The sequence below is a fragment of the Staurois parvus genome, unplaced genomic scaffold, assembly GCF_062004578.1.
Source record: "Staurois parvus isolate SC_StPar_1 unplaced genomic scaffold, SC_StPar_1.0 ptg000052l, whole genome shotgun sequence".
Lineage (NCBI taxonomy): Eukaryota > Metazoa > Chordata > Amphibia > Anura > Ranidae > Staurois > Staurois parvus.
Genome location: NW_028317848.1, coordinates 6367451 through 6439539, shown reverse-complemented (window position 1 = coordinate 6439539; position 72089 = coordinate 6367451). Strand labels below are relative to the sequence as shown.

Genomic DNA, 72089 nt, shown 5'->3' with positions numbered 1-72089 from the left:
TGTAAGATATAAAATGCCCATGCATTCTAAAAAACAAATTTCTAGGGCTCCCAGGGTACTCTTAAAAACATAGAGGAACAACAGTATAAAAGACCAAATGGCTCATCAAGGTTATTTATTGTTTTAAATCTTTGTATGATGAAAGTATCTACATATATACAGTCATGGCCGAAATTGTTGGCACCCTTGATATTTCTCCAGGAAATCATGTATTTCTCACGAAACGTATTGCATTAACACATGTTTTGCTATACACATGTTTATTCCCTTTGTGTGTATTGGGACAAAACAAAAAAAGGGAGGAAAGAAAGCAAATTCGACATAATGTCACACAAACCTCCAAAAATGGGCTGGACAAAAGTATTGGCACCCTTTCACAACTGCGGATAAATAAGAATGTTACAAGCATGTGATGCTCCTGTAAACTCACCTGGGGCAAGTAACAGGTGTGGGCAATATAGAAATCACACCTGAAAGCAGATAAAAAGGAGAGACGTTCACTTAACCTTTGCATTGTGTGTCTGTCTGTGCCACACTAAGCATGGACAACAGAAAGAGGAGACGAGAACTGTCTGAGGACCTGAGAACCAAAATTGTGGCAAAATATCAACAATCTCAAGGTTACAAGTCCATCTCCAGAGAACTAGATTTGCCTTTGTCCACAGTGCGCAACATTATCAAGAAGTTTGCAACCCATGGCACTGTAGCTAATCTCCCTGGTCGTGGACGGATGAGGAAAATTGATGAAAGATTGCAACGCAGAATAGTCCGGATGGTGGATAAGCAGCCCCAAACATGTTCCAAAGACATTCAAGCTGTCCTGCAGGCTCAGGGAGCATCAGTGTCAGCGCGAACTATCCGTCGACATTTAAATGAAATGAAACGCTATGGCAGGAGACCCAGGAGGACCCCACTGCTGACACAGAGACATAAAAAAGCAAGACTACAGTTTGCCAAAATGTACTTGAGTAAGCCAAAAGCCTTCTGGGAAAACGTCTTGTGGACAGATGAGACCAAGATAGAGCTTTTCGGTAAAGCACATCATTCTACTGTTTACCGAAAACGGAATGAGGCCTACAAAGAACAAAACACAGTACCTACGGTAAAATATGGTGGAGGTTCAATGATGTTTTGGGGTTGTTTTGCTGCCTCTGGCACTGGGTGCCTTGACTGTGTGCAAAGCATCATGAAATCTGAGGATTACCAAAGGATTTTGGGTCGCACTGTAGGGCCCAGTGTCAGAAAGCTGGGTTTGCGTCCAAGATCCTGGGTCTTCCAGCAGGACAATGACCCCAAACATACGTCAAAAAGCACTCAGAAATGGATGGCAAAGAAGCGCTGGAGAGTTCTGAAGTGGCCAGCAATGAGCCCAGATCTAAATCCCATTGAACACCTGTGGAGAGATCTTAAAATTGCTGTTGGGAAAAGGTGTCCTTCCAATAAGAGAGACCTGGAGCTGTTTGCAAAGGAAGAGTGGTCCAAAATTCCGGGTGAGAGGTGTCAGAAGCTTATTGATGGTTATAGGAAGCGACTGATTTCAGTTATGTTTTCCAAAGGGTGTGCAACCAAATATTAAGTTAAGGGTGCCAATACTTTTGTCCAGCCCATTTTTGGGGTTTTGTGTGACATTATGTCATATTTGCTTTTCTGCCTCTGTTTTATATTTGTTCCAATACATACAAAGGGAATAAACATGTGTATAGCAAAACATGTGTTAATGCAATACCTTTTTTGTGTGAAATACTTGATTTTCAGGAAAAATATCAAGGGTGCCAACAATTTCGGCCATGACTGTATATATATATATATATATGTAAATTAACTGATGCATAATTTGGTGGTGCTATATAAATATCCGTAATAAAAAATAAGCAATACACAGTCAATATTTGTAAGCCCTGACATGATTCATGTTTGTTTTGGCACTTTATTGTGTTGTTTTTGTCACTTTTGAAATCGTATGAATTTATTATTATTGGCATTATTTATATAAGCACTTTATTTGATTCTGGGGTATTATATATATGATTTTTCAACAGTGCAACACATTTAAGAGATTTATTTAGTTTGTGTTGTGCAGCAGTGCAGCTGTTGGATTTTTTGCACACATCTTCATCTTTTTACATTTTTTATGATTTTCACTTGATTTTAACTGTTGATTTTTCATACACAGAGCGCAGAGTAGTAATCTTAGAGTTCAGCTATACTTTAACCATTGGGGTAGCCTGATGAAATATAGCTTTCCCCCAAAAAAGGATTAAAGCTTAAATAAACCCAGACACATTTTTGTTTAACTATATTCCTCAATAGCCACAAAAGGTTTAAAACCACTTTGTGTGCACCAAATGCCTTTGCTAACCCAGGTATTACCTTGGAAATGTAGCCATGACATCATCACTGTGTTGTACATAGCCAGTGCAGAGAGCAGAGCTGTGGAAGGAACCTATCAGGGCCCACCCACTACAGGCTTCCTCTAGAAAACTACAGGAGGGGGTGGAGACAAGACCAGTCACCCTGCACAAGGAGAGAGAGCAGAAGTGATCGGTCTTTATTACAGGAAGCTGCCACACAGAGGAATGTTTCACACTGGATTACTGCACAAATCTGGAAGAATGATTCAAGGAAGAATACATAGAACTCTTGTATTTAATGTTTGCTTAACCTTTTGCTTTAACTTTCTATACATTTAAAGCAGAGCTCCACCCAAAAGGGGAAGTTCCACTTTAAGCCTCGCGAATGCGCAGTGGATACCAGGCTGTGAGACCGCAAGCTGTCACAGCCGTGTGCCAACACTGAAGATGCCGGCACCAGGGAGAGAAGACGGAGAGTGAAACCAACAGTGGTGAGGACACCGCTGGACCAAGGAACAGGTAAGTGGCTGTATTTTAAAAGTCAGCAGCTACAGTTTTTGTTTTGTTTTTTTCAGGTGGAAGTCCACTTTAATACCATCTCCATAAGCCAAGCAGTATCTTACGGTCTAAAAATTAGGCAGCTTTATCGGCATGTTCTATCCTGAAGTGAGTGACACCAGGTTGGGCATAATGAATGTGACTCCTTTTCCTTGACATAAATACAATTTGCATTTATATTGCATTTGCTATCTAACTGGGATCTCATAGCACTTAATATTCTCCCTGCAATGAATCATATGATTTCACCTAGGAGCTCAAAAGTCAAGCTGTTCTGTGCTCACGATATGATGCTAATGATGACAGATACCAGAAAAAGGGGGATGATGACATTCATAGAGCTGAAAACAGATATTGCAGTATCAGTTCACCCAGTGTGCTCAAAAATATTCAACAAAAAAAAAAGTTTTTTCCATAAAATGGCCTTGTAGATGCATCTTGTCCTCCCTTGATCTACATATCTAAAAGTTTATAGCATATAGGTTTTAATGCCCCCATGTTTCCTACATGGTGGCGGGTAGGCAGTTTAACGCCAATCTGTATTTTCCCATGCATGGCAAAGAAACAGGTTTGCTGTAAGGTGATATTAAATGTACTGTATATGGCTTACATTGCTGCTGTAATATTTCTAGATTTTTGATCCTCCCTTTTCATTTGCTCCCCAAGTTGCTGGCCTCAGTTTCCAACTACAGGAAAAAATGACACTGCCTGCGCCATGAGGTACAGGCAGCCTGAGATCAATGGACACACCTCTGGCTAACGACTGAAAGTGGCTTGCAAGGGCCATACATGTGCAGTAGCACTATGAATTATAAGACATGTAGTCCTGAGGAAGGAGGATCAGAATGTTGTGAATGCAGCTTTGAGCACACACTTTTGACAGTCAGTTTGGAGAAGTAGCATATAGGGACCTAGAGGATACAGCTGTAACAACATTAAGGAGTCTATGTATAAAACATTTGTCATGGGAATGCCCCAGGATTTGCACAAAATCTCTGTAATGTGTCTAATATGTGTATTTCCTATGATCTTCAGCTCCATCTAGTGGCCATAATTCAGTATTTTCCTGAAATATCACAACCAGGAAAATACTGCATTATGATCACTAGATGGAGCTGAAGATCATAGGAAATACACATATTAGACACATTACTAATATTATTCACAGTTGCTGTGCAAATGCTGAGGCATTCGCGCAGCAAATTCTTTATGAATAGACACCTATGTGTTTCTGGACAATTTTTGCAGCATTTAAAGTGTTGTGTTGAATTTGTTAATAAAGCTTTATTTTGAACAAAAACAAAGCCTTTAGTACCACACATACCATTTTATGGTCAAAGGCCATTGATGCCCAGGTGAACAGGCTAAATATATCAGTATCACCATACATTGGTTATCTTAGCAATAAATCAATGAATAATTTATAACTCCAAAAAGAAAACAATGACGTCATATTGCTACATTTCAGGACATTTGAGAATGTTTATTGGACTTGGTTTTGGTAAATATCTATTTTTATCAGATAGATACTAATTTACTTCAGCTGCATTCTCTGGAATAAAAATGAATGGCCCCTTCACACCTGTCTTCTCTGGTGTGTTGTATTAACAAATGATATGTCACGTTCTAATGTACAGTTGTGGCCAAAATTATTCAACCCCCAATGCTGTAAAGGGGTTTAGGGACTATAGTGTACATTTGGAATTGTATTCAGAATCAAATCCTACAAGGACGTTGTAACTACCCAAATGCAACTAAAATGACATCAATTGTTTATGTAATACAGTAGTAAATGGTTCTTATGTGGTTTCTTCATTGCCACAATTATTCAACCCCTTAAAGACTACCACTCTGAAGAACAGAGGTTCATACAGGTGCTTTCCATCAGGTATTGAAAACACCTGTGGATGTCACCGAGCAGCAATCAAGCATAATAAGCACCAATTAGGCAGCTTTAAAATGACTGTGATACTCAGCTCCTTCTAGACATTTACTGGTGTGGTTACAAACATGGTGAAGGCAAGAGAATGGTCCAGGAAGACAAGAGAAGAGGTGATTTCTCTTCACAGGAAGGGCAATGGCTATAAGAAGATTGCAAAGATGTTAAACATACCAAGAGACACCTTAGGAAGCATCATTCGCAAATTCAAGGCAAAGGGCACTGTTGAAACGCTACCTGGTCGTGGCAGAAAGAAGATGCTGACTTCGACTGCTGTGCGCTACCTGAAGCGTAGAGTGGAGAGAAGTCCCCGTGTGACTGCTGAGGAACTGAGAAAAGATTTGTCAGATGTGGGTACAGAAGTTTCAGCCCAGACAATAAGACGCACACTGCGTAATGAAGGCCTCCGTGCCAGAACTCCCAGGCGTACCCCCTTGCTGTCTCCAAAGAATAAGAAGAGTCGACTGCAGTATGCCAAAAGCCATGTGGACAAACCACAAAAGTTGTGGGATAGTGTTCTGTGGACTGATGAAACAAAATTAGAACTGTTTGGGCCCATGGATCAACGCTATGTTTGGAGGAGGAAGAACAAGGCCTATGATGAAAAGAACACCTTGCCTACTGTGAAGCATGGTGGAGGGTCAATCATGCTTTGGGGCTGTTTTGCTTCTGCAGGTACAGGGAAGCTTCAGCGTGTGCAAGGTACCATGAATTCTCTTCAGTACCAGGAGATATTGGATGGAAACGTGATGCAGTCCGTCACACACCTGAGGCTTGGGAGACGTTGGACCTTTCAACAGGACAATGATCCCAAGCATACCTCCAAGTCCACTAGAGCATGGTTGCAGAGGAAAGGCTGGAACATTTTGGAGTGGCCATCGCAGTCACCAGACTTAAATCCGATTGAGAACCTCTGGTGGGACTTAAAGAAAGCAGTTGCAGTGCGCAAGCCTAAGAATGTGACTGAACTGGAGGCCTTTGCCCATGAAGAATGGGCGAAGATACCCGTAGATCGCTGCAAGACACTTGTGTCAAGCTATGCTTCACGTTTAAAAGCTGTTATAACTGTAAAAGGATGCTGTACTAAGTACTAAGATTGAATGTCACTTGGGGGTTGAATAAAACTGATAATGCTGTGAGCACAGAAAAGACATTTGTGGTTATTTCATTATAACTGTTATGTTATATTTGTCTGACCTACAAGTGCCTCTTTAATGTAAATGTAAGCAAGATGACTGAATGATCAAAAGCAATGTCAAACTGGCCAAAACACTCAATTTCAGTGGGGGTTGAATAATTTTGGCCACAACTGTACATTGCATCAAGACACTCCATTGGTTTAAATGGGCCTCCAGAGGATCAGAGTGGAGGAAAAAAGCTTAGCTGTGACTTTTTGTGCTTCTTGGTGCGCCTCAACACAAGTGCCTGTGAAGGTACCTTGGGAAATCATTAAAAATAAATAGCACTGCAACATATCACTACACAGTAACATACACATTATCACAGCAAAACGGTGTGAAGCCAGGCAGGGTAAATGAGCATAGTTTTTTTTTCAATGAGCTAGCGCAGTGCTGGGCAACCTTTTTTTCAACTGAGCCAAATCTCGCCAAAACCACGATTGAAATTTATTTTGAGAGCCACATTTTTAAAACTGAAAATACATCCCCCATATAGTAATTCATCCCCCATAGTAATTCATCCCCCATAGTAATTCATCCCCCATATAGTAATTCATCTCCCATAGTAATTCATCCCCCATAGTAATTCATCCCCCATATAGTAATTCATCCCCCATATAGTAATTCATCCCCCATATAGTAATTCATCCCCCATAGTAATCCATCCCCCATTTAGTAATTCATCCCCCATATAGTAATTCATCCCCCATAGTAATTAATCCCCCATATAGTAATTCATCCCCCGTATAGTAATTCACCCCCCCATATAGTAATTCATCCCCCCTATAGTAATTCATCCCCCCTATAGTAATTCATTCCCCATATTGTGTCAATTCACTTACCTTTGCTCCACGCGTTCCTCTCGCCGTGTTCCCGCGCCGTTCCGGTCTTCAGGGCGGACTGTGAGAGGAGAGGAGTTCGTCACGCTGCCCCGCCTACATCCTGACAGCCAATGTTTGCCACGCTCCGCGGGCCGGATTAAAAGGTCCGCCGGGCCGTAGTTTGCCCATTGCTGGGCTAGCTGCAGAGTCCTGACTTTTGGGGCGGCCGCCCGAGAGGAGGGAGGGGAGCGGGCGCCCGGCACACAGAAGAGCCGCATTAAAGTGAGTAAAGAGCCGCATGTGGCTCGCGAGCCGCGGCTTGCCGACCACTGAGCTAGCGGGTTGAATGAAAAAAATCTTACAGATCCCACATCAACACAAGCAATCTGAATGCTTCAATGTCCCCTCGGAGCTATGGTATTCTGATAAAAAGCTTCCCCCCGCATCAGAATACACTGATCAGTGCTGCAGCCATTGGCTGATTGAATTCTGGTTTTCCAGCAGGATTACTGACAGAAGCTGATTGTCAGTCCCGTCTGTTGAACAGACAGCAAAACACAAATACTGAAACTTGTCTGGTTCATGCCAAATTTCGGTACATGGTACACCCAGCTATGGTGATGAGTTTTTTTCAATAACCTTTTAAAAACAGGTTTAAAAACTCAGCCTTTTATTAGATACTAATATGACCCTCCATATCTTTCATATAGATCCATGTGCCAAGGACCATTCATTTTATCTTTAGTAAAGTGTGTGAAAATCAGATCTCGATCACCAACAGGTAATAAATTCCACGTATGAGATGTTTCCACATTAATATATGTGACTCACCGTTGGACTCATTATGTAATATAACCTGTGTGTCCCTTGGAGCTATCGCCTAAAATAGTGCTGCTGCAATCTCCTTGCCAAAGACCATTTTCTCAGTGCCGGTTCACATATATGCAGATTATATATGGATCTGCATGACATGTGAAATAACATTGCTTCCTATGGTGCCTGTTCCCATATGTCCCTGCACTGGTGGTGTGGATTCAGTGCAGATTTATAAGAGTCCTGTCCAATTTCTGAGCAGTGCGGTCCAATTCAGGTGCAGATTACAGGCTATTGACTTCTTTGGGAACCGTTTCAAAACCGCATATGTGTGAACAGAATAAAATCCTGACCTGAACCTGTCCTGAACCTGATTTAAACCTGACCTGAACTGCTGAACAACTACTGTATCAATTAGCTGTAAAACCTGAACTTCAATCTGCACCGCACATGTGTGAACCAGCTTTCAGTGTTCTGTATCTGCCATGTGCATTGGCGGCCCAGCTCCTTGGGCAAGTCTGTGCACACTGTGTCTTTCTCTATCTAATGCTGGCCCCACACTGCTCACATTTTGGCCTATTCTGGATGAATTGAATGAAATGTGAGCCATGGTTGGCCCTGTAGGCTCCACCAAACTCAACGATTGAATGCTCATTTGAAAATGAAAGGAGAAGGGTGGAATAGTGACTGCAGATGAAGTCACTGTTCAGGTATTTAGGTAGCCACAACTGAAGACCTATGTACTTACCTATTTTTAATCTGCTCCGGCCCAGCTCCGGGAGCTCTCGAAAATGGCTGGGAATTCCTGGAGCCGTGACAATACCCACAGGCTCCCTTGATCCAACTGTTGTTGACACTCCCTCCTCTCCCCTGCAGCAGAAGCTCACTGGCACAGGGGAGTCAGAGCTGTGGAATCATGCGACCACAACAGAGCTGAACAGGGGTGGACTGACCATTTGGAAACTCGGGCACTGCCCGAGGGCCCGTGGTCAGTAGGGGGCCCCATGAGATGCCCCTGGTACCTTTTTCATAGGCTTTTTTGAGTTTGGGCAAGGACACAGGGGCCCCATGATCCCCTATTGCCCGGGGGCCCCATGAGTTGTCAGTCCGCCCCTGGCTGAATAAAAATAGGTTATATAGTTAGGAGGAGGAGGGAGGGATGGAAAACTTTAGGAATAGATAGTGTAAAGCTTTTCTTCCACTTTGATTCTTAGTCTAGCCATTCATGTAAAGATATCTTTCATTCAGCCCCATTAAACGGCATGGATGGAGGAATATTCCCTGCTGACTATTGTATTATGACAGCCACTGTGGCTTTTTGTGCAAGTGTGTGTACGAAACAGTACGCCCATCTGAATGAGGCCAAAGTCATCATAGCTTAGGGTTTCTCAACCAGGGTTCCAAGGAACCCTAGGATTCCTCCAGATGTTCCTAGGGGTTCCTTGAGCAATGAATAATTTCTGCCCCTCAGATAAGTTCCCACTGACACCATTGATCTTTTTAGCTATCTATAAGGGGGTAATTCTTCCTAAAGACCACAAATGTAAGGAGCATTCTTCCCTCTGACCATCACACTAATTTATCATGAGCTGTAGATATAGTCATTTTCAGCAGGATTCCCTGAGACCTGAAAGTTATTATAAGGGCTGTATATTTGTGTTGAAACAGTTGAGAAAGGCTGCCCTAGTATATTTCCTGTCTGTCTTTTTCAAGAGAATTTGATAATAAGTTTATTCTTGAGTACTTGGCTGAAGTAAATGTGTAACTCATTGATAAAAATAAGTGGAGTATGAAGAATTTGAAACGCCCTGATATGTAGCAACATGAAGTGGTTGTATTCTTTTTGTAAATATATTTTACATTTTTCAATCAAAGTGCACTCTCAAGACTTTTAAATCATTCCTTTTGGGCACCATGGTGTGGATGAAAAGTAAAGTTTCTCAGTTGTAGGATTAACCACAGCTCTAGAAGATTAACCCCCTTCATGATCAGGCCGTTTTTGCTATATGGCACTGTGTTATTTTAACCACTTGAGCTCCTGAGGATTTTCCCCTCTTAATGACCAGGCCTCTTTTTGCTACTTGGCGCTGCACTAATTCAACTGATAATTGCGCGGTCATGCAATGCTGTACCCAAACAAAATTTACGTCCTTTTTTTCACACAAATAGAGCTTTCTTTCGGTGTAATTTTATCACCTGTGCGCTTTTTATTTTTTAGTCTATAAACAGAAAAACGCCAAAAATTTTGAAGAAAAACAATATTTTTTATTTTCAGCTATAAAAAAATATATAGTAAACTCAAAGTTGGTTATAAATTTAGGCCAAAATGTATTCTGCTACATGTTTTTGGTAAAAAAATCCCAATAAGTGTATATTGATTGCTTTGTGTGGAAGTTATAGCGTCTACAAACTATGGTATAAATACTGCAATTTACGCCATTTTTCTGCTATACAGCGCTGCGCTAGTTTAACGGACAATTGCGCGGTCATGCAATATGGTACATAAATGAAATTTACATCCTTTTTTTCCCCACAAATTGAGCTTTCTTTCGGTGGTATTTGATCGCATGTGTGGTTTTTATTTTTTGCGCTATAAAAAAAAAGGCTGACAATTTTGAGGAAAAAAAAACAATATTTTGGACTTTTTGCTATAAAACATGTCCAGTAAAAAAAAATGCAAAAATCAAATTTAGTCATAAATTTCTGCCAAAATGCATTCTGCGGCATGTCTTTGCTAAAAAAAACCCCAATACGTGTAAATTAATTGGTTTACATGAAAGTTATAGCGTTTACAAATGGCGGGAAAGATACTGGGATTTTTAGGGTTTTTTTTATACTAATAATGGTGGTGATCAGCGAAATATGGCGGGGATCAGGGACTTATGGCAGCGACCAGCGACTTATGGCGGGACTGCGGCGGACATTCTGACATTGGGGGGTACTGACTTGGGCTCACTGACATCCCCAAAAACACTAATACAGTGATCAGTGCAAAAAAAAAAAAACTGACACTGTACTAATGGCAATGGGGAGGAAAGGGTTAACTTTATTTAGCAGGGAAGGGTTATAGCAGTGAGGGGAGTGTTTTACTAGGGGGTGGGGGTGTGTACTGGGAGGGACAAGGCTGATCGAGAAAGTGAAACTATTCTTTCTCGATCAGCTCATCCTGTCACCGTTTACCGCCGATCCCCGGGACATGGCCGCTAACGAGCAGCTGTGACCCGGCAACTGTCATCTGCGGCGGTGATCCACAGGACAAATAGGGCGGCAGCGCCCCCTATTTGTTTACAAAACGTACGTTTTAAAATGCCGTTTTGCCTGTGAGTGCCGCCCTGCCACCGTATATGTACAGTGGCTGGGCGGCATGCGGTTAACTGACAATTGCATGGTCATGCAATGCTCTACAACTTTTTCCCACAAATAGTGCTTTCTTTTGGTGGTATTTGTTCATCACTAGCTTTTTTTTTTTTTTTTGTGCTATAAACGAAAAAAGACCCAAAAAACAAAAAAACAATATTTTTTACTTTCTGCTATAAAACATATTCAATAAAAAAAACCCTCTAATTTCTTCATAAATTTAGGACAAAATGTATTCTGCTACATATTTTTGGTAAAGAAAATCCCAACACGTTTATATTGATTGCTTTGTGCAAAAGTTATAGCGCCTACAAACTATGGTAAATATACTGGAATTTTTTTTAAATAGTAGTAATGGCTGCGATCAGCGACTTCTAGTGGGACTGTGATATTGCGGCGGACAGTCTGACACTAACTGAAACTTTGTGGCAACCAGTAACATTAATACAGTGATCAGTGCTAAAATTATACCCTATCACTGTATTAATGATATTGGCTGGGAAGGGGTTAAACATCTAGGGCGATCAAATGATTAACTGTGTGCCTAGCTGTGTGTTTTGTGTATGCAGTGTGCTGTTTTTACTATGCAATCTGCTAGATTTTATTCCCTGCTTAGCAGGGAAAGAAAATCTAGTAGATCGCTGCTGACAGGACATAGCTCTCCTAGACCAGTGGTCGGCAAGCCGCGGCTCGCGAGCCACATGCGGCTGTTTGCACACTTTAATGCGGCTCTTCTGTCTGCCGGGCGCCCGCTCCCCTCCCTCCTCTCGGGCGGCCGCCCCAAAAGTCAGGACTCTGGCAATGGGCAAACTACGGCTCGGCGGACCTTTTAATCTGGCCCGCGGAGCGTGGCAAACATTGGTTGTCAGGATGTAGGCGGGGCAGCGTGACGAACTCCTCTCCTCTCACAGTCCGCCCTGAAGACCGGAACGGCGCGGGAACACGACGAGAGGAACGCGCGGAGCAAAGGTAAGTGAATTGACACAATATGGGGAATGAATTACTATAGGGGGGATGAATTACTATATGGGGGATGAATTACTATGGGGGATGAATTACTATACGGGGGATTAATTACTATATGGGGGATTAATTACTATGGGGGATGAATTACTATATGGGGGATGAATTACTATGGGGGATGAATTACTATATGGGGGATGAATTACTATATGGGGGATGAATTACTATGGGGGATGAATTACTATATGGGGGATGAATTACTATGGGGGATGAATTACTATATGGGGGATGAATTACTATGGGGGATGAATTACTATATGGGGGATGAATTACTATGGGGGATGAATTACTATATGGGGGATGAATTACTATGGGGGATGAATTACTATGGGGGATGAATTACTATATGGGGGATGAATTACTATGGGGGATGAATTACTATATGGGGGATGAATTACTATATGGGGGACTAATTATTATACGGGGATGAATTACTATGGGGGATGAATTACTATATGGGGGATGAATTACTATAGGGGGGATGAATTACTATATGGGGGATGAATTACTATGGGGGATGAATTACTATATGGGGGATGAATTACTATGGGGGATGAATTACTATAGGGGGGATGAATTACTATATGGGGGATGAATTACTATATGGGGGATAAATTACTATGGGGGATGAATTACTATATGGGGGATGAATTACTATGGGGGATGAATTACTATATGGGGGATGAATTACTATGGGGGATGAATTACTATATGGGGGATGAATTACTATGGGGGATGAATTACTATATGGGGGATGAATTACTATGGGGGATGAATTACTATGGGGTATGAATTACTATATGGGGGATGTATTTTCAGTTTTAAAAATGTGGCTCTCAAAACAAATTTCAATCGTGGTTTTGGCGAGATTTGGCTCAGTTGAAAAAAAAGGTTGCCCACCACTGTCCTAGACGATCAATGTGTGCTGGCGCTCATCCATTGGCCAGCACCTGTTGATTGGCTTCTGCTGTGTCCAATCACAGCAGAAGCATTGCTCCGACGGTGCTCGCACATGCCCCCCTACAGCTTTAGTGTAAAATCACATTTATATACATGATTTTGCACAGAACATCCGCCCTGTAGCAGAAAATCTGCTATAAGGTGGACAGAAAGTGGCTAATGTACCTTTGCCTATCTAAGTAATTTGCCCTAATTTTGAAAAATTTCCTCTCATTGCTGTCATCAGCACAGGAAATGAGCATAAATCTACTAAATAAACACAGACAGCAAAAAAAGGTTTTAAATCATACCTTTTCTTTAAAAATGGTTTTGTATGCACTTGGCACCATGTTACACCCATATTTAAAGTGGTTGTAAAGCCTAAACATTTTTTACCTTAATGCATTTCTGGAATTAAGGTAAAAAATATTTATGTTAAAGTATATTTACTTGAGCCCTTACTCAATTTCGCGCAGTGACCGTCTGTATTGGCTCTCTCCTCTTCTTCCCATTCTCACAGGCTTGACTGAGAGCAGAGAGTGCCATTGGTTCCCATTGCTGTCAGTCAAATCCTGTGAGGAAGGAGTTGAGGGTGGGGTTGAACCTTGCTTTCTGTATCAATGGACACAGGCAGCACTGCTTGTGATCGAGCCCACAGGTGTTGCATGATAGGAAGTGGCTTCCTATGGTGGCACATCAAGAAAAAGAGGAGCCAGGAGTGCTGGAGGGGGACTCGAGAAGAGGATGTTCGGGGCCACTCTGTGCAAATCCATTGCATGGAGCAGGTAAGTATAAACCTGTTTGTTATTGTAAAAAATAAAATTTTAGACTGTACAATCACTCTAAGGTATAACCTTAAACATGGTTGCCTTCACCAACCCACCACCTTCAAACTGCCCCCCTCACTGTCCTGAATCACAGGGTGCTTCTTCCTGGAGCTTCCTGTTGATTCTTGAATTTTTCCATTTATAGATCTTTTTACAGAGATCTGTGAATAGTTAGCCTACAAGTCCCATCTTCCGCAATGGCAGAGGGATTCACAGATCGCACCAGCACAAGGGCTGTAACATCTCTGCTAGAGATGAGCGAATCGAACCTGGCGAAGTGGAATTCGTTTCGAATATCAGGAAAAATTTGATTCGCATCGAATCCGAATTTTAGCAAACTTCGGGTGCACGAATCGAATTTTTCCCGATCAGCCGGCAAAAGTGTCACTGCAGAGAGCTCCGCTATTTCTGACAGTTCTGACAGTTCATTTACAGCGGTTGAAACATTGTATCTATTTGTTTCCATTTAGGATACAGATGTTTTTATTCGGAAATAAATAGATACAATGTTTCAACCGCTGTAAATGTGAAGGAACTGTCAGAGAACTGACAGAAATAGCGGAGCTCTCTGCAGATACACTTTTTGCTGTACTGGAATTCTTCTTCTTTTCATTCTTCTTCTTCTTTTCATTCTTCTTCTTCTTCTTTTCATTCTTCTTTTCATTCTTCTTCTTCTTCTTTTCATTCTTCTTCTTCTTCTTTTCATTCTTCTTTTCATTCTTCTTCTTCTTCTTTTCATTCTTCTTCTTCTTCTTTTCATTCTTCTTCTTCTTCTTTTCATTCTTCTTTTCATTCTTCTTCTTCTTCTTTTCATTCTTCTTCTTCTTCTTTTCATTCTTCTTCTTTTCATTCTTCTTCTTCTTCTTTTCATTCTTCTTTTCATTCTTCTTCTTCTTCTTTTCATTCTTCTTTTTCTTCTTTTCATTCTTCTTCTTCTTCTTTTCATTCTTCTTTTCATTCTTCTTCTTCTTCTTTTCATTCTTCTTCTTCTTCTTTTCATTCTTCTTTTCATTCTTCTTCTTTTCATTCTTCTTCTTCTTCTTTTCATTCTTCTTCTTTTCATTCTTCTTCTTTTCATTCTTCTTTTCATTCTTCTTCTTCTTTTCATTCTTCTTCTTCTTTTCATTCTTCTTTTCATTCTTCTTCTTCTTCTTTTCATTCTTCTTCTTCTTCTTTTCATTCTTCTTTTCATTCTTCTTCTTCTTCTTTTCATTCTTCTTCTTTTCATTCTTCTTTTCATTCTTCTTTTCATTCTTCTTCTTCTTTTCATTCTTCTTCTTTTCATTCTTCTTTTCATTCTTCTCATTCTTCTTTTCATTCTTCTTTTCATTCTTCTTCTCATTCTTCTTTTCATTCTTCTTCTTCTTTTCATTCTTCTTCTTCTTCTTTTCATTCTTCTTTTCATTCTTCTCATTCTTCTTTTCATTCTTCTTTTCATTCTTCTTCTCATTCTTCTTTTCATTCTTCTTCTTCTTCTTTTCATTCTTCTTTTCATTCTTCTCATTCTTCTTCTCATTCTTCTTTTCATTCTTCTTCTTCTTTTCATTCTTCTTCTTCTTCTTTTCATTCTTCTTCTTCTTTTCATTCTTCTTTTCATTCTTCTTCTTCTTCTTCGTCGTGCCCCGTGACTGCCCAAATGAGTGAAGTGTGCGGTGATTCTAAGATCGACGGCACTCATCTGCATGTCATACTGACTGACAGTATTATTTCTCTTCCCCAGCAGACTCCAAGGGCATTTAAATTAAAGGTACAGTGTTCTGCACTAATATAAAGGCTCTCTGAAGCCTAGAAACCCTTTTAATAAGTTAAATTCGCGGCGAATAAATTCGCATCGAATCGAATTTCTCCCGCAAATTCGGCGAATCAGCCGAATCGAATTTTTGAATAATTCGCTCATCTCTAATCTCTGCATTTGTAGTCCATTGCTGACTTCTCCTAGCTCCATAACTGAAGAGCTGCACATTATTTAATGTTATTGCATTTATTCTATGTTTGAAAAAGGTAAACTATACCTTTAACATTCAAAGCAGAGGAATCTGTATGCCATGCATGCTCAAAACATTTGTACTAAAGACCTATTTAATGGTGATTTTTTTAAATAGCCACTTGAAGCAAACAGCAAAATGTCAAAGCACTGAAAAATGTACAGAATATTAGCAATGTGATTATGCAAAATAAACACTCTGCCAGGAAACACCTGCAAAAACTTGTGGTTTCCAATATAGGCCGAGTACAGTCTAAATGCATATTAAAGTGGCCCTATTGGAAACGGTTCTACTCTGTAGGAATAAATTGCTGACATTATACAATCTAAAACCAAGCAAGCAATGGTCTTGAGCAAGGGTCTTGAAACTTTCTAAACAAAGTGCCATACACACAGGATAAATATCTTTCAGGAATAAGGTTCGGGTTCCCTGCTACAATGGGTTAAAAGTAAATTGTACAGATTTGAAATTTGTCTTCCTGGCTAATTCACATGCAGCTTCACCCAGGAGATTATTTTTTAAACCATGATGCACTGCATGGCTTTTGAACTATGGCCAACAAATGTAGAAGAGCCAGTAAGGGACTTTTCAATAAGCCAACCCCCTCATTATCAAAGGGTGGACATAGCCAGGGCTGCTGTTAGAAACCATGGGGGCCCCATACAGCAAACCTGACAGCCCCCCCCCAAAAAAAAATACAGTTCACTATGCTGCAGTTATGAATTAACACAGTGAGTGAACAGTACTGATCACTTATTGTGTTCATCAACCTGAAGGATCCTATTGTGTGCTTGCAGTTACCAGTGGGAGGGAGAGAAGGAAACCCAGGAGCACTGGGGGATGGGAACACATTGAGGGGCCTGGGCAACCTGGGGAAACGTATGGTGCATAGGCAGGTTGATGGGTGTGGCAGAGGGACAATTACTGGTACTGATGCTGTGTATGGTTCTCTCTGCAGCATCTGAATACCAGTGGGAGAGAGAGGAGAAGAAGCCAGTCTTCAGCTGCTGCAGAGAGAACCATACAGGGGATCGGTTCCAGTAATTGCATTCCTACCTTCCCTATGCACATACGATATACCCAGCTGCCTGGGCCCCCCTGCTGGCCTGGGCCCCGTACAGGAGGACTGGTGGTACCCCCTTATCCACGGCTGTGCGCACAGCCTGGGCAGCCATAGTATCACTGTATTGGAAGATGCTGTAGAGAAAGGATAGAGAAAGATGATAAACTGCATAGGAGTTTAATTTTATTCTGATTGCTAGCGCTGTGGCCAATCCACCCTTCCTTTTTATTCTTATTCCTGTTTTTTCTTTTTGTTTTTAGGTCATCTGAGGTCATCTTTAACTGCTGACCCATTAATAGCTTTAACTAAAAATATAAATAATAGCATTTAAAAAATATAATATTAAAAAACTTTTTTTGCAGGATGCTTGTCTAAGGGGCGGTATTTAGGGGTGTCTTTTGTTCTTCTTGGGATATATTGAATTTCATTTGATATGTTTTGGAGGGTAGAAGTGCTCAAAGAGTAGCATTAATTTGCTAGTGAACAGTGTGAATAGTAAACAGTGTGCACTTAAACTACCTCACATTTAAAGCTTTAATTTACTGCATCTACCTATCCCCATAGATAAAATAAAAGTTAGGCATTTGCTGGTTAGGCCTGTTATCCCTGTTTAATACTGTTCACTGCTTGCAATTTTTTTCTGTTGAGGTGCTGCTGTATGTAAGCCAAAGTGTTTGTGAAATTAATAAATCAGTTATGCAGCTGTCTGTGAAAATCATGTTGTTCTGTAACATCACTTACAGCTATAAGGCATCCCCAAGCATGTAATTTTAAAGTGGTAGTAAACTCTTCTTTGATAATTATACCTACTGATAACCTTATAATAAAGCTTACATGTAGGTAAAATTAAAATCTCCTACATGTGAACTGTTTAGGAGATATTAGCCTTTTTTGATATTCGGCTCATGCGCTCTGAAGCAACGGCATACCCGTGCTGTTCCTTCAGAGCACTGTGCTGTGGCCTGGGACTCACATGCGCATGCCCGGGAGTGACATCATCGCGGCTCGGCCAGTCAGCCAGCCAGAGCTCACAAACCCAGAAGACCGGGGGAAGATGGAAGCCCCAAGGAGCCGTGACAGTGCTCCGCTGGAGGTCTTCATTCCAAGGGAAGTCCATAATAATGTGCTAGTATGCAATGCAATTTCACAAATGGACTTATTGCACAGGTGGCAACCTATGCAACCTATCATGGTACCACACTTGAATTCATTGAGCTCCTGAGAGCAACTCATTCTTTCACAATTGTTTGTAGAAGAAGTCTACATGCTTAGGTGCTTGATTTTATACACCTGTGGCCATGGGGGTGAATGGAACACCTGAATCCAGTGATTTGGAGGGGTGTCCCAATAATTTTGCCAATATAGTGTATATATAAATACCCCTTTTCCATAAATAAAAAAAGTTATCATTGGGGAGATTTACTTTCAAGTCTGTCCCATAGCTAAAGAAGTAAGAGAGAGGACATCCCTACACATTAAAAAAAAGCTCTTGGGGACCTCCAGATCACTAGAACTAGTGTCCCCATTGGAAGATTTCCCCTCTATTACTTTTCTGGGGACAACCCAAAATTTGGGATTTTCTTTTCTTTCAATAACAGTAAACAGGACAAATAGAGAGGGTTAATCTTCCAACAATAAAAGCATGACATGGGGTCCAATCCATCTCCACTCCAGGGGCGGAGTGACAACTCATGGGGCCCAGGGCAATAAGAAATATTGGGGCCCCCTGTGTCTTTTCCTACACACAAGAAGAAAAATAAAAGAATGTCCCCCAAAGTAGGTCCAATGTCAAACATGATGCCTGCTGCCACCGCTACCCCAAAAAATAATGGCTCCGCTCTTGACGCAGGCTCCCGGCCGTCTGACTGCTCCACTGGCTTGACAGTTCTTAAATATGTAAGGGGCGGGCCACATTAACATTTTCTTTAGTTCTGCTGTTTCAATTTGAACACACAGCAAACATATAGTGAAATTTCTCAAATGTGACTGCAATAGTGGAAATACACTTTAAAGGAGTTTGTTAAGTTTTTAATTTATATCGCTAAAATTTTTTTAAAAAGTTAATTCAAAATATATTTTTCCACTGTTGGTCAGACAAGTTTTTTTTTTCTTTTCCAAGCATTTACAGGCATTTTAACCCTGCAAAGATTCCTTTTTATGCAGAATAACATTTTCTTTTTTTTTTGCTCCTGTGCATGAGATCCCAGCGTTTCCATATGGGAAGGAACAGCTCTGCTGCTGGCAGCCAGTAAATTTCTATGAGCTGAAAGCTGCTGTGGCTGAACACAGCACCGAGCGGTACTAATGTTTAGGGCTGTATGAACACAGCGATGAATGCCCAGAATGCTGACTTCTTCCAGGCATTCGTCCTGGAGCACATTCTGACCTAAAAGGACACTGTCCAGTCCTGTCTAACTGAAGCAACTTTCAACCTCTCATAGAGTTTTATTAGCTGCCAACAATGGGGCTGCACCTTCTAGTCGCATGAAAACGCTGGGATCTGATGGACAGAGGCTAAATGCCCAGGCAAATGATCCTGAAAACTTTCACCTGTATCTGGAAATTAGTGTCAGGTGATCTGTGTAACTTTAGCATTCTTGTACATATCTCAGACTGTTTTGTTCAACTACATTTTTTTAAGGGAACGAGGAAATGTGCTCAGGATTTTGTAAATAACACACGATTAGATGTACAACGTAATATGCAATTTATGTAGAACTGTTACTATTCACAGTTGTTTATCTCTGCAATGTTGGCCAAACTATCCAAATTATACATAAAAAATATAAAATTAGGCTTCGAGGCAATACATACTGTACGTAGTATACAGATTAAAGTAACTGTCACTATTTAACCTCCCTAGCCAGCAATGGGCAAACTACGGCCCGCGGGCCGTATATAGCCCGGCGGACCTTTTAATCCGGCCCGCGGAGCGTGGCAAACATCAGCTGTCAGAATGTGTGTAGGCGGGGCAGCGTGAGAACGTGAGGGGAGGGGAGCTAGGCTCCTCTCACAGTCCGCCCTGAAGACCGGAACGGCGCGGGAACACGGCGAGAGGAACACGCGGAGCAAAGGTAAGTGAATTGACACAGGGGGGACTTGGGGACTTAATATGGGGGATGAATTACTATATGGGGAATGAATTACTATATGGGGGATGAATTACTATATGGGGGATGAATTACTATGGGGGATGAATTACTATATGGGGGATGAATTACTATGGGGGATGAATTACTATGGGGGATGAATTACTATATGGGGGATGAATTACTATATGGGGGATGAATTACTATGGGGGATGAATTACTATATGGGGGATGAATTACTATATGGGGGATGAATTACTATGGGGGATGAATTACTATATGGGGGATGAATTACTATGGGGGATGAATTACTATATGGGGGATGAATTACTATATGGGGGATGAATTACTATGGGGGATGAATTACTATATGGGGGATTAATTACTATGCTTACTATGGGGGAATATTACTATACTTACTATGGATGACACATACACATCATTCATCTACTCTTGATCCGGCCCCCGGGTCCAATATATGAACCCATTGCGGCCCTCAAGTCAAAAAGTTTGCCCACCCCTGTCCCTAGCGGTCTGATTATGTCCATATTTCTGTGCTCAAAGCAGTATATTTTTTTGCATGGAAATATGTATTTTTTTATTGTAGGCCTTTAATGTTTAGGAATAACTCACTGAAATCTGTCCAAACAAGAGTCTAGTAAACATCCTGGGTAGGATAAAACTTGAAACATGAAATCATAAATTATAATTTAATAAATAATCATAAAAAACAATAATATAATAATAAATTTAATTCAATAATATAATCAAACCAAAAACACTGAAATTTGAAAAATAGCGCCAAGTTCGCACATCACTGAGCAAAGTCGCAAAATCGTTTTCAGTGTCTGATGACAAATTTCCCCACGAATCATTATCACTCTGCAAGTGGTTCTAATTTACTATCGCTGGTCTCTAGCTGGTCTAAAACCGCTTTTGACCTAAAGGGACGCTTTTTGGACACCATGGACGTTTCTCAGTTTCCAGGCAGAAAGAACAGTAAAAATGCAGGCAGGGCACAGGACAAAGCACTCGGGACAAAATGTATGTGAAATAGTTTGATACAGAAATGTTTTACTATGTGATTGTAGTGATTTTAGTGAATGCCCCTTTTTATCATTTTCAAATTTCCCGCTGTTCCATCCTCCCGTACGTCCCGACGCTCGCAGGGGACGGAACCCAGATGACAGATGCCGGCATCCGCCGGATTACTTTGCTGGGGACACTGCAGGAGGGACATCGCGGGAGCGCAGGACAAGGTAAGTGATCGAGGGATCCTGGAGCAGCGCCGCATGGTAAGCCCGAGTGTAGCTCGGGGTTACCTCTTGTGGTACTAAAACTTTACCCCGAGCTACACTCGGGAATACGGCCAGGGAGGTTAAGATGCAGAATCAAAGGTCTCCCTGTAAAAGAAATTAGCATCTCCTGCAACCAGCACTGCCAGTCTCCTCTGTCTTCACAGGTTATGCAGGCTGAAACATCTTCAGCACCCAACACACTTCTGCACTCTCTGGTCCCACCTACCAGCCCCTGTGTCCTGCTGTGTCCTGTAGTGATGTAAGGGTCAGAAGAAGGGATTACAGTGTGTGGAGGGTGACCACCCACATGGAAGAGAAAAATATATTTGAAATATATTTTAAAAATATTCTTCCCAAATATATTACCATATATTTGAAATTTTGAAATACTACAATTTTGGCCATATTCAATATAATTCAATATATATATATATATATATATATATATATATGTATGTATGTATATATATATATATATATATATATATATACTGCATGTTGAAATGCATTTTTATTACAAAATATATGACAAGTTTTTTTTAAAGTATTTTTTAAATATATTCTTCAGATTTTTTAACATACAAAAAAGTAATGTTAACATATATTTTTACATATATTTGTAAATGTATTCCAAAAATGTATTTTTCATATATTTTGTAATAAAACTGCATTTTAACATGCAGTATATATACTGTGTGTGTATATATATATATATATATATTGAAATATATTTTGAATTATATTGAATATGGCCAAAATTTTAGTATTTCAAATATATGGCAATATATTTGGGAAGAATATTTTAAAAATATATTTCAAATATATTTTTCTTCCATATGGGCAGGAATCAGACACGTCTAGAGGTGTCAAATGCAGATGATTTTTCCAACTAGCGGCGGATGTTCATCCTGTATAAAGTAACGACATGCTGAAAGCAGCCTTCGCTGTTTACATGTACAGTTGTGTCTGCACACAAAGCTCTTACCCATGGTAAGGGACAGATGAGTGACCCAGGGCACAGTCAGATGCAGCAACGGCTGCTGTTAACCTGTCATTACTTAGTACAGGCTGAGCAGCCACTTCTATTCATATACATCTGTTATCCCAGCCGCAAGAGTATGCTGATTCTTGCTGCTAGAATCCAGTGTATGTATACAATTGTCTGTTTGAAGGAGCCACCTCCATAAAAAAAAAAAAAATTTTGATTAACTCCATTTTAGTTCCCCCCTACCTTTTGTTAAACACTGCATTAAATGTAGAAAAAAAAAGTTAGATAATATACTCACTTCTTCCATGGCTTCAACAGTGTATGGCAGAGGTCTTCAAACTGTGGCCCAGGGGCCAGATGCGGCCCTTTGCCAGCCTTTAACTGGCCCTTGGGGCACTATTCTTCTGAATGATACAAGGCACTATTCCTCCCACTGACACCAACAATGGTGCACTATTTATTCAACTGATACCAACGATGGGTTACGATTTCTTCCACTAATAGCATGATAGGACAATAGTCTTCCTTTTACTGACCACCAACCCTGAGGCCATGTTTATTCTCATGGGGACATTTTCTACCCCCACTGACCACAATCCAACCCCCCTAAAGTCTGAAGTACAGTAAACTTTCCCTTTGAAAGAAAAGTTTGGAGACCCCTGGTATACGGGATGATGTCATTGTCATTATACTGCAAGATTCTCTGGTATGCTAAATATATCAAATCTCATGAGAACATGCTGCAGCACAAAGCAAAATCATCTTGTGAGATTCCGGCTATTCAATATTCATGGCAGGATGATGAGGTCACACTCACATAGGCACCATGAGCAGAAACCAGTGTAGAAAGTTTAATAAAAGACCACATAGATAAGTTCTTGCTGGAAAAAAATATTTTAAGCAACAGACAGCATGGATTCATGAAAGACAGAAGTTGTCAAACAAATCTGATTTCTTTTTATGAGGAGGTGAGCAAAACCTTGGACAGAGGGGTGGCAGTAGATGTGGTATACTTGGACAGAGGGGTGGCGGTGGACGTAGTATACTTGGATTTTGCAAAAGCGTTTGACACAGTTCCCCACACACGTCCAATGTGTACGGTAAAGTCTACGGGCTCTGAAAAATCCACATTTAAATGGATAGAAAAAAGATTGTATTCAAAGAGTAGTGGTTAATGATTCATACTCTGCATGGTCTAGGGTTGTCAGTGGTGTACCCCAGGGTTCAGTGTTGGGACCCTTACTTTTTAATATATTTATAAATGATATAGGGTCTAGGATTAAAAATCCCATTTCAGCCTTTGCAGATGACACCAAGCTATGCAGTGAAATAACGTCCTTACAGGATGTCTCCAACTTACAAACCGACCTCAATGCACTGTGTAATTGGGCAACTATGTGGCAAATGAGGTTTAATGTTGATAAATGTAAGGTTATGCACTTGGGGGCTAAGAATATGCATGCATCATACATACTAGGGGGGGAGTACAACTGGGGGAATCAATGGTGAAGAAGGATCTGGGGGTTCTGGTAGATCACAAGCTTAATAATGGCATGCAATGCCAAGCTGCGGTTTCTAAAGTGAGGAAAATCCCAACTTGAATTAAAAGAGGTAAAGACTCCAGAGAGAGAGATATCATATTACCCCGGTACAAATCATTAGTAAGACCTCATCTGGAATATGCAGTTCAGTTTTGGGCACCAATTCACAAAACGAACATTGGGGAACTGGAGAGGGCACAGAGAAGGGCAACCAAACTGATACGAGGCATGGAGGAGATCAGCTATAAGAAAAGATTAGAGGAACTGAATTTATTCTCTCTTGAGAAGAGGAGATTAAGGGGGGATATGATCAACATGTATAAATACATCAGTGGTTCATATAGTGAACTTGGTGTAGAGCTATTCACCCTGAGGTCATCACAGAGGACAAGGGGGCATTCTTTACGTCTGGAGGAAAAAAAATTTAATCTCAAAACACAGAAAGGTTTCTTCACAGTGAGAGCTGTGAAAATGTGGAATAGACTCCCTCAAGAGTTGGTTCTGGCCAGCTCAGTGGAATGCTTTAAAAAAAGTCCTGGATTCTTTCTTAGATACACAGAATATAACTGGATACTAACATTTATAGGTAAAGTTGATCCAGGGAATATCAGATTGCCTCTCCGGGGATCAGGAAGGATATTTTTCCCTGCAGGAGCAAATTGGATCATGCTTTGCTGGGTTTTTTTGCCTTCCTCTGGATCAACTGTGGGTGTAGGATTATAACTTTTTTTTTTTTAATGGTTGAACTGGATGGACTTTTGTCTTTTTTCAGCCACACTAACTATGTAACTATGTAACCTAAATTTTTACTGTATATTTCAGTCCCAGTTCCTGATACACTTTTAACCCCACCTACAGTCTGCCTCAGGCCCACCCAGTCTCCCTCCCAGACTCTACCCACTTACAAGAGTGGCCCACTCAAGCCCTTCTCAGTTGCGCAGGGACTGTACATCCAATAACTTAAATAAGGGGGGGGGGGGCACTGTGATCCCAGGGCACAGCATAAGCAGGACTGAAGTCCATTCAAGACAGTCCTGGCAAATATGGGAAATATTTTGCATGGGCAAATGCAAAGAGCATAAGCATTCCAGGTGCTCTGAAGTCCCCATCCTAACAAAAAACATTTTCAAAGACATAAACAGAGAGAGAATAAATACTTTATGTGGTTGCTATTTGTTAAGTGATTTTTATCCACTGACTACCAATGTAGCTTCCTCCTAGAATAGGTTTTTAGACACGTTCAGGTAAATGTAGTCTTTTTGGCTTCTCTGTAAACATTGGAGCAGTGTGTGAATATTTTTTGCTGTTCTGGTTCTCACAGGCTGCTGCTCAACTACTTCTCCTTGCCTGTTAGTAGGTTCTAGAATGTATTGGGCTGGAAGAGGTAGAGCCTGGGCCTAAATCAGAGGCATGGCTTGAAGCTTGTGGGCCTTGATGCAAAAGTTGACATAGCCCCCCCCCCCCCCACTACCAGCCGCCGTTTCCACCACACGCAAAGATACTCCCACCGTGCACTATGATACTCAAAGTGGCTAAAGAGTTATGAGTCCCCAGAGTTCCCCCTCGCATCAGAGTTTACAGGATTTCCCTTTACATCAGAGTTTTCCTTTACATCAGAGTCCCCAGAGTTCCCCCATACATCAGAGTCCACAGGGCTCTCCGTTACATCAGGGTTCCCCTTTCTAGTGCAAGGAGAACTCTGCAGACCTTATGTAAAAGGGTCTACCTTAATAAAGACTTTATGAAAATCAGCAACTGTTGAGATTTGTTCAGGACTATGTAATGTAAAACATATACGGAGTGCAGTGGTCAGGAGGAAAGTTGCCCATAGATTACACCCCAGTTCACACTATATATCGTACAGGTGGTTTGGACTCTGGCCTGTTAGTCTTCAATTTTGAAGTTTTGGATGGTGCTTTTATACATTCTCCTTTATTCTGTCCTGGTTTTGCTACTATAGTATTGTTTTAAGGTTAGTATATGGTCCCCTAAAAGTTTTTTTTTTACTTTATTCTTTTATCTGTATTTATTATTATTTTGATATTTTTTTCATCCACATAGGTAGTGTGCCTGGCAATTGTGTCTGCTGTCTTGCCCCCCGTGTCCACTGTGGGGGGAGGTTGGTGCTTCTGTTTGGCCTTTTGTAAGCATAAGTCCACATTGGAAAGCAACCAGTCCATCAATTTGAATGTACTATAATAAAGTGTATATCTATCCATGATATGTTTGTATTTTGACTATTATGATTTTGTTTCAGGGTATATTTTGACCTTTCCTCCTGAAGAAGCGGATTATGTCCACGAAACATGTAGAGGAATAAAACATCACCCCCATGGCTGTATCAGCTTAGGGGGTGAAGCTACAGTAACCATGACTTATGTATCTTACCATACCATGTTGTTAAATCATATGGTTTTAAATATGAATTCAAGTATATGTCAAATATTTTTTAATCTTTGTATCAATAAATATATTATTTTTATATTATTTTCTTGGCAATGGGTACTGAGATAGTCCATTTACTCCAATTTTTAGGATAGTCCCCCTCAATCTCTACATAGTCAGTTTGGATGTTGGTACCCCTACCTTCTCTCATGTAGATGGCAATACCTTTTGAGGCTTTTCATTCAAATGTATCATACAGAAATACACTTCGTATTCCTGTTCAATTCACATGTGATTCAGTGCAGTGCGATTTGAGCCCAATCATTTGCAAACACACCTCAACTGGATTGTATGGTATTTTTGTACCATGTGATCCAGTACAAGCAAACATACTATGTTTGCGACCTTCAGATTGCAACAGCAGTACGCTTTGAATGCAGTGCAGGAAACGTGCATGAATCGTAGGTTTCCCACACCGCATTCTGGTGTGAACCTAGCCTAATCTTTTTTTTCACAAACGTGGATCGCTTTTCAGAGGAGTGGCAATCAATGCTGCACATGTGAAGGAGCTTTCTAAGCAGCAGAGGGAGGGACATCTGCAAATGTGAAGGGGGGGGGGGTTCTGTATGCCTGCTTACTCCCCAACTACTCCTGAGGCTCAGGCAGCCAGGATCTAAAGGTGCATCATGGTCTGCATTCAGATCTGCCGCCTCCACATTCCCACACAGCAACCCAATTCACTGGCAGTTCATGCACATCAAGTGGGTTGAGTGTGTAGCAGGACAGACACAGCAAGGATAGGAAGGAGGCAGAGCAAATCTTCCACTCTTGGTCCTCTTCATGTAGCAGTGAGCTGTAATGATCCCATCTCACTAGATTATTCACAGGATCAGCACAACACAGTGCAGCCTCCCCCAGTTCCCAGACAGAAACACTGGGTCCATCAGTGACAGGAGGATTAAAACAATGGTTGCAGTTACTACATGTGTGGTTGTGGACAGGGCCCATGTTCCCTGCACACGCACTCATTATGATACCCCAACTGGGTATGCTAATACGACAGGGAGGCCACACGGGCCTCCTGGAGCTAGGGGCGAGGTCACTATTGAAACCCCTGCGACCCCTGGTGCTATGCCTATGACCTGAATATTTGTGCAGTCTCAGCCAATCCCTGGGAGGAGAGTGTCCAGTAGATGGTTGAGGAGGACATACATAGAAGCCTGGAGAAGCAGGGTTCTTGCCCAGGAGAAGAAGATCCCAGCCTGAAGAAATGCTGCCCTTCTGGGCAGGTTGGCTGGAGCCTACAGAGAATTTATTAAGGTCCCAGCTCAGTGGGAGCTGGGGTACCTATTGCAGAGAGCTCATCCAGGTCCTAGCTCAGTGGGAGCTGGAGGGCCTGTTTTCCTGGAAGTAGTTGTAGCCAGTATTGGACAGGAGGTATCCAAGTATCAGGAGACAGTGAGTAGAAGCCTGTAAGCAGGATCCTAGTGACGGTCTCCTATTTAACCCCTTGTGTGACTGCTTCACTGTTGCAAAAGTGGGTCTTGGCCTGCTGGGAGGCCCAGAGGTGCTTGTCTTTCTAATCTCTGCCAAGAGGGAGATTTCCCTGATGAGAGTAGACAGAATAGAGAATGTCTTCCAGTTTTTTGCTCACTAAATTCAGAGTATCGCAAAAGCTTTCCTACCCCCCCAAGTTCAACCAAAAATAAAGCATTAAAAGACACTCACTACCTGGTCATTGTAAAGTGAATTTGTCAAAATGTTGTGTACCTGGCTGCCTGTAGACAAGAACGAGAAGAGAACTTGGGATAAATTAGCGAGACCATACGGGGTCTGTGCTACACCAATAAAAAACAGAAACAATTAGGAGTACTCCTACATACAAATGGTTCCAAAATTAAACAAAAGAACTTTGGCTGTACTTCTCCTTTAATGACAGTCCTGCTACAGATCCCCAAACCACACTGCTGCTGTCAGCTAGTCTAGCAACTCCACATTTACAGAGCTGCCAAATGCCACAAAATAGAAATGTTATCTTGTTTGCACAGTTGGCAGGGACAATTTACATATACAGGGACACAATGGGTGACTTTTGCAGCTGAGAACATGTCTATTCATTTGAGATGTGAGCTCGTACTATTTTTACATCTCTTGCACACTCCTGCAGTGTGATCTCCCCACGATACAGTATTTCAAGGACCTTTTACCTACAAGCTGTTTACAGGGAGAGTACAAAGCCAAACCAATAACTGTGGTAAGTTGGCTAACCTAGGCATCAAAAAAATCTTTCAGTCTCATAATTACCAATGATTATATACAATATAGTGGTGTTCTAAGGTCCTATGGAAATCATTTGTATCTCATTTACTGGGCAAAACAGAAAACATACATCTTAAATTGGCTATACACAGCTGGATTTTCTCTTGTTCAGCCCAATCAAGTGAACCTCCATCCGTACTAAGGTCTTATGCTGTCCGACTAGCGGTTAGCCGACAACTATCTAACAAAACTGGCAGAAGCAGCATTGTGTTTCATTCCCAAAAAAATTTACTTCTGTGAATAGCTCTCTAAAACTGCAATACAATCATATAAACTGAAGTTACAATATGCTAGTATACATGTCTTTTACAAATGCATACAATGAACACATTTCTTTTAAATAGCTACCTACAAATCACATTAAACACATTGAAATGCAATCAAGATATACTGTATATATGTTAACAAATGATAAATACACTTATACAGTAAGTATATGCGTTTTAAAGGGAGAATGAAGGAGACCTCCACTGGTGTTCTTCAGGAAATAACATGAGTCTGCAGTGGTTTATGGAAAATCTTTATTACCACAACACTCCCTATTTTCCCTTCTTAACAAGACACTCCCTACTCCTGTTGAAAGAAATAATAAAAACAGGTGCAATTGCAGTGAACACCTAATGGATGGCTCCCAAAATAATGATATACAGAACAGGCCTCACTCACGCGGGCATACTTAAAGCGTAACTGCTACTTTCATATGTTGTCCGCACTCCAACCCTCCTCCCCTCCTATACATAAATAGAGAAGTCTTTTTTTTATTTCTTTTTTTTATTTACCTTTTTTTTTTTATAATAAGCTCAGCTCTAGACAATTGATTTGTGCACAGTGCTCGCTGGGCCTCTTGGGATATTCACGTCACATATCCCAGGAGGCCTTTAGTCATTCATTCACTAGACTGGAAGTGGGCAGGCCTAAAAGCGCATTATCGTGAGGCTCCGCTGGCTGAACCTGGAGAACCGGCAGGCATCGCGATGATGTCACAAGCAAGATGGTGGTACGTGGCTCAGCGGTGTCTGTTGACAGAAGGATATCAGCAAGACAATGCTGGCTCTGGTGGTTGGGTGAGTATCCAAACTTTGCTTAGATCACCACAAGGTAAACAAGGGCAGAAACAAAATGGGATCGCGGTAAGCTGAAGGTCTACTTTAAGCATACGCTCCTGCGAGGGCCATGTTTGCTTGCACGGGGATGCAGAGGTGTTCTGTGCCAGGGCCAGATGGAGCGGGGATATGGTAAGTGGTCCTTACCCCCTAGACATAGCAAGCATTTAACCCTTGTAGTGCTGGGGACCCCACTGCAAGGGTAGACTTTTTTCTTATTCTTGGAGTTGAGTTTTAAAACTTAAGCTTTAGTAATAGTATAGTATAGCTTTAGTATAGCAAAAGTTTAAATAAAAAGAGAGACATTACCTTAAACTAAGAAAACTTCAGGTGCCACTCAAGGTTCCCATCTCCAGCTCACACAAGGGGGGTGTTGGCATGGAAAGAGTCCATCCCGGCTCAATGCGTGCAGTCATAGAAAATAAAAGACTCAATCAAGGCACACTACCAAGATATGAACGTCCTATGAAGGAAAGCGGCATCAACCCAGCTTCGTCCAGGGCACTCAAGCTGACGCGCCTTGCCCCGACCCTGGGGCTTAGGCATGGCTGAAGCTGCTTTCATTCCAAAGACATTACCTGTCATAGAACAGTGCAAGTGCTCATCTTTCCCAGCACTGCTGCATCCTGTTCTGATCCTGAGCAATGGTCCTTTAACGTTCACTAAGAATCCAGTCTTTTTGGTCCCCTGTAGTTCCCACTGGTTCCTCTTGCTAACCTCCATGTATACGGATGAGTGTGGTGACATGGAGGTCAGTAGGAGGAACCAACTAGCACTGTTGAAGACCCAAAAGACCGCCACTCCCAGATGTGTAGGTTTCCCAACAGAATTCAGAGGACCATTTTTCAGGATTGGTTGTGCATTTGGAGGAGGCATCAGGAAAGGTGAATATTTACATTGTTCTTTTAAACCTATTGATAATGTAGTTTTAAATAACTACATGTTTTTAAAATTGAGGCTTCCATGGTCATTTTTTCTTCTACCACATATTCACACATTCCTGAGATATTTTGCAGTCTGAGGCGTGTGAACGCTGTTGATCCCTAACGGTTTCCAATCTTGGTGACCTAACTGTGGACATCTGTTCATGCTGCTGCAGCCTTATGTCTGCTGATTTGGCCAGTTCTGCTCCTTTTACTCAGCAGAAATAGCACAGGAGTACTTTAAAGTTTGTGAATGCTTCTGAATTTTCAATATTTGACAAATAAATATTACAGTAATAAAAGTTGGTTTTAAGCAAATCCTAATACTAGATGATGAGAAATCAATAAAACAAAGGAGTCAAAATATACTACTTGTCTTTTTACTACTTTTATTCATGGCTTCCAGTAAGCGTTCACCGATCCAGCACAGTCTTGAGATACACAAGATAGGCTGGTGTGAAAGGTGCTTTCTAGTACACAGAGATGTATGCTATATGATAAGAACATACATTTCTGTATATATATATTTAGCATTAAATACTTCTTTGTACAGATCTCTAAAACTAAAATAACTACTGTATATATTTAGAAATGTGTAGTCAACAACCCAGCACTACCATTCATCTAAATTCTCAATTTCTGGGTGCTTATGGTTCTTTCTAGAATTTTGTTGTAGAAACATCCAAACATTTCAGATTCCATGAATTAAGGCCCCATTCACATCTTTGCGTAGTGGAAACGTGGGCAGAAACGCACAAATAATGTTCAAGATGCTTGCAGTGCCAATATTTCTTAAAGCACCCCAAACAAGGGTAGCAGTTGCATGTCTTGTTGTGCGTGAAAATAACACAAAACACATGCCGCAAAATGCGCTAGCCCAGTGCCAAAATGTTGTACATTATCTTCTTTGGTGCATTTTTAAAGTGGAGGGGGGCCCATTCAGATGAATGGTGCCACTCCAAAACCAAGCTACAAAAATGCAAAAAAAAAAAAAACCTTGTGGGAGCATCACTCAGATGTGAACGGGGCCTTAGATGGCCATACACTAGATTTCTGAACAAATATTTGTATACAAAAATTCTTAGTACATTCAATGATTTGACAAATGTCATTCTACAGTACTTCCAATTTATTTTGCTTTAACCACTTGCCTACAGGGCACTTATACCCCCTTCCTGTCCTGGCCAATTTTCAGCTTTCAGTGCTGTCACACTTTGAATGACAATTGCGCGGTCATGCAACACTGTACCTATATGAAATTTTTATCATTTTTTTGAGACAGATAGAGCTTTCTTTTGGTGGTATTTAATCACCTCGGGGTTTTTTATTTTTTGCTAAACAAACCAAAAACAACAGAAAATTTAAAAAAAAAAAGGTTTTTCTTAGTTTCTGTTATAAAATTTTGTAAATAAGTGATTTTTCTCTTTTACTGATGTGCGCTAATGAGGCTGCAGTGATGGGCACTGATAGGCTGCACTGATGGGCACTGATAGGCGGCACTAATGGGCACTGATGAGGAGGCACTGGTAGGTGACACTGATGGGCATTGACAGGCATCACTGATGGGCACTGAAAGGCAGCACTCATCTATGGCACTGATAGGCGGCACAGACTGGCACTGTTAGGTGGCACTGACTGGCACTGTTAGGCGGAACTGATAGGCAGCACTGACAGGCGGCACTGATGCGCATTGATAGGCGGCACCGATTGGCACTGATAGGTGGCACTGACTGGCACTGATAGGCGGCACTGACTGGCACTGTTAGGTGGCACTGACTGGCACTGTTAGGTGGCACTGATGCGCATTGATAGACGGCACTGATTGGCACTGATAGGTGGCACTGACTGGCACTGATTAGCAGCACTGATAGGTGGCACTGTCTGGCATTGATAGGTGGCATTGACTGGCACTGATAGGTGGCACTGAAAGGCAGCTCAGATGGGCACTGATATGTGGCATTGACGTGCACTGGTAGGCACTGATGTGGCACTGATAGGCACTGGCAGGTGGCATTGATTAGCACTGACAGCTAATGATGATCAGTGTACATGTCCCCTCTGAGGAATGCTGATTACCGGCTCTCCTCTCCTCACAAGCTGTCATAGTGGCAGCTCGTGAGGAGAGAAATGCTGATAACCGGAACATCTGTATTTACATGCGATCAGCTGTGATTGGACACAGCTTATCACATGACAGAGCCGACGTCTTCGGCTCTTTCCGTTGATCGGTGATCCACTGTGTCCGAGGGACACAGCGCACCACTGATCACCGTGCTACGTGCCCCCGGAGCCACGCACGCTCAGTTAGAGTGGGAGGACGTCATATGATGTTCTCCCAGAACGAGAGAACCACCTTGTGCCCGTCATTTCCTTATATGGCGAGCGGAGTCGGTTAAACATTTGATTTTTGAATGAATGGACTTTCTCAGATGAAAATCACATAAACTGTTAGAAATTAGTTAGTTCGAGAAAAACTTTCCATCCTGCTCCTTTGAATTTTCTCTTCAATGCTGTCAAAAAGGAATGTCAATTTCACCCCACGAATGATTAGAAAAAACAAAAAACATTTTAATGGAACTCTGCTAGTGCGTGGCCACCATAAAGTGATACTAAATGCTTTTTTTTGTTCTCCAAAAAAGAGGGTATGTTTGCAATAATATCACACAGAAAAGTCACTTTTCTCCTCTTGTGGAAGTTCCTGCAGGTGCTGTTGGCTCCTCCCTCCTTTGGGTGCCTCCTGTAGCAAGCTGAGTGCTATGGAGGCACCTGTGCTTGCGTGATCCAGATGGGACCCAAGCTGGGCGTTGTGTATCCATAGACTGATGGCTGCCTATGGCTGCTGCCAGTTTCTCCTGTGAATGCAGGAAGTGAGGGGAGCCATCTTGGAGCAGTGACATGGAGCAAGGGAAGAATTTAGGAACAGAGGAGGGTATGACAATTAGTGGGGCATTTTATACCTTAATGCAGTCTATGCATTTCCCCCAACCCTCCAATATACACTTGAGCCCAATCTCAGTCCAGTGATGTGCATGAGAGCAGCAACTCTGTCCCTCCTCATTAGTTCAGAGACAGCACTAGAAGCCATTGCCTCCTGCTGTTGTCAATCACAGCCAGTGAGGAAGGAGCAGGAGGTGGGGCTGAGCTACGCTCTGTGTGTCTATGGACACAGAGAGCCGGCTCGGGAGTGAGCCTGCGTGAGTGCTCCCATAGCAAGCAGCTTACTACAAGGTTGGATCTAGACTATCTGATGTGGGGGTGCAGTAAAAAATGTTGGGGGGGTAAAGGATGGGAGATCAGCAGGGTAGTAGACAGGGGTCACTGCTGGCAGGGCAGAAGACAGAGTTTCAGATTAGGGCAGCATAGTGGCAGGTTAGCGCAGTATAATGGCAGGTTAGGGTAGTATAGTATCAGGTTAACGCAGTATAATAGCAGGTTAGGGTTGGTTTTTGGGGGGGGCACAACTAAAATCTGGGGGGCATAGCCCACCCCTGCACTCCCCTAAATCTGGCCATGGCTTGCTAGATCATGTATCAGACAAATATGCAAGATGTGAATCCAGAGGCTCTATTCACACTTGTGCGACTTGTCATGAAACTTTGGACTTCAAAGTCACATGATAAGTTGCAGCCCATTCTTTTCAATGGCACCCCTTGAAATCAGTGCAACTTAAAGTCGCAGCCACTTTAAAAAGATGCCTGCAATGTTTTGATTCAACTTTTGATGCACTTTGATCCAGAGAGTGTAAAATAGGATCAAAGTCACATCAACGTCATGCTCCAAAGTCGCACTGAAAATTGTGTGACTTCGAAGTCACGTAGGTGTGAATGCAGCCTAAAATATACAAAAGCAAGTTTGCTGACATTTTACTGCAGGAAAAAAAAGTAGGAAATGATTAAAACCCATAAGGATGGAATTCTAAAACTCTTACTCCTCATGCACACGGGTCGTTTTGATAACTCTGGTAACGTTAGCTGTGTAAAGTCACGTTAAAAATGTGAGTTTTTCAGCTTTTTTAGCATTTTTGCATTAGCGTTTAGCTGCGTTTTCCCGCGTTTTTCGTGTTTGCGTTTTTAGCGGGTTTTTTTTACCCTCCCAAAAATTTTTTGGGTTAAAAAAGTCCAAAATTGCTGGGTTGCAGTGTTTTACCGCGTTTTGTTGCGTTTTCCAGTGTTTTTACAGCTAAAAAACTCCTCTAGAAACCCACTAGTCCTGGGTTTTTTTCCTGCCAAAAAATCTTGATTACAGTCTAGGTGTGCATGGACACATAGGATAACATGCTGGGGGGTTTACTAGCTGTAGAAAAAACCATCAAAAGCCAAAAACAGCCGCTATAAAACGTCCAGTGTGCATGACGACTAAGGAATACAAAGAGATCTTCTCTTTTGCTTCACCCGACTGAATACATTGCATTAGCCCCAGCTGTAACTGCTGATCTTGGATGCTCTCACAGCAGCATTGATCTATAGTGGGGGAGACTACGAAAGAGAGCCCTCACGCTGGAAATTGCCCTTGTCCCCTCCACCACCCTTCAACATTCCTACTGTTACCTAGCCATTATTGGACTACCCCTCCGACCCTGCCCTACCCCTCAAAAGAGCTAAAGGATATGTAAACCCAACATTTCATATTCCTGACGTGCCTGCTGTACCATGTACTTATATGTAAAATTCTCCTGTTTTCTTTGTATTGCTTGCTTTGTGTGAAATCCCTGTTGTTCCTGCCAGTCCCTCTGCTTACCTATTAAAAACTGACCACACTAAGCACAGTGTGGTCAGTTTTCTGGCTGTGCTGGGAGCTAATCCAATTACCAGGCTTGCGCTGACATGCCTCTCCCTGTACAGCCATTCATTGGGAAGATCGCTGTGCTGCTGTTTCTCCTCCCTGAGCTCCTTATGTAGCTGAGAACAGAGGGTATGTGATCACTTTTAAAAAAAGGAAAAAAAGGTATTTATGTTTTTTATATGTATACAAACATTTTTTGCCTTTCCTTTCTATTTTAAACTGCATGGGTTTGTAGGGCAGTGTGCAGGGGTCAGCAGTATGTAGAGCAGAGTACAGGGGGTCAGTGATATGTAGGGCAGAGTGCAGGGGTCAACGGCATGTAGGGCAGAGTGCAGGGGTTAGCGGTATGTAGAGCAGAGTACAGGGGTCAGCGATATGTAGGGCAGAGTACAGGGGTCAGTGGTATGTAGGGCAGTGTGCAGGGGTCAGCAGTATGTAGGGTAGAGTACAGGGGTCAGCAGTATGTACAGTGAAGGAATTAAGTATTTGATCCCCTGCTGATTTTGAATGTTTGCCCACGCACAAAGAAATGATCAGTCTAAAAATCGAATGGTTGGTGTATTGTAACACAGAGACAGAACACCAACAAACAATTCAAAAGAAATGTATGTCTAACAAATTATGCACTGATTTGCATGTTCATGAGGGAAGTAAATATTTGATCTCCTATCATTCAGCAGGATTTCTGGCTACCAGGAGTCTTTCATTCAGGTAACAAGCTGAGATTAGAAGCAGTCTCTTAAAGGGAGTGCTGCTAATCTCATTTTGTTACCTGTATAAAAGACACCTGTCCACAGGTGCAATCAAACAATCAGATTCCAAACTCTCCACCATGGCAAAGACCAAAGAGCTGTCCAAGGATGTCAGGGACAAGCAGCTTGGTGGGAAGGTGACAACAGTTGGTGCAATCATTCGCAAAAGGAAGAAACACAAAACAACTGTCGGTCTCCCTAGGTCTGGTTCACCATGCAAGATCTCACCTCGTGGAGTGTCAATGATCATGAGAACAGTGAGGAATCATCCCAGAACTACACGTGAGGATCGTGTCAATGCTCTCCAGGCAGCTGGGACCACAGTCACCAAGAAAACAATTGGTAACACACTACGCTGACAAGGATTGAAATCCTGCAGTGCCCGCAAGGTCGCCCTGCTCAAGAAAGCACATGTCCAGGCCTGTCTGAAGTTTGCCACTGAACATCTGAATGATGCAGAGGAGGACTGGTTGAAAGTGTTGTGGTCAGATGAGACCAAAATGGAGCTCTTTGACATCAACTCAACTCGCCGTGTTTGGAGGAGCACTCTGCTCTACATACCGCTGACCCCTGCACTCTGCCCTACAAACCGCTGACCCCTGCACTCTGCCCTACAAACCGCTGACCCCTGCACTCTGCCCTACAAACCGCTGACCCCTGCACTCTGCCCTACATACCACTGACCCCTGCACTCTGCCCTACAAACCGCTGACCCCTGCACTCTGCCCTACGTACCGCTGACCCCTGCACTCTGCCCTACGTACCGCTGACCCCTGCACTCTGCCCTACGTACCGCTGACCCCTGCACTCTGCCCTACATACCGCTGACCCCTGCACTCTGCCCTACATACCGCTGACCCCTGCACTCTGCCCTACGTACCGCTGACCCCTGCACTCTGCCCTACGTACCGCTGACCCCTGCACTCTGCCCTACGTACCGCTGACCCCTGCACTCTGCCCTACATACCGCTGACCCCTGCACTCTGCCCTACATACCGCTGACCCCTGCACTCTGCCCTACAAACTGCTGACCCCTGCACTCTGCCCTACAGTGAAGGAAATAAGTATTTGATCCCCTGCTGATTTTGAATGTTTGCCCACTCACAAAGAAATGATCAGTCTAAAAATCGAATGGTAGGTGTATTGTAACACTAAGAGACAGAATAGCAACAAAACATTCAAAAGAAATGCATGTCTAACAAATTATGCACAGATTTGCATGTTCATGGGGGAAATAAGTATTTGATCCCCTTCACAAAACATGACTTAGTACTTGGTGGCAAATCCCTTGTTGGCAATTACAGGAGGTTAGACGTTTCCTGTAGTTGGCCACCAGGTTTGCACACATCTCAGGAGGGATTTTGTCCCACTCCTCTTGGCAGATCCTCTCCAAGTCATTAAGGTTTGGTGGCTGATGTTTGGCAACTCGAACGTTCAGCTCCCTCCACAGATTTTCAATCAGATTAAGGTCTGGAGACTGGCTAGGCCAATCCAGGACCTTAATGTGCTTCTTCTTGAGCCACTCCTTTGTTGCCTTGGCCGTGTGTTTTGGGTCATTGTCATGCCAGAACACCCATCCACGACACATTTTCAATGCCCTGGCTGAGGGAAGAAGGTTCTCACCCAAGATTTAACAGTACATTGCCCCGTCCATCGTCCCTTTGATGCAGTGCAGTTGTCCTGTCCCCTTAGTAGAAAAACACCCCCAAAGCAGAATGTTTCCACCACCATGTTTGACAGTTGGGTTGGTGTTCTTGGGGGCAGAGTGCAGGGGTCAGTGATATGTAGGGCAGAGTGCAGGGGTCAGCGTTTTGTAGGGCAGAGTGCAGGGGTCAGCGTTTTGTAGGGCAGAGTGCAGGGGTCAGCGGTATGTAGGGCAGAGTGCAGGGGTCAGCGGTATGTAGGGCAGAGTTCAGGGGTCAGCGGTATGTAGGGCAAAGTGCAGGAGTCAGCGGTATGTAGGGCAGAGTGCAGGGGTCAGCGGTATGTAGGGCAAAGTGCAGGGGTCAGCGGTATGTAGGGCAGAGTGTAGGGGTCAGCGGTATGTAGGGCAGAGTGCAGGGGTCAGCGGTATGTAGGGCAAAGTGCAGGGGTCAGCGGTATGTAGGGCAGAGCGTAGGGGTCAGAGTAGAGAGATTTAGTCTCACTTTTATTCTCGGTGACACTGGTGGCCAGGCTAGTTAGAGTGAATCTGCCTTAAACTGAATGGTGCAGCCTCCAGGTTTTATTGATAAAGCTTAAAGCGGAGCTCCACCCAAAAGGGGAAGTTCCGCTTTAAGGCTTTGTCTTCGGCTCCCCATTAAGGATTGGCACCTTTGGGGAGCGGGGGGGAGGGGGTACCCCTTGACAGGTACCCGCTCCCACTTCCGCTGTGATCGCCTAGGTGATCGGAAGCGGAGGTTGTCCTCTCCCCCTCCCTCCGCGTAGTCTTCTGGGACACGTGACAGGTGGGCACCCATCTATGAAGCCACAAGCTGTCACAGCCGGGTTCCCACACTGAAGATGCCGGCACCAGGGAGAGAAGATGGCCAGTGAAACCAGCCGTGGTGAGGACACCGCTGGACTGAGTGACAGGTAAGTGGCTGTATTTTAAAAGTCAGCACCTACAGTTTTTGTAGCTGCTGACTTTTATTTATTTTAGGTGGAACTCCACTTTGATTGAACAAGCTGAAGTTAGAAGCTGATTGGCTCCCATGCACAGCTGCATCAGATTCTGAGCGCTCCAGTTTTCAGTACCCCCCCCCCCCCCCCCCCCCCCATAATCTCTGTGCTCGAAGTTTGGCCTTTCCATACACATCAAGAAGGCAAATAAACAGGCCGTCCTGTCACGATCATTATCACCTCTAATATAAAACATATCTCTGGTCTGAACTTTTAATTTCTCAACACAGAGCTCCTGTCACCCTAAAACAAATATCCGCGGTAGGGCGCAACTCAGGGATCGCGCCTGTGCAGTAGAAGTCGTCTGCCGGGGGCGCGCCTGTGGGCTGGGCAGAGCTAGTTCATGGAATAACAGCCCTGTTTCCTGGCATGTGAGCGGTATGCCCCCCGGGAGGGCGGGGCTTGGCGACATGTGACGAGGGGCGGGGCCGCTGTATTTATCACATCGCCGCGCTTCCTTCCGCGGTAACCGGAGGCTGCGGGATCGGGGCGGCTGAAGTGTAAGAGCTCCGGGAGAGCCGGAAACACCCTGGGCGGAGCCCCGCACATTCCGGTGAGTCGGGGCGCTTTCCGTACACTTCACTACAACTCTGCTGAGGGGGAAACTTTCCTCCCATTGGCATCGCCGCCGCCGCCATGATGGAGTTCAGAGAGGGGAACCCCGGGTGGGTACTAGGACTGTCCCTGATCCGGGAGTAGTCCCTGTGGATGTTTATATTCCAGGACCAGTCCCCATAGGACAGAAGTTGTCCAGGTGACTACAGAGAACATTCTGGATGTAGTGAGGAGAGCCAGAGATGATGGGATGTGTGTGGTGTGCAGGGCCTCATAACATGTCATGTTACCTCCCTAGCGCCCCCTCATGGCAGCCCTATATGTGGGTATTGGGGGAGGTTCATATTAGTGCGTTGTGGGAGCTTGCGCTAAATGTTGTGTTCCTACAATGGAGGAAAAGAGAGCGCGTTCCTTATATATGCCGATAGAGTGAACTCCGCCTCCCAGGGGGCTCAGCCTCCCTCCCTTGGGTGCCAGCATTATGGCGCACATACAGATGTCCCCAGGGGCCGGCGGCCAGCCCTGGGTCCTGCCTGAGGCCGGCGGCCAGCCCTGGGTCCTGCCTGAGGCCGGCGGCCAGCCCTGGGTCCTGCCTGAGGCCGGCGGCCAGCCCTGGGTCCTGCCTGAGCCCGCTAAGCACATCTGGTGGTTTATTGCGCATGTTCGGAGACAGGGACGTTTTGTGACTTCCCCGGCATCAGTCGTCGTGCAGGAAGCCCCCCGTGTGTGGATAGATATGGGGGAGCCAGGTGTAGGTACAGATGAGCTGTCTCTGTACCCCAACCTTGTAACACATCTGTGCACACACCGGGGACAAGTACTCCGCGAGATGACAATTGTAGGGATGCTGATTTGTTCCCCCAATTTTTTTTTCTTCATTTTATTTCATGACGTGCATTTTTGATGCGTTTGCCACGTTCCAGATGCCTTCCATACTGAAAAACTACAGCATGTTTTCTTTTGTCGACTGCACTGGAACACGCTGCACTGGTGCTAACTATGCCATTGGAATCCATGGAAAACACTGTTAATTAATAATGTAGATTAAAGCGGAGCTCCACCCAAAAGGAGAAGTTCTGCTCTAAGCCTCTGTCCCCCGCTCCCCATTAAGGATTGGCACCATTTGGGGAGCGGGTACCACAATTTGACAGGTACCCGCTCCCACTTCTGCTATAGGAAGTTGTCCTCCAAACTCCCCCATCCCCCCACGTAGTCTTCTGAGACACGTGACAGGTCCCAGAAGACTAAGGGACCATTCACAAAGCGCAGCGCGCACCCAGCTGTGAAGCTGCAAGCTGTCACAGCCGGGTGCCCACACTAAAGATGCCGGCGCCAGGGAGAGAAGACGACCGGTGAAACCAGCAGTGGTGAGGACACCGCAGGACCGAGGGACAGGTAAGTGTCTGTATTTTAAAAGTCAGCAGCTACAGTTTTTGTAGCTGCTGACTTTAAATTTTTTTTTCTTTTAGGTGGAACTCCGCTTTAAAGCAGAACTTCACTCTCTCAATCAACTTGGATTATTTTTAATCCTTCTGCTTCTAACATTTGTAGATAGAAAAGTATATCATATTTATTGGTTTGAAACTTTTTTTTTTTTTTTCCTTTACATTTCTTCAGTTACTTCCTGGTTTCCATGCCTAGACAAATGTCATACATCCCAGCAGTCTTCAGGAGGGCAGGGAGGGTTCACAGCTCAGCCAATGCCTTATTTAAGGGCAGATAGGTTCCAGGAAGTAAATCCTACATGAATCCTCTGCCCTTACTCAAGATGGCCACAGCCAGAAATCCCAGGGGGTATTTTTCAAAATGATTTCTCGGCAAAATAAAGCTTGGAAATGTGGATGGATGAGGAAGTTTGCTTTGAATATTAACAATGAATTAAATAGCATTTTTAGTTTGTGGTGCTCAGATGCAGTGCAGTTCCACTTTAAAACGGAACTTCACTTTCTCACTCAACATTGACTAGTTTGAATCCTTATGCTGCTATAATTAGTAAATAGGAAAGTATAGCATATTTACTCATTTTAAACTTTGTTTTGCATTTCTTCAGTTACTTCCTGGTTTCTTGCCTAGGCAAATTGTCATACATCCCAGGAGTCTTCAGGAGGGGAGGAGGGGCTTTCCCAGCTACGCACACCCTCCTGTCTGCATGCCTGAGCTAAGGGTAGATGGAGTCCTGGAATTAAATTCTACATGAAATCTCTGCCCTTAGTCAGGATGGCCACTGCCAGAAATATCAAGGGGGGGGGGGTTTCTAAGTGATTTCTCAGCAAATAAAACTATGGAGACCTAAATGGGGACGTGTTCTTTGAATATTCTAAATTAAAATGTTACTAAACCCACAACAGTAAAATCAGTCTGTATATGCAGTAAAGAATGCTTGTTATACTCACTGTGGAACCTATGGGGTGTACTATCTGCATTGTGTAAAAGAAATGCTGTTTGATCCTGACTTCTCTGATCCTTCTTTTTCCAGTGTCGCCCTTTTATCTCCTGATAAGACCTATCATGTGGAGACACTGCACATGCTCAGTTTGGTGTGTATTGGTAGAGAGGTTTTTTGTTTTTTTTTTTTTGTTCTTTCTTGGGAGAGTGCATGTGATCAGCACAGGGTCAATCAGCACTGTCCAGACAGAGGTCAGGGGTCCTGTATTCCCCTACAGCAGATTGAGAACTCCTCCTACAAGCTTTAACATGTTCTCTGCTGGACACTGATATTATTATTATTATTATTATTATTATACAGTATTTCTGTAGCGTCAAAGGGTTTGCTCAGCGCTGTGCAATAGCAAGGGGGACAGAACATGAGACAAAACGGTAACAATACAATACACGAGGGGTTCGAGGGCCCTGCTCTTTCGAGCTTACAATCTAGGAGGGAGGGGAAAGTGGTACAGGAGGAAGTGGCTGTGGGGGATGGAGTGGTGGGAGAAGTGGAGGAGATTAGTTGTAAGGTGAGGGTGGGGTAGGCTTCCCTGAAGAGATAGGTTTTCAGGGTGCGCCTGAAGGTGAGGAGGGTAGGTGACAGTCTGATGGATTGGGGTAGGGAGTTCCAGAGGATGGGAGAAGTCCTGGAGAAGTCCTGCAGTCAGATGTGGGAGGAGGAGACCCGGGAGCTAGAGAGTAGGAGGTCCTGTGAGGAGTGGAGGGCACGGGTAGGGTAGTATTTGGGTATCAGGTAGATTAGGTAGTTTGGGGCGGCGTTGTGAGTGGCTTTGTAGGTCAGAGTTAGTAATTTGAATTTGATGCGCTGGGCAATCGGGAGCCAGTGAAGGGATTGGCAGAGGGGGGTGGCGAATGTGGAGCGGTTGGTGAGGTGGATGAGTCTCGCTGCTGAGTTCAGGATAGAATGGAGTGGGGATAGCGTTTGTTTGGGTAGGCCAGTGAGGAGGGAGTTGCTGTAGTCCAGGCGTGAGATGATGAGGGAGTGTACGAGTTGTTTAGTAGTGTCTGGGGTAAGGAATGTACATATCTTGGAGATGTTGCGAAGGTGGAGCCTGCATGAGTTTGATAGTGATTGGACATGAGGTAGGAAGGAAAGGTTTGAGTCCAGGGTGACACCCAGGACTTTGGCATGTGGGGTGGGAATGATGGTGGCGTTGCTAGTAGTGATGGAGAGGATGGGGAGGGGGGGCACGGGCTGGTATGTCACAAGACTGCTATATACTGCTGATTAGAATAGGTAGTTAGCAGTTTGTTTGCTAAAATAATTGCATTTCCCTGTTCTGTGTACTGAGGGAGACCAGATATAGTGAATGCAGGGTCCTGGGTTTAGTAACATTTTGATAAAACCGTGTTTTTGGTTTGTGGTATTGAGGTGCAGTGTAATTCTGCTTTGACAAGGAGAAAAAAGGGGGTCCCCCTGCAGGTTTAAGCCATCATGTGCTTGTATGTACAACATGTCTGACGTACCTATAGAACAGATTTGTCCAGCGGTGCGCTTCTATCTTCACCCGCTCTTCTGTCCAGGTTCATGGCCTCCAGGCATTTGAATGGCCGAACCATGATGGTATCACCCCTGCATATGCATGTGGGAGTAATGATCACAGCACAGTGCTCTGTGGACAGCATACTTGAGTGTGCTGTCAATTGAGAGCGCAGTGTGCATGCGCCAGTGACATCAATGCCTGCTACTCACTGGAAGATCTCCTACCTAAACAATGCACATTTAGGACATCACTGTACCTACAGATGAGTCTTACTACTTGTAGGTAAAAGTTGCAAAGTGGACATTACTACTGGACTGCATCTCTGGTGTGAAGCAAGCTTGAGTCTTAATGCTACCCCAATTCAGCTAACGAACATTCATGTGCCAAAGTAGATGGTTATAAAGTGCCTTGAGTTTTGGGGCGGCACAATTAAAAACGCACTGCTTTTGTGCATAGAGAAGACCATTGAAATGAATGGGCTGCCCTAAACACAGCATGCAAAAACGCACATGCACTGTCACACCTGCATAGGTTTGAACAGACCCTTGCTTATTGGGGGGCTGTGTGGCCTTCACAGTGGAATAAGATACAGCTGTGCTCAAATCCCAATAGCTTGTACATGTGTTTAATTTATTAGGAGGCACCTGATACATTATATGTATCTACAAGCTATTGGGATCGGAGCACAGGCGTATCTTATTTCTATTGCATTGCAGGTCAGTGTCCAGAACTGAACCCAGTAACTGTCCCTCACTTTGTCTGTTTGCTCCATGTTGGCATGGTGTCCACAGTAGCATTTGCAGAGTAGGACTGGCCATAGTGGGATTACTTTGATGCAGTTGGCCAGCTTAACCGTCTCCGTCTCCCGCCCGCCATGTAAGGAAATGACAGGCGCAAGGTGGTTCTCTCGTTCTGGGAGGACGTCATATGACGTCCTCCCACTCGAACCGTGCGCGCTTGCCTCTGGGGGCGATCGGTGGTGTGCTGTGTCCCTGGGACACAGTGGATCACTGATCAGCGGAAAGAGCCGATGACTTTGGCTCTGTCGTGATTAGCTGTGTCCAATCACAGATGATCAAATGTAAATAAGGAAATGCTGGTTATCGGCATTTCTCTCCTCACGAGCTGTCACACTGACCGCTCATGAGGAGAGCCAGTAATTGGCATTCCTCAGAGGGGACATCTACACTGATCATCAGGGCACTGATGATCTGTGCCCTGATGATCAGTGCAGGCCCATAAGTGCCACATATCAGTGCCTACCAGTGCATATCAATGCCACATATCAGTGCCCATCTGAGCCACCTGTCAGTGCTGCCCATCAGTGTCATATGAGTACTGCCTTTCAGTGCCTCAGTGATGTCTGTGAATGCCCACCAGTGATGCCTATCAGTGCCTCCTCATCAGTGTCCATCACTGCAGCCTCATTAGCGCACATCAGTGAAGGAGAAAAATTACTCCTTTCCAAAATTTTATAACCAAAATGAAACTAAGAAGAAAACTTTTTTTTTTTTTTCAAAATGTTCAGGTTTTTGGTTTATCAAAAAATAAAAAAACCCAGAGGTGATTAAATATCACCGAAAGAAAGCTCTATCTGTCTCAAAAAAATGATAAAAATTCCATATGGGTACAGTGATGCATGATCACGCAAATGTCATTCAAAGTGTGAGAGCTGAAAACTGGCCTGGGCAGGAAGGAGGTGAAGTGCCGGTAGGCAAGGGGTTAAACATGTATTGCAATATGTGTAAACTGCAAAGTTTGATATAAAGGGTATATAGCAGTGTGCAGAAGGTTCATCTAGAAATTCTAGTGGCTCACAGTGGTCACATGATCAGGGGCTTGTCCCAGTCAAAAGCCTTGATTGAGAGCTGTCATGACATGCCGGTCAGTGTGCTTCAAGCACACTTCATCACTGTGGGGGGTCACGTGACTGTAATGTAACCACATCTATTGAGTACTATAATTTATTTGGGGGCTGGTGGTCTATGTTTTAAATTGAGGTAAGAGTGCAGAAGAGCTCTTGCCGCTTTTTGGAGTGATCGTCCGATAACCTATCCATTCGTACACCGCTTTTGAGAGCCGATCATGACCGCTCATGTAAAAATATTACAAGGGACAAGCTGGAAAATATTTCTCGTATGATAATGGAACAAACTATTTTCATTTAATCAGTACAGTATTTGTCTGTATAAAATCAAGCAACTGTGCATCCAATACATTAAGTCACTTCTGAAGTTGGATGAGCATTTTTGTAACCTATTAATTTTCGGTACAAGACTAGCATGCAAAAGAAAAAGATGATCATTCCTCTGACATTCTCACCGTGTGTACTAGGCTTTAGGTGCGCACGCTTCAACCCAGGACAGGGCATGCATGTGCCACTTCTTCAAAGGAGAAAAGGGGTTGTATGTACAGCTGATGTAGGCAGGACAAGGTTGTGCATGCACTTTTTTAGGGAATGTACATATATATTGTACATTCCCTAACCCTCAAGGGGTGTACAATCTAAGGTCCCTAACTTACATTCATACAAACATACATACTGGGGACAATTTAGACAGGAGCCAATTAACCTACCAGAATGTCTTTGGAGTGTGTGAGGAAACCGGAGTTCCCGGAGGAATCCCATGCAAGCACAGGGAGAACATGCAAACTCCAGGCAGGTGGTGCCGTGGCTGGGATTTGAACCAACGACCCTAGTACTGCCAGGCGGAAGTGCTAACCATTTGCCACTGTGCTGCCCACTTTGCTATTAATGGGATGAGGGGCCATGTACCTCTGATGCAAGAGGTCATGTGACTTCTACAGTGCATGCTCCTCGATTGGTGGTTGAAGCTGGCAGCGTTTGATGGGTAAGGAGAGGGTTTGGGGATATATTCTCCAAAGATCCTTTAATACTAATAAGCTGCCTTGGTGTAAGCGAATACTCCCACCAGGGTCGGTCTGCAACAGTTAGTGAATTTAAACTGTTTTTCAGCAGTGGATTCTGCTTCTCTCTCTTTTAGTCCTCATGCACACTGTTGCTCATAAACATGAGTTCAAGAGCTTTTGGCGTTTTTTTTTTTGCCAAAGTCCTGAACTCCGCTCCATAAAATCCTATGTGTCCATGCATACGTAGACTTGCAGCAGAGTTTAGGGTCAGTGAAACTTCCAACTCCTGAATGCAGAAGAATCGTGTTTAGGAGAGGAACATCTTGGCCAAAACAGCTAAACGTGGCAAAAATACGTCTGAACGCTAGTTCTTGGGCGTTTATTCATTTCATTAGCCAGAGTACTTGCCATTGAAATAAATAAACATCGAAGCACTGAATGCGGTGCTGCCACCAGAAAAAATTTTCCATTGTGCATGAGGCCTTCTATCTCACTTTCCTCTTTGGTCGGTTCCATATTTGCTACCACGGCTTTCCTCTTTTGGGTGGCTGACCCTAACCGCCCATTGTGTGCTCCCATAAATGTACTAACCAGTAACCAATTGCAATAAAGAAAAAAAAAAACTCCCCAAAGATTTACACCCAAGATCTTCCTGACAGGCACTGGTGACTTGGCCTTCCCAGGAGGAAGAAAAAAAGGACCCCCATCTGCAGTACAGGATCCTCAGCACATTATGCCATGCAAAAATGCTCTGGTACTCGTGCCTGTCGTTGGATATGTGTACAAACTATGCACGTCAAAGTCTCCTGTCTAGCAACATTGGTGAAGCCACTGATAGGGAGCACACTGTGCATACACACCATTTTGAACAAGCTGACGTGACCACTGGCACTTCTAAGGTCCAGAGGGGAGTCCAGAACTGATGAGTTTTCACTGACAGGCAACTCATGGTCTACACATGGAGAGGAAGTGGTAATGTGCGGAGATCCTGGAATGTAAAGTTTTGTGGAAAAATGCGGGAAAGATGAACTAACTCTTCAAGTAAGAAAACAAAGCATATAACCTAAACGTCAAACTTTTTGCATTGAAAATGGCAGTTGTTTATAATACATTGTGCTTTAGCAAAGTAAATTTCATTAAAGTATAGGGTACATCTTTAAATTGTAAGGTTGACCTATCTTTGTCACCACATGGTAAAATGCAGTTACAATTTTTTTTAAATTATTTCACTAAAGTGAAGTTTACAGAATATTACATCTTGGTACACTGCTTTACACCTTGTTGAGGGACACTTAACAGTAGTCCTGATCTGATCAAAAAGCAGACAATCCAAATCTCACAAAGTCTCCCTGGCCCAGGAGACCAAGGTGTAAGGTAAGTATATCTTTCTCAATGTTTAAAGCTATCTTACACTGCAGGGAGGGGAAAAAATGGGGCCCTGGGCAGTTTAAGTCAGTGTGTTAGTATGCACTGCATACTTACTGAAAAATGAAGGCCTTCAGCGGTGCGCTGTCACCCCTGTATGCCTTCATCTTCACTCGGTCTTTCTTCTGGGCACGTGGGCTTCGGCTGTATGAATGGCCGAGCCATGATGACGTCACTCATGCGCATGCACACAGGAGTCACTCTTTACAGCACGGGGCTCTGAAGGAACGACACGGGTATACCATTCCTTCAAACGCATGTGCTGGTGATGTCACCGGTTGCTGCCAGAGTAAATATCTCCCAAATGGTGCATGTATTTACCGTATCAATTAATAAGCTTGATTCTAGGCTTACCTATAGGTAAATTTCAACCAAGGGAAGGTCTAAAGGATAAGCAGACTGCATTTTAATGTAACTTGCAACTGGTGTACATAGGACAAGCCGTGTGTATGTGGTGATCTCTGGTTTTATATATAGCTCATATCAGATGTCCGTCTTCCTAATTATGCCCTTGTCATTTGAAAACTATCATGTTGTCCATGTATGTAGGCAATACAGGCATTGAATTACTAGAGTGAATGTGTGTTGCAGGTGAACTCCAGTAGGGGGATTATAATTTTGAAGTAGCTCCCTGGTATCAGTGCTGTTTTGTGATTTGGGGTCAATGTAGAATTACGTTGCATATAGTGCCTTACTGCCTAATTCTAGGTTTGCATTTTTATTTCATTTTATTTTTACAGGATCCTGCAAAACATTGCATCCCCTGATCAGTGTACCACAGGTGCAATGTTAGGCTTCCTCCAGCTCTCTGCCTGTATCTCTGTACAGGGTCAGTCGGCATTAGATTCATTGAACTAAGCCTGCAATGATCACTGCACTCTTAGTCCAGTGGCAGACAGGACTTGTGGTTCATTCAGTCAGATACCTGTGCATGAATTACGTGGTTGTCCATGCCAACTTTAAATGTGACAGCAGCTGACCCCTGCCTGCTGTTTCAGGGTTGGGGGGAGGAAAGAGGTTGAACTCTCTGTCCTCATTGGCAGAGACAGCAGTGCAAGCTATTGACTCCCGCTGCTGTCAGTTACAGCCAGTGAGCCGATAAGGAGAGAGAGATGTGCTGAGCCATGGCCCTGTGTGTGAATGGACACGCAGAGCAGAAGCTTGGGAGCGAGCCTGCTTGGGCGCCCCAATAGCAAGCTGCTTACTCTGGGGGAAGGAGGGAAGGACCAGGAGCGCCAGTAGAGCACCTCAGAAGAGTGGTTTGGCACAGAACAGGTAAGTATAACAAGTAATTTTATTTTTTTTTTAATTTCCTCCTAATATCACTTTATATTCTCAGAATATGTGTAGAATAGAGGATTTTTCATTTACAGCACCACAATTTATACCTGCCAAGCCAACTTTTGATTCAAAATGTGCAATCTGTGTGGTAGTGTAGAGCATTAAGCAGACATGTCTCAGGACCACACACTTGGCAGTCCGAAGAGGCAGCTGCAGATTTCTCACTTTAGAGGAATGGTGAATGGTGCTAAGAATTTTCTGAGTCTGTATATGTTGGCCTTTCCACTTGTACTCCATGGCAGGAGCATGCACAAGGTGACAAATCCACTGCTGCATGCGGGTGATGGACAGCACTGTCATCCTATTAACAGAAATGCCTGAGACAGATGTTTTAGATATTTTTGGTGTTGAAAAATGGGGGAGGGGGGGTGTAAGGTGTGATTTTTGCTGCCATCTATGTTCTGCATGGCCCTGTGCATAAAAATGCAGCTCTGTTTTATTTGGAGCCCACAGGCACCAGATCTTCTTTTCTACAAGGAAATCTACCTGCATCATCCTAAAATCTCAGATGTATGCTCATTAATTGCACACAGCTCTTAAAAGTTGAATTGATGGAGCAGGGACCTTGAGGTCCTTGTAGGAGACTGAGCCTGCATGTACAGATAATGTAATATAATAAGCTAAATTATTTTCGATGTTTTGATTAACATTTTAAAACCTGGTTTAGGATAACTAGTGAGGTGTTACGTCTTGCCTATTCAGGGCTGTGGAAATTAAAAAAAAAAAAAAACTACTTGTCCAGGAACTAAATCGATGTCCTGATCTACTTGTCCCGTATGACAATCTACTTGTCCCGAAAAAATTTTTTTTTTTTAACCAAAACCATATTTAAGTTGGAGGTGATATTAGGAATGTCTGGGACTTTTAAAATCAAAAAGGACTCTATGGTGACTTAAATGTTTAATTTTTTTTAACATTGCGCTGTATGTTTCCTCCTCCCTTCCCTTCCTGTCTCCAGCATTGCGCCCATGAATTAGCAGGGAGGGGAGAGACCGTGCAGTGTAATGAGCACTGATTGGGTGCTTGTCAGGGAAGGGGAGTGTTGGGCTTATCCTTTTTTATGCCAGAGCTATTTTTGCACACATTTCAAAAAAATCATTTTAGGCTTGAAGATTACACAAAACCCCCAAACATATATTTTCTGAAGGCAAAGACCCTAGAGAATAAAATGGTGGTAGATCCAATTTTTAGGTTGTACGATATTGCAAAGGTCTAGGAAATGCAAAATTTCAGTAAAGAATACACTTAAATTAATTTTATGATGCAAAAAAAGCAGTAAATTGCCTTATTCTTTTGTAAAATATAAAAGATGAGGTTGCACCGAGTAAATGGATATCCAACATGTCAAACCTTGAATTTGCCTGTGCTCGTGAAATGGCGACAAACTTCAGTACCCTATATTTTTTATAGGTAAACCTTACAAAAGCCCTTTAGGTCATAAGTATAGTGTTACGGAGGATGTCTCATGCTAGAATTATTGCACTCATTCTGGCATGCGCGGCAATATGTAACATATGTATCGCAATGAACCCTTTCATGCGTAGGCGCGTGCTTTTACTTTTTGTATGGGCCTCAGATTTTCTTTCTACTAGTTTAAAAAAAAAAAAAAAAATCAATTTTCACTTAGCTTTTTATTTTCATAACATGGACAAAAATGTATGTCCATTTTATGTGATAATTTTTTGGTAAAAGGTTCTCTTTCATGAGACGTCCAGGGTCTAAAAGACCCTGCATGTCTCCCCTGTGCTCCCCTTAATGTAATGCAGTGTACAGCACACTGCATATTTTCTTTCTCAACCTCAATGGCCGGGAATCTGTGAATGGGGACCTGGAAGTGACGTCAAACGTCAGTTCCGGGTCAAGACAGTCAGTGGAGGGGAGTGGGCGTGTTAGCTCTCCTCCCTCTGAGCCAGTCCCAGGCCCACAGATGGGCAAGCGGAGCCTGGGAGATTTGGTGAGGGGGGGGGTTTCACACGTGAATTGGGGGGCGGTACCATGGTGGACTGTGTGAAAGCAATCTGCCAGCAGTACTGCTGTCTGAATGCTTTTACCTGACAGGTGAGCCGTGCTGCTTGCCTCCATCAGGGCTAAATGTTGAAAATAGCTACCTGCCCGACGCCCAAAACTACATGTCCTGGGCATCAGGCGATACAAATTCAACATCCCTGCGATTATTGAACAGTACCGCCTGTAATAACACTTATTTAACTTCATGTTTTGTAGACCTGGTTGCTAAGGCATCTGAAATGGTAAATATAGTTCTTGTACTTGGTCTCCATCTGTTCCTCCTCTTACACGGTCTGCGGTGTGAATCTGGAATGACAGCTTGTTTGCTCAGATTCATTTTCGGAGTTTGCACTTCCACAAATCCCAGGATTCCTTGCTAGAGTCTTACAAGGTCACTGTTGGTTTTCTATCCAGTTATTTGTAAAGTTGTACAGAAAGTATGTGTTAGGGAATAAAATGGTAAACTCCATTTTATACACAATCTCTGTCACAGCACAGCGTTTATAAAAGTTTGAGTTTCCCTTGGTTCTAATTTTATCCACATCGGTAGTACATTTTTGCAATTTCCTGGACTATGTCCAGTGTTACAAGTCACATCGTTGGTTGACGGACATATTTTAAGAAAGTGTTGTAATCAGAATTGTCTGAGCGGGGAGTACTGCTGACACCAGCTTTCTCAGTCTTGTCTGGTTTTAGAGGCAGCATGACTGCTTTCTGCAACTAGAGCTGTGAAATCCATACACTATAAAGCTTATGGAATAGTTGACCGGTAATAGGAGGTCATGGTGTTAGGTCACATGATATGGAGGTCATGGTATTGGGTCACATGATATGGAGGTCATGGTGTTAGGTCACATGATATTTATTTATTTCAGGTACTTGTATAGCGCAGTCAATTTACGCAGCGCTTTACATATATATATTGTAAATTCACATCAGTCCCTAACCCTCAAGGGGCGTACAATCTAAGGTCCTTAACTCACATTCATATACAAGGGCCAATTTAGACAGGATCCAATTAACCTACCAGCATGTCTCTGGAGTGTGGGAGGAAACCGGAGTGCCCGGAGGAAACTCACGCAGGCACAGGGAGAACATGCAAACTCCAGGCAGGAGGTGCCGTGGCTGGGATTCGAACCAACGACCCTAGTACTGCCAGGCGGACCTGTGATATGAATGACACTGCTTATGGGTTGGTTGTTATACTTCATCTGCTGATTTTTATTCTCGTATCACATCTTCTATATGTTCATATGATTCTTTGCAGAAAATTTCAATAAAGTTATGAAACAAAAAAAAGTAATCACAATAAAGCTGAACTTGGGAGTGGGAGGGGTAGAAAAGAAACATCCTTCCGTGCAGTGGCCCTCCCCCTGTATTGTGCGGTTTAAATGCTTGTCTGTGCCTAGTGTACCTGTGCCAAGGACTTTTACTTCTTATTCCTCACTCATGCTATGCAACTGGCTCCCACAGCCTCTTCTCTAAGGCGCACCATAAGTCGCAAGCCCTCTGATGTCATCAAGTATAATGCAGGGCCAGTGGCTATGCATTGTACATGAGGATGCCAGGGTTTATAAGAAAGTATGGGGAGTTCGGGGTTAGGCAAGTAAAAGGCCTTATTACTGGTACCCTAGGCCAGGCAAGTATTTAACCCTTGGCCATGTTCGGTCTGCATGATCCCACTGTCTACCTGATCACACTGTATGTGTGAACTCAGCCACCCTTCACATGCTTCAGGGATTGAGTACCATAGTACATGCCAAGGGCTTACAAGCAGTATAAACCTCCCATTGATAAAATCTCTACCCCCATAGCACTGTCCACAGTATTCCGTGACGGCAGGACCAGAGAAGGATGAACCGCTTTTGGCATGGTCCCGTCTATGGTTTCCTCTCTAGACCGTCCACTTCTTGTCTTACACTGATGGGGGGGCTCATTACAGGTGCAGGTTCATGCACTGGCTCCCTTCCTCCAGCCTCCTTCACCATTGCAAAGGTTGCGCTGTGTGAATCATGAGATGAAATCCCTAAGGGAAGCTGTGAAACTGAGCTGGGGCCCTGTGCATGGCATTTTGGCTTGTAAATACTGTATACATTTATGTTCTGATTTTGGCTTACTTCTCATTGCTGCTGAAAAGAGAGCGAGGGGGGAAGGGGGAGGGGGGGGGGAAGCATCAGGCAGTATGGCTGTATGCGTGGGTGAGAGGTATGAGTTTGAAGCGGGGCATCTGAGGGAGATGGGTATCTTTTCTAGATGTCTACGTTAATCATCCAATTTGTTTTAAATTCCCATTGAGTAGGCACTGATCAGTTCCATCTTGTTGCTCATCACAGCTACCTGTTGGCAGAAGATGGTAAGGATCAGGGTCCTGGAAGTTTCGTAGTAGTCGGGAGGACAGGCCTATTGTCTCATCAGGAGAGACAGAAGGACACTTGTGACAACCAAATGTGTAATCCACCACCCCAGTCTGAATGTGTGCTGCATACATTTGAACAGGTCTGGCTGTTTATAAAAGGTTTACAATGTAACGTATGCTTTGGGCAGTCAGTCAGCTATTCTCAGAGAGCTTATGTTACCTCTTGGTTTTCCTGGGACACCTGTTCTGGTTTATTGCTCTTCATGCTCTAAGTGGTTGGCTGTTCAAATATTTTGTATAGTTGCGTGTGACGGCAGACATTCGCCCTTGTTTATCCAAGTGGTTAAAAGAAACAGATGCTTACTATAACCTAACAGGTTGCTATGAGTGAAATCAAATAATCTGTACTTTGTGTCCAAAATGGTGAAATTAGTGGTCAAAAGCAAGAGAGACTAATCGGTGTATGGAAAAATGACATTCAGCATAACATATATATATATATATATATGAATTGGAACTGCAGCACTCGCCAATGTAAGGATATGTATATATCGTACACATAGAATGTTGCGCTGGTCTTTTTTTTTTTTTTTTTTTTTAAATTACAAATATCAAATACATGAAAAAAGCGCCCAAACACAATTGAATTCCTTACACTGGAAAGTACAAAATCTGGTGCAGATCTGCATAGAAACCAATCTGCTTCCAGTGTTTTTTTTTTTTTTTTTTTTTGTCAAAGCTTAACTGAACAAGCTGTAGTTAGAAGCTGATTGGCTACCATGCACAGCTGCATCGGATTTTGCACTCTCCAGTTTTGGGATATCAACCCCTTTGTGACTGAATGAATCAAGTACATTCAAGCCCTGGTTCACACTTATGCGGTGCAGAATTCGCAGCGTTTTCTGTGCGAATTCCGCATCATAATCTCACCCTGTTCATGCGAACTGCTGCAGGTGTGTACGTTGAGTTAACACCCCGAAAGCGGTCCACTTAACGCGGTGTGATGTGCAGAATCAGATCGTATTGGTGTGAATACCCATGTGATCCGATTCTAGTGCGGACCCAAAAAAGGTCCTGCAACTTTCTGGTGCAGTGCGATTAGAGCCGTACAAAATGTATGGCTCCGATTACTCCACACACAAATCACATATGATTTCCACAGGAGTGTGGTTCCTCTGCGAATCACATGCGATATACTGCACTGCATATATGTGAACCCAGGGAAGTTTGTAGGTTTTTTTTTTTTTTTTTTCCCCCCTCCACCCCCCCCCACCCAAATTATACTTGCATTGGTTGGATGCTGACTCTGTCTCCTGCCAGCTCGAAGTGTGGGAACGCAGTGATCACATGACTGCTGAGTTCTCACCCCCACTGTGAGTAGAGAGCGGTGACTGTTAGTCGCTGAGAGGCTAAGGCAGATGCCACTCCAGACCCTGTGGTGGATTCCGGCTCTGAAGTCAGGATCTTTCCCAGCCTGGGCCGGTTGAATGACGTCGGCCAACAGCCTGTTGTAAGCTGAAAACGGGTCACAGGAGTGCAGAATGAACTGCACTCCTGTGCTCCCCAGGAGCAGTACAGCCAAAATAGCTTTGGCTGCTGTTCTGCTTTTTTTAAAACCAGTGTAATGATGATCCTCAGTGAAAAGTGCTTCTTCCTTGACCACATCAAAACACAAAGCCGCTTACCAGAAACCAAGGTCACCCCATAGAAAGAGGTCTAAACACGCCTGATCATAATTGTATAAGGCACCGGCAGCAAGGCTCTAGCTTTTCTCTTACATCAACTCCAGTCAGATCAAACCAGGTAATATTGCACAAAAGAAAATGGAAGAGGGTGCAGTAGTGTAGTAAAATATGAATTTCTTTCTTAAAAAGCAAGAGGTACTCCACAAAATCTGGAAAGTTAAAAAATACATCAAACATCTGAATCCTTTTTTTTTTTTTTTTTTTAATTTAGCAAACACATGACTAAACAAATGACACTCATTTTTAAAAGGACCATTGTGGGTTGTTTAAAAATTAAAAATCAATCGGCTGAAGGGACATACGTTAATTTGGGGCAGCCCATACATGAGTTGCGTGGTTTGTTTGTTTTTGTTTTTTATTTTAATTTTTTTTCATTCAACCAATGAGTTGAATGAAAAAAACTGAATCTATTTCCCCATCCACACACTCGATGTGGATGGGGGAAAATCCTCCCACTGTGCCTTTTTGTATTTTGACAGCAGGGAGATTTCCCTGCCATCAGAATACACTGATCAGTGGCATATCCATGTATGAGCAGGCTGATTTATACAGCAGTCCCTGCTGAAGCAGTTCAATTTCAATCAGTGTATGGCTGGCTTGAGTCAGTAGCAGGGGCGGACTGACCATTTGGAAACTCTGGCACTGCCCGAGGGCCCGGGGTCAGTAGGGGGCCCCATGAGATGCCCCTGGTACCTTTTTCATAGGCTTTTTTGAGTTTGGGCAAGGACACAGGGGCCCCATGATCCCCTATTGCCCAGGGGCCCCATGAGTTGTCAGTCCACCCCTGGTCAGTAGAATGTGTCCCTTGTGTAGATTCCTCTTTTTAGTTGAAATCTTCCTTCATCACTGACGCCCAACCTCTGCCAAACTCTTCTGGTGTTGTGGAAGGTAATGCAACTAAGTGGCTGTTGTAGGCTCCCATAGAAAGAACCCACCCTTTCCACCCAGCTGCTCAGTTCATAGAAGCCATGCTACAGCTTCTATGAATGACACAGAATCTCTGAATGGAAGGGTCAGATCTTAATTTGCCTCCTCCATTCATAGATCCTGTTTCAGTTCTAGAGTCTGTAGTGTAGCTTCTAGGAATGGCAGGCATAGTCCGGCTTTCTTGATGAGTTTGTGACAGCCCCTTAGTTGCCTTAACCCCCTCACTGGAAGATTATGGTGGCATTGGGCTTCTTTCCAGACTTTGGGCATGCTACACATCGACACAGGACATGGTTTAGCCCACGGGTAGGTAACCTTAAAGAAGTGGTGCTCTACCTGAGAAAATACAGTGTTGCCTCCTCACACCTGATTTAAGCCTCTAATTTTCGTATTACCGTGTTGCATTTGTGTGCACTGCATGACAATCATGGGTTTAGATCAGGTGGTGAGAAAACATATTGCCTCCTCACTACCTGTCAAACACACTTGGATTGCTTTTCAGAGGAGTAGCAGTGCCTGCTGCACTTTTGAATGAGCCCTTAGTTGCATTCAGCAGCAGCACCCTTAGAGCTCGTTAACGCATAAAGTTGGGACGTGGTAAAACCCTGCGGTTGAGTCAGTTTTTTACCACCTCCAATCTCTACTTCCTTTTGCTGCTGAGGTAGCAGCCAGAGGTGTACACATGCCGCAGCAGGAATTAAGACTGTTGCTTTTGGTGGGTGCTACTGCCTGCTAATTGTGATCCATTCAAGTAAATGAGAAGAAGGTCACCAGCACACTGAGGATCTCCAGCTTTAATAGGCAATCACATAGTTACATCAAGAGCAACGTTTCAGAGTCTCGCAGGACCCCTTCATCAGACATAACCCCTTCATCTAACTGTCACCTGGCTGCAATCTACGTGGTCTATGGGTTGCTTAGCCCGTCCAGTCTCTGCCCTGCTTCTGGGACCAACCCTGTATACATGAATTGTTGGCTTTGATTAAGCAAAGCCAGCATTACTGCATACTGAGAAGGGGTTGGCAGCTCTGTCATAAAAAGCAGCCAGACTCAGTGTTTTTAGAAATGCTTGCTCAGCCCTAGTTCACACTAGTGCGACCAGCACTATGGAATTTGGCGATATGTAAAATCTCAGGTGAAGTTCTGACACATAGATTTAATGGTGTTGTCTTAAATGGAATGACTTGAGTCACTGAGACAAAAACACTTCTTGCACTAATTTTGGGCAATTCTTGAGCTGCCTGACTCCCATAAACTTCACTGTAAAATTGACAGCAAGTTGTACAGAAGTTTAATTGCAGCAAATTTCAGACTTTTGAGGCAGTGCTTTGTGTTTTTTTTTTTTTTTTTTGTTTTTTTTAATACCCTCACATCTTTTGCCTGGACATCATTACCTAAAAAATCCCATTCATGTCTGAGCGTAGTGAAAACGCAAATATTTTTTTATTTTTTCATGTTTTTCACATGTAAACATGCATTGCGTATATTGAATGGGCTGCCTTCCACTCAACACATGTCCCAAAGTGGCTCAAGAACCTTTACGGTTATGGAGAGTTTGAGTTACGGTTATACCAAGATTGGGGTGTCATTAACAATTTGACGTGCATTTGCAAACATGCAGATTTGAATGCAGGCTATGTGTTTCAGAAACCTGCAGCAAATGCATGCATTGCCATTTAGGCAGCATTTTCATCTGTTTAGGAACGCACACAACCCAGACAGAGAAGGCATGCTTAGCCATTTGTTTAGAAAGCGTGCAGCAATGCTCACCAAATGGGCAAATGTCATTGGCTCCTGTAGGTGTCAATCACCAGGTCCCGGCCAGCAATTCATGAGCAGGGATCACTGGAGAGTGGTCTGTGATTGTAAACAAGATCAGGGACCTGCTAGTTTTTCTCTTTGCAAATGGAGATTTAAAAACCCGCACATCCCCTAGTAAAAAATAATACGATACACCGTTTACCCTTTAATCGCCCCAAATGTTAACCTGTTGCCTAGTGTCATTAGTACAGTGTCAGTCCTTTTTATTAGCACTGATCACTGTATTTGTGTCACTGGGGATGTCAGTGGCAGTTAGTTCCCACCCTGTGTCAGAATGCCTGCCGCAGTCCCTCTATAAGTCACTGATTGCCGCCATTACTAGTATAAAAAAAAAAAATTTAAAGTTCCAATATGCAATTTTGTAGACCCTATAACTTTCGCGTAAGCCAATTAACCAATAGCCGTTTGGCGGCCGGCAAAATGCTGTAGATTTCCGGGTGGACGCCATATGGCGTACTCCCGGGCAGATCAGCTGCGCGATCTGTCACCGGCTGTGTCTGAGGTACAAATGACAGATCTGAGTACCGGCCCCCATTGCCGGTACCATGTGACCAACTGTGACCAATCACAGCAGGTCACATGACAGTTGTATACAATGGATGGCTTCATTCATGCCATCCATTGTATACTAGTGTCTAGCTGTGAATGGTCACAGCGATCACATGCACATGTCATGTGATTAGCTGTGGCCAAATCACAGCTAAGCACAAAAAAAAAAAGCCCTGAATGAATCTGTCATTCAGGTAAATGCTTGCTTATAGCAAAGTAATTCTTTGCTATAAGCAAATTGTGTTTAAAAAAAAAAAAAAAATACTGATCACTTCCCCAAAGTAGTACAATGTTACTATGGTAACATTGTACTACTTTGGACATAGTGAAATATGAAAAAAATCTTTAAAAGAAGAAAAAAATTTAATAAATTAAAAATAATTTAAAAAAATATTTTTTTTTCTCATACTTTCACCAGTCCGTGTCCCTGATCACCGCCATGCCAGTTATGATGACGCTGTACTGCACTGGTGACAGTATGTAAAAAAAATTGTGAAAATAATTTTTTTTAATTTTTTTTCTAATTTTCCAAAAAATTATGACAAAAATACAACTTCAAAAAACTCTCCATGCCTCTTATGAAATATGTTGGACTGTCTACTTTACAAAAAGGGGTCATTTGGTGGATATCTGTACTATTCTGACATTCTTGGATGTCAAGAAATTAGATTGGCTGTCAGTACTTCAGGATTGATCAATATTCAGATCTATACCATAGTTTGTGAACTCTATAACCTTCCTACAAACTAAAAAATAAATCTTAATTTGGGTTATTTTCACCAAAGACATGTAGCAGAATACATCTTGGCCTAAATTTATGAAGAACGATTATTTATTTGCAAACTTTTATAACCAACAAAGAAATTTCTTTTTTTTCAAAATTTTCTGCCTTTTTTGTTAATTTAGCAAAAAATAAAAACCCCGGCGGTGATTAAATACCACCAAAAGAAAGCTCTAGTTGTGTGAAGAAAATGATAAAATTTTAGCTTGGGTACAATGTTGTATGACCGCGCAATTGTCATTCAAAGTGTGAGAGCGCTGAAACCTGAAAAATGGCCTGGGAGGGAAGGGGGTAAAAGTGCCCGGTATGCCCCGTATTGTTTTTTTTTTTTTTTTTCCATATGGAGACAACAGACCCGTGGTGACCCTGCCTTCCAAAGCAGCTAACCCAAGCACAGATCGTGTTCAATTCACTGCTTCTCCTGGCTAAATGACTGCTCTGAAAACGGAAGTGATATTGGTCTCTTCCAGCTGAATTTGTCCGATGGTTGTTCCTCCATCTCCTCCGTGTGAAAAGATGCTGGCCATTTACCAAGGCTTTGGGCTCCTTGGAGGAACAGAGCCCAGGAATCTGGGCAGGCAGTGACCAGAGGGGGGAGGTGCCCCTTCTTGGTACTTTAACAGGCATCGGGTGCCATATCTTTTATTATCCGATCGCTGGCTTTTGTTTGTTTTTTTGGTTTTGTTTTGTTTTTGTTTTGTTTTTTTCTCCCATAGCTGCAGTCATGATCTTGTTATAACCACTTGCTGACAAGATGTATGGTGGTTAAGATGTTGCTCTGGTAGAGATGGAAAAGGAAGATCGTGATTTGCTTCACTTCCTGCATAATGCATACTTGCTGGCTAGAAAGTGCTGAGCTGTGAGATCAGTCTCATGGAGACGAGATCACTGAAACCTTTATATTTTATTAAAAAAAACAAAAAACTGTTCCTAAATTTCTTTGTATTTTAATTTATAAAGCACGCTATTGAATTTCAGGTTTTAAGAAAGTAGATCATAAATAAAGTATTCATTACAAAAGGTTTACAGAAAGGCCAGACTTTTGAGGCATCGCAACACACCTCTTTTATATATAAAAAAAAAAATCTTGAATTGTACAAAGTTTTTAAAATCATTTGTATAAAATATCTCTGAAGGACAAGAACTTGGCTTAAAGTGGAACTTCACTCTCTCAACATTGACTATTTTGAATCCTTATGCTGTTAGAATTGGTAAACAAATAGGAACATATATCATGTTTACTTGTGTTAAACAGTTTTTTACATTTAATCCGATACCTCCTTTCCATACCTAGGCAAATGATGTCATACATCCCAGGAGTCTTCCGAAGGGGAGGGAGAGTGTTCCCAGCTAATCACACCCTCCTGTCTGTATGCCTGAGCTAAGGCAGATGGATTCCGTGAAATAATTGTTATATGAATTATCTGCCAAAAATGCTAGGGGGTGTTTTTTCAAAGTAATTGCCCAGCAAAATAAAGCATGGTGACATGGTGGATGGGGGAATTTGCTTTGAAGATTTAAAAATACATTAAATAATGCATTTGCTTTGTGGTGCTCAGATACAGTATAGTTCTGCTTTTTAAAGAATATGTAAACCCAACATTTCATATTTCTGATATGTGCCTGCTGTAGCATGTACAGTATTTCTATGAAATTCTGTTCTCTTTGCATTGCTTCCTTTTTTGTGTGAAATCCCTAGTGTTCTTGCCAGCCCCTCTGTTTTCCTTACAAAAAACACTAGGCATGAGGGCACAGTGTGATCAGTTCTATAGCTGTGCTGGGAACTGATCACACTAGGCATGAGGGCACAGTGTGATCAGTGCTATAGCTGTGCTGGGAACTGATCACCCCCCGCCATATATGTATGTATGGTTGGACACAGGTACAATTTCTTTTTTTTTTTTTTTTTTTTTTTTTTTTTTTTGGTAATGTCCATGGGTTCCAGACTTCAGGCAGTCATTGCAGTAAAGGATTCTCAACAAAATATTAGTAATGAACTTTTTTATGATTATATTCAATTGTCCAATTACTTTTGGTCCCTTGAAAAAGGGGATGGCTACTCTTAAGAGCTGTAATTCCTAAACCCTCCAATTTGGATGTACAGACCCTCAAATTAAACCTGAGTGTGTACTTTCAGCCCATATCCATTATATAACTATAGCTTGAATATGTTTTGTTAAATACTTGAAAACAACTAAATTTGTGTGTGTATTCTTTTTACACAAATGTTTTGCCTTTCATTTCTATTGTAAAATGTATGGGTTGTTTTACAATCACAAGCATGAAAAAAATGTTCTGTATTGGGGAATTTGTGAAGGTGACACCATGAGAATTGGTGTCTGGTAAAGGTGTCCTTTTTTTTTTTTGAAACAGATCAGCGGCGATCCTGAGGATCCTTGCTGATCTCCGATCATTAGTGGTTTAGGAAACAGATGATCAGCGGAGAACATGTTCTCCATTGATCATCTCAGCACACAGATGGCCAATGTGTGAAGGAGCGATGTCAGCCCTTCACTGGTGATCTGTGTCCTCCCTCCAGATTCTCCAGCTCCGAGGTGGAGAATCGGAGGAACCGCAAACAAAGCAGCGATAATTTACCGCTGCTTAGTTAATGGTGTTTGACTGATCTCTTACTGTAATCTCGCGAATTATAGTGAAAGCAGCCGTTTTGCAGCGTTGAAAGCGTTTGCAGATCGCGCGTCTCTTCATTCGGAGAACTGATCTACACCGCTTCATAAAAAGGCATTCAGAGGAGAACTGTCTTCTCCGGGAATGCCGGAGAACTGAGCAGCGGTCATTTACCGCTGCATGATAAAAGGACACCGAAATACATCCTGAATTTGGACAGGGACTTTTGTTTTCAAACATTAATTGTACAGTACGTCTGCAAAGAGGTTTTTGTTTGGTTCATTTATGCAGATATGCTGTATAGAAGTATGTATGTTTGTACAGTATCTGTGTGTGTTTGTGTAATATGGGTAGGTTTACCAAAGACTTACAAAGTTTTTGGGTGTAGGTTGTTAGGACTATGCTGACATAAGGGGGTTTCACTTCAATTCAGGTGAAGAACCCTTCAGCAGTTACTGGCTGAACGTAATTTTATTTATTTATTACAGGTACTTGTATAGCGCCATCAATTTACACAGAGCTTTACATATATATATTGTACATTCACATTAGTCCCTAACCCTCAAGGAGTGTACAATCTAAGGTCCCTAACTCACATTCATTCATACATATACTAGGGCCAATTTTAGACAGGAGCCAATTAACCTACCAGCATGTCTTTGGAGTGTAGGAGGAAACCCACGCAGGCACAGTGAGAACATGCAAACTCCAGGCAGGTGGTGCCGTGGTTGGGATTCGAACCAACGACCCTAGTACTGCCAGGTGGAAGTGCTAACCATTTAGCCACTGTGCTGCCCATGCCACTCAAGTTTGCTTAGTGAAGGCTAATATAAGGTGGGAGCTTCTAAAGAAGGAATCTTGTATAAAATATTTCTAAAAGATCCTCTGTGTAAGAGCTTTCATTTATTTAAAATTTTTATTTTTTTTGTTTTTTACTATTTTAGATCTGGTGAGGGGGAAAAAATGGTGGATCGTCTAGCAAACAGTGAAGCCAATGCAAAGCGTATCAACGTAGTGGAAAGTTGCTTTGGAACAGCTGGCCAGCCACTGGCTATTGAAGGCAGAGTTCTCATTGGGGAAGGTGTGTTAACAAAACTCTGCAGGAAGAAACCAAAAGCCCGGCAGTTCTTTCTGTTCAATGACATTTTGGTGTATGGCAATATTGTTATTCAAAAGAAGAAATACAACAAACAGAACATAATCCCTCTTGAAAATGTTACAATAGACTCCATACCGGATGAGGGGGACTTGCGCAATGGGTGGCTCATCAAAACCCCTAACAAGTCGTTTGCAGTGTATGCTGCTACCGCAACAGAGAAATCCGAATGGATGAATCATATCAACAAGTGTGTTTACGATCTGATTTCCAAAAGTGGAAAGACCCCAAATAATGAACATGCAGCCGTGTGGATTCCGGATTCTGAAGCTCCTACATGCATGCGTTGTAAGAAAGTGAAGTTTACACCCGTTAACCGGAGACATCACTGTCGGAAATGTGGTTTTGTAATTTGTGGACCTTGCTCTGAGAAAAGGTTCCTTTTGCCGAACCAGTCTTCGAAGGCTGTACGGGTTTGTGATTTCTGCTTTGACCGTTTGTCTAGCGGAGATTTGTCTTCCAATCAGTCCACCAGATCAGACTCCCTGTCTAATTCCCCCAAAACAACCAATCACCTGTCTGATGATGACGACGACGATGATGACAGCAGTGACTGAACCTTTTAAAAAGCACACATTGGAACGATTGATTTGTAGGCGTAAATGGTGGAGTAAAGAAATTTTGTGCTGCTTTTTTAACTGGGATGTTTAAAGTGAACACACAACATGCTGTGCAACCCCTGAGCTATTGATTACCTTCTTGCCTGAGAATATTTAACTACACGTGCCTTGATATAACAATCGTGTTCTGGTTCTTTCAGGGAGTACTTTATAAACCTGTAAAGCTTTTACTGTCTTTTTCTCAAGCTTGTACAGGTAGATTTTCTTGTTTATCACAGTCTAAGAAATGTGTTTTTTCTGAGATTTTCTATTTGTTGTGGTTTTATAAATCAGAACAGTGACAGAATACAGTCATTGATCTGAGGTGCCTTATTAGTGCTAAGAAGTGACTTCCCGCTGTTGGTGCATAGTCAGACACCTTATACAAGAATAAAATACATTCATTTATAGACCTTTTTTAAAAGCCTTTTTTTTTCTTTTTTTGAAATGTCTTTTTATCTGAACAATAAGCTTTGTATTTTAAAACTCAGGACTTGTCCGCACTGTATTATCTTCCTAATTCATATTTGTAATGGATGCATTTTAAGATGTCCCCCTACCCAGTATTAGAAGTATTCATGAGCCGAGTCATATGTTCTCATAAATCATGAGCCGAGTCATATGTTATCATAAAAACTACTCCAAGGTCTTTGAGATTCGGAGCATGCTTCTTTTCATCCCTTGTGCTATTTGTTTTCAGTTCCTTCAAAATCCTTTTGGATCATAAATCTGTATATTGGCAAGGATGTGTAAACTACAGTGGAATTCTGCAGCCAGCCTAGTCTTAAGAGCTGGGGAGGATTTGACAGCAGAAAAAAATTATTTGCTCCTGGGGTTTTGTCAAGCCTGATATGAGAACCAAAGCACTTAGGAAATGTTGTCTTCAGGCCCCTGTAACTGGAGGGCATGTTTCTTCTGGCAAAATGATGTACAGTAAGCCAGCTGAGATTTTATTTGTCATTTTTTTGGTCATAGGAAAGGCAGCAACTTATACAAGTCACAAGTGATTCTTCCAGCAGTAGATAGTAGTACAATGAATGAAGCGTGATTGCTGACCGCTAAGCACACTAATGTATAGGCATGTCACAAATTGTGGTTTTCAGCCCACACACATTCAGCTCTTGACCATTTTTATATGGTGGACCTATAGTCTCTAAAACTATAGCAACAATAGTTTTCCATTAAACATGCTTTAATTTTTTTTTGTTTCAATTAACTCTAGCAACTATGGGCAGGATTCATTTATTTTTATTTTTTTTTCTAGTTTGTTAGATGAACCCCCTATAATGGATATTTTCATATATGAAATGCTTGCATTTGTGGCAGCTCTATCTGAACACTATTCTGCAACCTAAAGTGTATTTCCTTTTTTGCAGCCAAATTGGGATGATGCCTACTTTTTATATTTGTTACACAAAGCATAACCTAATAATTAAAAATTTGCCTTTTTAGATGTTCTATTCTGAAGCCTCCACCAAGGAAAAATTCCAGATGGTCCTGTAAAGGGGCTGGGCAGCTTTGTTTGCCATAATTAACCTGGTCTGTGCTGTGCAGGCAGATCTACATTCTCAGTAACTAGATCTGAGCACTGCCTGTCCTGGGAAAAAAAAGGGGGGGGAGGGGTATTAAGGTTATAAAGGATTGTCTTCTGCTATATGTTAATTAGGACAGACTTGGGACAAGTTCACTCTAACTTTGTAATTAAAGTGCAGAAAGCCTAACCTTGTAATTAAAAATGTGCAGAAAGCCATGACGTCTCTTCCTAAGAAACCTCTAAAGTCAGGTTTGTAGCTGCTACTTTAGACACCGTATGACCCGGAACATTTCTGGGGCCCAGAAAAATAGTTCTGCAGGGATAATTCTTTGAAAAGTACTATAGGTAGCTTTTGTAAGGAAATGTAAAAGTCTATACAAGGCTAGCAAAGACATGACACAGGAGGAGCTTTCATACTTTCTGTAATGTAGATCAAATCTCAGAAAAAATTGAGGTTTTTTTTACATTTTCTAATTTCCTTTGGTCATTATATATTTAAGCATATTAAGATTTTGCTTATGTGGCTGTGCATTATTTGCATTTTAAATATCTAAGATTATTGTTTAAGCAGAGATCAATTACCACATTTCTTTAAAAAAAATTTGATAACTATTACGGGGCTTTCCTATCGAAGCAGCTATTGCAATGGTTTTTAGGAGTGAATTGGGGGAAAAAACTGGATTAAAATGTCTGTACTGTTTAGAGTATTGTCTTTATTTTGTGATTTCTGATTTGTAACCCAAGATTATGAACTCTCACCTCTCCTAGGATTCATCCACCCAAAAGTGATATTTTGGTTAGAACTATGGTCTGCTAGGTGAGTCACCTGTTGCTGCTTTGTCGTCTAGAGATGCCAAATGGGGACCTCCTCATAAGTGTCTGGGAATTAAAATGCTTTGCTATTCAATTATTAATTTTTTTTTTTTTTTTAAGATATTAAAATGTCATTTAGTACCCAATTTAAACCTTAACTTTCAGTTACATTATACTGTAGTGTATTTTTATGAAAAAATGTAAACCTGAAAAACACTTAAATTAATTTTTAATTTAAATGGGACAGCCCTTTTTTTTTTTTTTTTTTTCTCCTGTATGGTTTTTGAATCATCTGCTCTTGCCAGTAGCTGTAGAGCTGGGATCCTGTGCATAACCAAAGACCAACATTTCACACTTTAAATCCCGTAGAACAATCAATAAAAGCTTTGCTCTGTGTGGGCCTGTTCTGTGGCTAGAAATTGCAACTAGTATTTTTACCTTCCATATTAGATTTAAGTTTTGTACTTATCCTGGCAGGGTTTAGTTAATGTAACTTGTTCTGAATCAAAAACTTGGTAAAACTTGTGATGTCCCACATATCCATCCTCTGTAATTACACACCTACGCATTATGTTTTCTATTGCATGGTTTTATTGTGGTTATAGAACAAAGGCAAAGTAATCTTGCATCAACACACTATTACAAACTTTTTTGCTTGAGGGCTGAATTTTTTTTTTCCCCGTTTTTTCAAATAGGTGGATTCTGCAATTGCAGCCAAAGATGCATTGGATCCCTAAATGTGTACAAATGTGTGATTTTAATTGCAGCAGAGCTCAGTATGTAATGTAGTCACATACTCTGGTTCTGCTTCCTGTTTCATATTTTGCACTTTAAACTGTTCCTGCTTTTCTCAGAATGCAAGTCTATTGTTTAGCCAACACAATGGAAAAAAAAATCCTTCTCAACATGAGGTTGATATTTCAAAAGTTGTTAAAGTGGTAGTAAAGGTAGAAAAAAAACAAAACAGACAAACCCTGCAAGATAAAGTCAGAATGTGCTAGGATGCATCGCATACTAGCACATTACGAAAGATTTGCCTGAGAAAGAAGCCCCCAAGAGGTGTGCTGTCGCCGCTGCAGAGGCATCCATCTTCGCCAAGTCTACCTTCCAGGTTCTTGGGCTGCTTGAATGGCTGAGTTGCGGTGATGTCACTCCCATGCATGCGTGCAGGAGTCATGGCCGCAGCACAGAGCTCTGAAGAAATGGCACTGGTATGCTGTTTCTTCGGACCGTATGTGCCGGTGACGTCACTGGTTGCTGTTCCCAAGAATATCTCCTAAACGATGAACATTTAGGTGATTTTTCATTTTACTTCCAGGTAAGCTTTATTATAAGCTTACCTGTAGGTAAAAATCTACTACTACCTTTTTTAAGCAGGTTTAAATGAGGCAGAGATGGATACAGAGCTCCCTGTAATAGGTTGATTTACAGACTTTTTTATAATAAGCCCTTTTTCATTTTAACCCCCACTTGAGATAATTTTCACGTTTTGGGAAACCCATGCTAAAACCCATTCATTGTGGATCAGTGGGAAATGGCAATAGTAGTTGGCGAAAAGACTGCACCTTACAGACAGCTAAAATGATCATTGGCGTCATGCAGGTGGCTCTGCCAAGTGGTGTTGGCCGTGGAACTATGCAGACACCATTAAATGGGGGGGTCAATTTAGCCACAACTCTAGGAACCCCCAGCAACTTTTAGAGGAACGAGAGGAAGATGAACACTACTGAAAAAAGGCCTGGTCATGAAGGGGGGTAAACTTTTGGAGGTCAAGTGGTTAATAGAAAAACTATGCAAACTGCAACTATCCAGCATCTGCTGGGACACATAGCTTTCACTGTTTCTCAGGTCTAAATTTTAAAATGAAGGAATTCGGGTGTCTGCAAATTGATCTTTCGATTTACTATCGTGCGTGTTTTTAATTCTTCTTTAATTGTTTTTAATTCGCTAAGGGCGGTTAAAAGTTATTTTAAGATTGGATATTGGGCTTTTTGTCTTTGCTTTTCTTGCTTTAACCTAATATGGATATTGAACCTGTAGTGGCATTTGAAGCAGTATTAAACCCCAAACCAAAAATGTAATATATTACAGCCTGCCGATCATTAAATGTGGCTGCGGCATTAGTGTTCGTATGGGTTTTAGTGTGTGTGTGTGTGTGTGTGTGTGTGTGTGTGTGTGTGTGTGTGTGTTTTTGTTTGTTCCCCTCTGTTTTTCACCTGGTGATCTGGCCAGTGGTATCCTTTGCCCTTTTTTGGGGATAAAGGGTTTCCATGAATAACTAAAGGAGTTCCAGGCTCTTTACTAGCTGGGTTCCTAGTGCCAGCTGAGGACGTGAGGGAAACTGGAAGTGAAGCCTCGCAGCTTCAGTTGATTTCCTACTGCGCATGAGTGAGTTGTGCTGTCTCTTTAGATTGGTTCTGCAGTCTTCTGGAACCTCTGAAGTAGCAAAGGACTGTCTGAGGCTTTGAGAACAAAAATCGTGGAAAAGCATGGATAATCTCAAGGTTAAAAGTTAATCTCCAGAGATCTTTATGTCCTTGTGTCCACTGTGCGTGACATTGTCAAGACGTTTAGAGCCCATGGCACTGTAGCTAATTGACCTGGAAAAAAGAGATTGTAGCAAAGTATTATTGTAATGGTGGAAAAAAATCTATCAACTTCCAGAAAAATTAAAATTGACCTTCAGGCACAAGGTACAACTGTGCCAGCTTGCACTATACGTCACCATCTGAATGAAAAAGGGATGCTACGGTAGGAGATATTTTAGCCATGACTGTATCACCATAACCAGCAAGTGATGAACAGGGGTTACAGATAGGATCACGCCAGATATATATCTCTAGCTGAAGTACTCGTATTGTACAAAAGTGATTTTTAGGATGGGTACTTTAAACTGAGTATTTTTTGTAGCTTACCTTTTTTTCCTATGCGAAATGCGGTTCTTTGTGCTTTAGTAGGGCCTAGGAGCTTGTCCTACTGTAGTGGTGTACACTAGAACCAGATGGCCTGGGGATAGGTGACGCTGTTGGCTTTTTAGGGGTCAATTATATTACACGGTGGTGTTGCTGGTCAGGCCACATTACAGGAGGTAAAGTATTTTCATTCCCCTTTTTGAGTACTGTAACTGTAAACGAAAATGTTGTTAGAAACTTAATAGAGACATCTGTAGTTGACCTTTAAATCTGTTTACAAAATTTAAGTCCATCTATAGTAGTCCTTTTTTTGCTCATTAGGCTCCAGGGTTCTTCTGGCCTCCAGAGTCAGGAGGAGGATTGAAGAGGGCATGATCCATCACTTTATTAGATACAGGGTGCCTTTTGTAGAACCATGTTCCTTCTTTCCCATAAGAGATGTACAGTGCTGTGCTATCAACCACAAAGCCTTGGGGAGGAGATGGGCACATCTAACGCTAACTAGCATTTAGAAAGAGGGTTCTGAGCTTTTTAACTTCAAGAATTCTAAGCTGGTCATACATTCACCAAATTTTTTCTGTCATCCAGCAGGCTGATCAAAAGAAATTGATTGGATTCCCCCATCCATACATTTGGGGTGCCTCCCACTGGCTCCCAAAAAACTAAGGGTCCTTCCACGACACTTAGATTTTTGGGCATCTTAAATGATGCTCAGGTCATGGAATGTCCGTTGCCTAAGGAGAAACTGGTGGACTTGGGCGTGTCAGTGAAAACAGCTCAGCAAGGTAGTAAGATTACACTGCATCAACTGCAATCCCTGTTACATCTTCATTGCTGGCAGCAGAAATCTCATCTAGGATTGGTGATATCCCCTCCACGCTTCCCCATCCCTCTCCTCAGTCCCAGCTGTGTCCTCCAACTGCCTCTTATGCCTGGACCACGGCCAGCTTTGGCCCCCCCACCCCTTTGTCATCTGGCATCCTCTGACCCTGCATCTCTGCCCTCTCACACTCAGACTGCTCCACAGGTCCTCACTACCGACTCTAGAAGAGAAATCTACGTCTTCCTCTGGCTGGGTTGGAGTAAGCATGTGGTTGGTTGCTGAGGATGGTGGGTGGTCCTAGCAACCAATCAATAGAACTGGCAGTGGCTGGCGGGAGGTGGTAGCTTATCGCCGGGCAGCGGCAGTAAAAATAATATAAATTGGGCTTGTGTAAGATGGATGGGACCCTTTGACTCATCCATCTCCTGGCGGCATAGTTATTATTGGTGTTTTTTTTTTGTCCATAATGCATTTACGTCTCTCCAGCGCCATCTATTGCGGCAGCCATTAGCCACAAAGCTTTTCTATGCACTTGCTGTTATCGTGTCGCCCATATTAATACTCCAATGCCCATGACGCTACGCTAGAATTACTACAAGAGTGAAATGTTCTGAAGGAGGAGATGGACAAGCTTTGGGTTAGTGGCTAACTTCTCTCAGAGAAAACGTATGTACATTGTACAGAACTGACAGTGGAGGGGTTTGTGCACACATTCCTAGTGGCTGCAGCCACCAGGATTGTCTTTTAAGGTCCCTTTTACACTGGTGGACCGATCGGGTCTGCCTGTCAGTTATTCAGCTGACCCGGGGCAGGGGTGTCCGTCAGCAATTTTGTCCACCGGGGGTGGGTTTGGCCGATCAGGCAACCACTGTTTCTGAGGTGGAAAAGGTTGCAGCCCCGTTCAGGGGTGCCGTGTCTACAACGGATTCTGCATCTTTCTTGTACATCAGCTTATATAGATCTTCAAATGATAGACTTTGCTTTTGAATACAGTCCTATCAAATTTGGTAGAAACATATTTTATTTTGTCATTTGCAACCTTTTGAGGTTCTCCCTCGGTGTTTGTTTTTCTACCGCTTTCAGGACATGTTTTACAGTAGTGAATAAAGTTGGGAGTGGGTGGCACAGACTAGCATAAAATTATTTTATTAGTGACAAGCAATGTACTGGAGTAGTGAATATACAGGTGTCTGATTTTATTTATATGCAGTATACTATAAATCCCATTTGCAGAGTATTTGTAACTTTTTTTTTTTTTTTTCCTTTGTTTTTTTAGAAATATAATTACATATTTGTAATGTTTAATGTTGATATGTTTCCTTTTTTGGTATTTTTTTTTCTTTAATAAAATATTGACATGTATTACAGATAATGCCAGTGAGAATAAATCCCCTGATGAAGACATATGCTATTTGCAAATTTGAAACGTGTTGAGGTTATATATTTGTACATCCTGACATTTTTCCTTGTGAAACATTTGATATGTTTTGTAACAATGGATTAGGAACAATTTTCTGTTTTTATATTTGTGTGTGTGATGTATGTATATGTATGTATGTGTAAAAAAAAAAAAAATATATATATAAATTTTTTTTTTTTATATTGGGTGCCTATAAAGCCCCTCTTAATTCCCCAGCTGCTTAATTTCTTGTGTATATTTTTCATATTTGTTACGTTTTTCAGATTTCTAGGTCTTCTTAAGCAAAGTTGTACCCTTCGATGTGATAGTTGTAGAAAGGTGGGATAACCTGGTGACCTTTTTGTGATATAATGTGATATAATATAAGTTTGTGTTGTTCAGTATTGGTCCCTGATGCCATCTGTACAGCTGTCTTAACATGCAGTATATTTCGGAATGTAATTTTTGTCTTGGAATGATTTTCATGGTGTCACTCCATGACTTCAGTTGTATACTATATAATATAGTGCTTGTTCTTATTGGGACTGAATAGTGACCAAATGATTATGAAATGTAAATTGATAAAGTTTGGGTTTAAGAGGGATGCCTTCCTTTAGGAAATCCATTTAACCTGAATATTGGCAGCTTGCTGAAATTGAGAAAAGGTTTTTCTAAAAACAGAAGTTTCAAGCTTGATTCACATTTTTACAGGTTCTGCTGTGGTGGGTTACTGTGTGCTTAGGCAGTTTATTCTTGCACCGCAGCTGACCAAACAAATGCAGCGCATAGCAAGGTACACTATATTGCCAAAAGCATTGGGACGCCTGCCTTTACACGCACATGAACTTTTATCGGCCTCGCAGTCCTAGTCCGTTGGGTTCAGTATTGAGTTGGCCCGCCCTTTGCAGCTATAACCGCTTCAACTCTTCTCGGAAGGCTGTCCACAAGGTTTAGGAGGGTGTCTATGTGAATGTTTGACCATTCTTCCGGAATCGCATTTGTGAGGTCATGCACTGATGTCGGACAAGAAGGCCTGGATTGCAGTCTCCGTCCTAATTGATCCCAAAGGTGTTCTATCAGGTTGAGGTCAGGACTCTGTGCAAGCCAGTCAAGTTCCCCCACCCCAAACTCACTCATCGAAGTCTTTTTGGACTTTGCTTTGCGCACTGGTGCGCAGTCATGTTGCAACAGGAATGGGCCATCACCAACTGTTCCCACAAAGT

At 42.5% G+C, this 72089-nt stretch overlaps 1 protein-coding gene across 1 annotated transcript; it reads left to right on the top strand.

Moving 5' to 3' along the window:
• Positions 1–39095: 39095 nt before the first annotated feature.
• Positions 39096–63795, top strand: PLEKHF2 (pleckstrin homology and FYVE domain containing 2). The gene is made up of 2 exons (XM_089666668.1): positions 39096–39248; positions 62575–63795. The coding sequence occupies exon 2, from the start codon at positions 62594–62596 to the stop codon at positions 63341–63343; it is 750 nt and encodes a 249-aa protein (XP_089522794.1). The 5' UTR covers positions 39096–39248; positions 62575–62593; the 3' UTR covers positions 63344–63795.
• Positions 63796–72089: the final 8294 nt, after the last annotated feature.

Excerpts from the sequence above, each read along its gene's own strand:
- PLEKHF2 (XM_089666668.1), top strand. The coding sequence starts at position 62,594 with ATGGTGGATCGTCTAGCAAACAGTGAAGCCAATGCAAAGCGTATCAAC.